This window comes from Schistocerca americana, chromosome 11, assembly GCF_021461395.2.
Source record: "Schistocerca americana isolate TAMUIC-IGC-003095 chromosome 11, iqSchAmer2.1, whole genome shotgun sequence".
Lineage (NCBI taxonomy): Eukaryota > Metazoa > Arthropoda > Insecta > Orthoptera > Acrididae > Schistocerca > Schistocerca americana.
This window is the reverse complement of record NC_060129.1, coordinates 191,118,666-191,190,754: the sequence shown is the minus strand read 5'-3', so window position 1 is coordinate 191,190,754 and position 72,089 is coordinate 191,118,666. Positions and strand designations below refer to the sequence as shown.

At 38.7% G+C, this 72,089-nt stretch overlaps 1 protein-coding gene and 1 long non-coding RNA gene across 4 annotated transcripts; one reads left to right on the top strand and one right to left on the bottom strand.

The window, feature by feature from the left end:
• Positions 1 to 14,382: 14,382 nt before the first annotated feature.
• On the bottom strand, positions 14,383 to 57,601 carry LOC124553728 (zinc finger protein 665-like). 3 transcript variants are annotated; one of them, XM_047127648.1, is made up of 5 exons: positions 57,206 to 57,601; positions 55,087 to 55,170; positions 39,464 to 39,556; positions 29,634 to 29,671; positions 14,383 to 16,145 (listed from the first exon to the last, which is right to left on the bottom strand). In XM_047127648.1, the coding sequence occupies exons 2-5, from the start codon at positions 55,147 to 55,149 to the stop codon at positions 14,606 to 14,608; spliced, it is 1,734 nt and encodes a 577-aa protein (XP_046983604.1). In that variant the 5' UTR covers positions 55,150 to 55,170; positions 57,206 to 57,601; the 3' UTR covers positions 14,383 to 14,605. The 3 variants fall into 3 exon arrangements, with proteins under 3 accessions (XP_046983604.1, XP_046983603.1, XP_046983605.1); XM_047127647.1 differs by lacking the exon at positions 57,206 to 57,601 and adding an exon at positions 56,792 to 56,897; XM_047127649.1 differs by lacking the exons at positions 29,634 to 29,671; positions 55,087 to 55,170; positions 57,206 to 57,601 and having other exon boundaries at positions 39,464 to 39,551.
• A 355-nt stretch (positions 57,602 to 57,956) lies between these two features.
• Positions 57,957 to 64,530, top strand: LOC124553897. Its single transcript, XR_006968160.1, has 3 exons — positions 57,957 to 58,280; positions 60,979 to 61,071; positions 64,077 to 64,530. It is a non-coding gene; the product is annotated as an uncharacterized LOC124553897 (long non-coding RNA).
• Positions 64,531 to 72,089: the final 7,559 nt, after the last annotated feature.

Sequence of the window (72,089 nt, the reverse complement as noted above, 5' to 3'; positions counted from 1 at the left end):
CCCCGCCTCTCGCGTAGAGCACGAGCACCTCAAACTATGCAACTTTGGCTACTGCGTGCCACCTTGCGATCGCCACTGAGGAAACAAACAGTGCACTCGCGCAAAGCGTTCACCTGCGACATGCTGCCACAGGCTGCGCCCTTGGACAATGGACTCACTAACAACTCACGAGCTCTACTGAACTCACCCGACCACGGTGCCACTGCTTCGGGCCGGCGGCCATCTTGTCACATTGACTCCTGGTACACTTTGCCGCCTCGGCTCCCTTTTGATCCGCTCAGTGGCTCCGAACACCACGAAAACGCCTCGCCTGCTCCGCCCACCACACATTGTAAACAAACCGCCTCCCGTGCCGCCAGAAACATTTCTGTCATCACCAACGGCATGGTTCACAAGCTTCGCCTCATGCCAGGTCCCCAGATCTTCAGTAAACCATGATGACTTTGTCCCAAGCGCCTCTCTGCCTTAAAAATCAGATTTATGAACTACTAACCTCTGGCGTCATTGAACCCTCTGCCAGTAGCTGGTCTATGTCCATACATATGACACCCAAGAAAGACGGGTCCTGGCACATGTGCGGAGACTACTGTCGACTAAACAGACAAACAATTATGGACACTTACCCCATACCCAACATTGCGGACTTTACCAGTTACCTCGCAGGTACAACCACGTTCTCTGTCATTGATTGCAAACGGGCCTACCACCACATCCCCATGCCACCTGAAGACATCGAGAAGGCAGCAATCACCACCCCAATCAGGTTATTTCAGTTTCAGTTCATGCCCTTCGGTCTGAAAAACACAACCCAGACCTGGCAGCGCTTCATCAACGAAGTGCTATTCGACCTAAAATTCTGCTTTGCATATCTTGATGACATTCATGTGTTCAGCTCCTCCCTCGAGGACAACAGCCAACATGTGCAAACTGTTACGAACACTCTCGCGGCAGCAGGTATGGAGACCAACCAGGACAAATTGCAGCTACATCAACCCGCTGTCATTTTTCTTGGTTTTCGGGTCTCTGCCGACAGCATTTCACCACCCCCTTGGAAAGTACAAACAGTACTAAACCTACCCAGATCTTCGTCATTCAAAGAGCTCTGGCACTTTCTGAGGAAGGTTAATTATTATCGCCGACATCTACCTTGGTCTGCAGAGATTCAGGCTCCACTGACGGATGCCTTGGCAGGCACCAACACTTCTGGATCTCGGCCTGTTCCATGGACCCCTGCTACGACTGACTCTTTCACTGCCCTCAAAAATTTTCTTGCCGAGGCCTGCACCATCGCCCATCCTCATCCCAATGCACAGCTTTTCATCACCACAGACGCAAGCGATACTGCCATCGACGCTGTCCTTAGCCAGACAATCGACGGCCAAACTTCGCCTCTGCAGTTTTTCTCGCGCAAACTCACCAATGCAGAATAGAAGTAGTCTGCATTTGACAGGGAGTTGCTCGCGGCCTACGAAGCGATTAAGCATTTTAAAACTGACGTTGAGGGACACCCTTTCTATGTTTTAATGGATCGCAAACCCCCGGCTGTGGCCATTGCAAACTCGCCAGCTGACCCGCCTCCTCGTCACTTCAGATACATGGACTTCATATCTCAGTTCACCACTGGTGTCAGACACATAAAGGGTGCTGACAATATAGTTGCTGATTTCCTTTCATGAGTCGACACCGTTCATTCGCTGTTAGACCTCTCTGAACTGCCTAACATCCAACCCGCCAATGAGGAAACACAAAACCTGATCTCAGACTCTACCTCTTCACTACACTTTGTCCGCACTGCCTTCCCTGGCATTTCTGGTGAGATTTGGTGCGACGAAAGTATGGGCACATTATGCTCCCTCATCCCAACCATGCTTCGTCTTCAACGCATTGCTTAATTTAGCCCACCCCGGTGTTCGTGTGTCCGCCCGCCTCGTAGAGGAGTGCTTTGTGTGGAGAAATGTCAACGAGGACTGCCAGCAATGGGCACGTTCCTGTGTCGCGTGCGAACACTGCAAAGTACACAAGCACACTTCATCCCCCCTCAGCGCCTTTTCGATTTCTCCTGGGCGTTTCCAGCATATTTAGATTGACATTGTCGGCCTCTCTCCCCCTCCAATGGCTTCTGTTATGTTCTCTTGTCTATCAACTGAACGAATCGCCGGGTCAAGGCTGTCCCCCTCCCCAGTATTACAGCAGAAACTGTTGCTTGAGCTTTCCTTGAGTCATCGGTATGGCATTTCAGATGTCCAGCTATCATCACGACTGACCAGGGCAGACAATTTGAGTCGGCCCTGTTCAACGGGATTTGTAACATTTTGTAACATTTGCACCCGTACCTTAGCATAACACCCGCAAAGTAACAGGCTAGTCAAGCACTGGCACCGCACATTCAAGGCAGCTCTTCAATGCCACGACTCTCTTTGGATGGAGGCCCTTCCCCTTGTGTGACTCTGCATTCATGCGATCTATAAGGAAGACCTCAAAGGCACAATAGCCGAGTTCGTATACGGCCAGAACATTGTTCTCCCTGGCGAACTTGTGAGCCCTTCCGCTTCTCTCCCTCAGTCTGACTTACCTTCCTTCGTGAACTGCGTCTGACGCCGCTTCATCAACCTCTATATCCCTCCAGTCATTCCTACAGTAAGGTTCATGTCCTGAAATCTCTGGACAATTGTGAGTACATCATGCTCTTAGATGACACTGTCGGTGCTTCCCTCCAACCTCCATATACTGGCCCATACCGAGTTCTCCTGCACTCAGCCAACACCTATGACATCCAGATGAAAGATTCACCTGTTACAGTCTCTCTCTACACACTTAAAACTGCTCATGTTGAGCCTTCTTCTACCCCTCTTCAGGCCATGACCACGCCACTCATTGTCGTGGCTCACGATGTCCTGACCACTCTCTCCAGGTCAGACTACACTCAATCAAGTGACTTCCAGCTCCAATCTTCAAGCTTGCCTCCGACCTCGCCCTCTACTCCGGTCTCACGCACTCTGTCGAGTGACCACATGCTCCCCACGTCGAGCTTACCTACAATCACACCCTTGCCGCTGGGCCCTTCGCCGGTCCCTTCGACCTCTCCACCATCACCTGCCTCGCCCTGTCGAGGTTTCTCACACCCCCCGTCTTGAACGTGCCCTTGCTCGAGGTGTTTGTGCCTGTCCCCACCCGGACATAATCCATGACATCTCAATAATACTGCACAATATACACTGTTTGTCGTGTGTTTCTCTTCATCCAGTGCTCATGACACAATCGCCGCCATTCCCTGCCTGGTGAAATGTGTTCCCCTCCCGCCCGACGTCGACCTAGACATGCTTCGTGTGTTCGTCACACCCACTGGTGACATCACCATCGTTGCTCCGTTCCACCTGCAAACTGCTGGCCTACCTGTCGCCGCACAACCAGCACACACAGTAAGACGCCCGGCTCACTTCAACGACTTTCAGGTTCAGTGGCCAAACCTTCCTTCACGACATCTACCCACACAGCTCTCTGACGATGCTGTCGAGCTGACCGTGGTCGACTCCTCGACTCCTGTGGGCCACGCCACACCTGCCAACGCCATACTCCCCCCCTCCCCCCCCCCCCCCCCCCCCGGTCTCTGAAGAGTACTCTGTATAGGTGGGAGGCTACGTGCCACACCAACATCGATATGTGTTCATCTTTGGACTCTAAGCATTATCTTTGGCTGTTCCACCATGTTCAAGTCATTTCTTTTTTATCCTTGTATGTCTTAAGGTTAATAAATGAACTATTGCTAAATGGGTGTGATTATTGGTGCAACCAACCCGGTAATCCTCCTCACAGTCATTTTTAGCCATACTGGTAGATTTACATTTCCCCAGGCCTCTTCAGTTGTTTCAGAACCAGCTGCCTTATTTCCAAACTTTTGGCTCATATACTGGTGTTGACTAGTTTTCTGTTCAGTGTCAATACATTTGAAGTAACATTATGTAAAGTTTCCTTTTACTTCACATTCCTCAAGAAAGAATTTGTGACATACCTGGACATATATCAGCTTGTAGTTCCTTGATGACAGTGGTCACAGCAATAATTTGACTGTAAATATGGGGGGATACAGTGTTATCTACATCCAATAATAGTGTAGAGAGACAGACAGACTGAGTTTCACAGATTTTACTTCCATAAACATCAGCCCTCCCTTACTGAATTAGTTATGACCAGTCTGTGTCTTTCTTCTTCTTCTTTCGTTTCACCCTCTTTGGGATATGCTGGATCAATCATTTCTTTGTGTGTTGTTCTTTTCTTAGGGCCCAGTATTTCTTCATTCTTTCTGATCTTTTCCTCTCTTCTTCCGAGATGCAGGGTTTGGACTTTTGTGTAGATTTGTATTGTATGTTTTCATTTTTAGTAATTAATGTAGCTATTCGGTCAATAAGTGAATTTTCTGAAATCTTTAATTCTACTAGGTCTTCCTCATTTTCTTTAAACCAGGTGGGTTTCATTTTGCGGTTATGGAAAAAGTCAAAGATTTGTTTAGTTAATCTGTTGGAATTCATTATGAGAAGATAACCATAAAAATTTATCCTCCTTTTTCGCATAGTATCTGAAAGTTTTTCAATTTTCTTGTAGAGTGTTTCATTGTTTATGTAAATAATCATATTGTCTTGAAATTTTGGTCCTATGATTTTTCTTAAAATTTTTCTTTCCTTTAGCTTGGGTTTCTCCATTTGGCCGCTGAAATTCATCTTTAGTGTTTCTGATGCGTACAGTGCTTCTGGCTTAATCACTGTCTTGTAATGTGTAATTTTGGACCCCCATGAAAGGGATTTTTTGTTGTATGTATTTTTTGTTAGTTGGAAGGCCAATTCAAGTTTTTTTTTTATATATTCCATTGCTTTGCTTTCCCCAGCATTCCAACTAATCCATTCTCCGAGATATTTGAATTCTTTTACTATTTCAATCTTTTGTTCTTGAACTTTGAAGTATTTACATGAATGCTTGATGTTTGTCAATACTTTAGTTTTTTCAAAGGAGATGTGAAGACCTATTTTAGCTGCTTGTTTCTTTAGTTCAAGGATTTGCTCCCATGCTTCTTCCATTGTTTCAGCAAACAGGACCATATCGTCTGCAAAAGCAATGCAATTTACTTTAAGATTCTTCTTTTTGCAACCCAGTCTTATACCACTCTTAATATTTGTGTTCCATTCTCTGACTACTTTCTCAAGCACACAATTGAACAGCAACGGTGAGAGCCCATTCCCCTGTCACACTCCTGTTTTTATTTCAAAGGGTTACAATAATTCGGCCATAAATTTAACTTTCGAAAATATATTTGTAAATGTCACTTTTATAATATTTTAGATGTTCTCTTACCCAAACCAATTTCTTCCATGACTGATAATAGAGATTTTCTATCAGTCAAATCATACGCTTTTATGAAATCAATGAAGGAGATTATGTATGTCTTTGCCCTTGATTTTTGGTATGCCATGATGTTTTTGAAGTTTAGTATTCGTTCGGAACATGATCTACCCTTTCTGCCCTGTTCAAAAGGACTTTAGACAGAATCTTGTATGTTATATCCAGCAGTGATATTCCTCTGTAATTGTTGGGGTCTGTCTTCAAACCTTTCTTGTGGATGAGAGCTGTTCTCCATTCTTCTTCTTTCCAGATTTTATCAAAAACACACTGAATGGATGTAATTGCGTTTTTGTCAGCCTTTTTCCATAGTTTGGCCACTATTTGGTTTTCTCCGGACGCTTTGTTGTTTTTAAGTTCTGAAATGACCTTCTGTAGTTCTTCAGTCGTTAGTAGTTCTGAATCTGGCTTCTCACTGTTATTTGGGATGGATTCAAAATTTTCAAGGATGGGTTCACAGTTCAAGAGTTTCTCAAAATAGCCTGCTAGTATTTTGCAATTTTCCATATTACTGTGAGCAATGGTCCCATTTACATCTCGAAATTGGAGGGTGGGGGCTTTGTATCTTGATAACCTTTGTTTGGAAGTTCTGTAAAAGCATCTTGTGTTGTTTGTAGCAAATTCTTCATCAATTAGGAGGAGAGTTTTGTTTTTATGTCTTCTTAACCCTTTTTATATTTTTATCTACCAGTTTTCTAACCGTAATGAAATTCAATCTGCTTTCTGTGATTGCCAGTTCTGCCATGCCAGTTTTCTTGTTTCAATGATGGCATCACATTCCAGCGACCACCAGGCATGGTTTTTACTTTTTATGTTAGGTGCTATCCGTTCGGCTGTAGTAATGAGGCTTTGTGTCTGAATGGTTTCTGTGGATTTTGTGAATTCATTTGATTTTAATATCTTTTCCGCACTGTACTTCTGACTCTTAATTTGTTTCATGCTGCCTTTCCTGTTTTGGATGACTTTGAACTTAATTTTAGAAAGGTAGTGGTCTGAATCCAAGTTTGCATCCCTGAGCACCCTAACATTCAGGATATCCTTGCAAGAAATCTTGATTGCCAGATGATCAAGTTAAAACTCCCCCAAGGCTAGGATTTGGGGATATCCACGTCTTTTGTCTTCCTGGTAGTTTCTTCAAAGCTGTGGATTTAAGAATTAAATTGTGTGCTTGGCGAGGTTCTATTAGCCTCACACCATTTCTGTTTGTTCTCTTGTGTGCAGGATAGTCTCCAACTATTTTCTTATATCTTTTCTCTTTACCAATCTGTGCATTAAAGTCTCCAAGAAGAATGATGATGTTTTTATCTGGAATTTTCTGAATAATGCCATCTAGATGATTTCAAAAGGACTCCACTTTTTCTTTGTTTTTTCCTGTTATCTGCATTTATAATTGTGTAGATTTTGTTTGTGCTTGTGAATGTAAGACTTGAGATTCTTTCTGATTGGGAATCAAAGTCAACTATTGAGTTCAAGATTTGTTTGTTGATTATAAAGGCTGTTCCAATGTGTGGTATTTTTTTCATTACCCTCAGTCTCACTTTCCCTTTTTATATCCTATAACTTTCAGAATCAAAGGTATCTGTATCCATGTATCACATTTCGTGAATGGCTGTTATGAGTATGTTGTGGTTCTTTAGCATATCTGTCAGATGTTTTAGTTTTTCGGTTTTCAACAATGAGTTTGCATTGAAAGTTGTTAGTTCTCGATGGGGGTGGGAGGATTAGGGGTGTTTGAGGAAATGCTGCAGGAAATATGTCTGCTGACTAGATTTGGGGGGACTGTACCCGCCTGTGTAGATCTTGATGAGTCCAAGAGGAAATGCCACAGAGGAAGAACAGGGAATGTACATTATGTATTTATCAGTGGTCAAGCATTTTTGCTTGTATTACCATTCATTAAAACTGTGCCGTGATGAATGTGTCTTCAGTTTAGACTGAGAGGAGTAAGAACAGTAGAGAACACTGTTTGAAAATGTTCTTTCATTTTCAGTGTCTTCCAATATTTGGCTATGACTGCATTGTGTTAGATTAGATAAAATCTGAGATTGTGAAGATAGACAGTACTAATTCAGGAAATGTTTTCATAATGGACAGTTGTGTAGTATTTATTCAAGAATGCACAAACTTCACAATTTGCTAAGAAGTGGCAAACGACTAAAAAAAACCTCTACGCAAGAAATTAAAGATGGAAACCTGGTTGCTAATAGCTAACAATAAGGCAATAAAATAAAGTCCTGCTCTTCTTCACAGCCATCATTATTTCTACCCTACACTTGATTGCTGAGGAAGTTGAAATAAAAGGAAAAAACATGTTTGTCCAAACTAATGAGTACATAGTGAAATACTTTCTTAACTGGGATAGACTGCACCAAAACCACTCAACAACTGGTCATGTGTGTGTGCATCAGGTTAGATTATGCCTGTGTTTGTGTAGATAGAAAGTAATTGCCTAAACTTAAAACAAAGTAAACAGTCTCTAAAAGATTTAGTAACTCAAGAAATATTGTTTCCATCTAAAAAACAATTACCATAGCTGAAGAAGTGGAGAAACATGAGGCAAGTCTGCTGCAGGTAATTGAAGGGACAAGTGACAGCATCATGGAACTCCAGGCAGCAGTACTCCCTACAAGATATGGGTGATCAGAGAAGGAAATAGACCAGATGAAGAAAAGGCACTCAAAGGAAGAAATATATATGAATTAGGGATGCTGTGACACCTGGCAAACAGGTGACACTGTCACACATTTTTCAAATATGTGTCATCAAAAGTAAATGAATACAACAGTGATGTACAAAGTGTTAGCCTGTTCAAGGTGCAGTTAGTAGCGCATAATATGAAGTTGTATTTTCAACCAGTTGAAATACTTCAGGTACAAAGTCTCCTGCACACCATCCATTTCAGACTACTTGAGTAAAGTGATATGTTTTTGCACCACAGTTTTCACTTCAGAGCTTGGTTATTTTTAGTTTACTTTGTATTTCCATTTTTAAGTAACAGCATAATAATTTGCCTCAAATATAATCAAATAACAATACAAATAGGCACCTATTATCTTATAAGGTAAAATTAAGAAATAATAAACGTTATTCTCATAGGATATACCAAATATAAATATTCACTCCCATTATTATTTTTATCCTAGGAAGTTCCAATGTAACTACTAAATAAATTTTTCTTGATCACACTAATGAATCAATTTGCATTCAAACTGACAAGTAAAATAGTACAAAATGTTGAAAAATTAAAGCCTAACACACTGCAGACACCATGAACATTCTGTGATGTAGTGGCTGTCGAACAGCAATATAAACATTTAAGATTAGTATAATGAGGCAGAGTACAAATGCATCCTTTACTACTTATAACAATACTTTTTTGCAGTTAGTGTCCTACATTGCATCTTTACCCTCAGTCATTGTAAGCACCCAGTAAAAGGGATCTACCAACATATGTGTAAGAATCTGAAATCAGACTGAGGAAGGCTATGTCATGAGTTTTCAGAACTTTACAGCTTGTGTAAGAATCACTTCAAGTAATGAAATCCCTATTTTACTCATGTAATCGACATGTTTCCAATACTCGTGATAATGAATCTGTACCATAGAGAAGTCTATTCAACAGTATATCATGATATTTTCTGTTTAATAAACTCTCCACTTCGCTTCATTTTTTAACTATATTTCTTCAAAAATTGCATATCTTGCATTTATGAAGAGAGCTTTTGAGATCAGTATGCTGTTGGAGACATTTTTTTGAAATTTCTTTCATCTTTTTATATTTTTTCTATAATATTTTGGAAACCAGTTTCATTCATCTTTTTACTTTTAAGAACCTTAAGTAGACTTGGATATCATGGCCTGTACTTTTTACTAGTTTTCTGAAATTTAATAACTCAGAAACTTTTATAGATTTTGGAATGAGACTTTAATCAAATAATTAGTATAGTGTGACCTCTGTGTTCAAAAATTCAAAACTGTGGAATACATAGTGGAGTGAATACTGGTATTTATCTTTTGTACTGAATTACATGTAATTTTTATTTTAGGTACACTGTACTGCCACACTATTCAAAATAAATGATTGAAACAAATTTTATTCTTTTAATCATTGATTATTTGTTGTGTGTAATTTAAAAAAAAAAGTTTTTAGAAGTAAATTCTTTTCTCCTAATAATTTAAGAAAATGTGACATGCTCCAGCTTAGAATATTTAATATGTTTCTGAATGATGTGGTTTACTGTGTAGACAAGCACTATATTACTATTGATGCAAAATTTTGTTTTTGTAGCTTTAGTATTAGATGCGATAATTACACCTAAATATGCAAAAATGTTGATCTGGAAAATTGAAACGAAAGATTTATATGTTGTTTTCTTCTCAATGATAACATTTCAAAACATTCCAGCTCAATAATCTTGTTGATTCTGGATGTTCTTTCATGTTCCCTAGTTTCTTTCTTTTCTTTTTATTCTGGCCTCCTTTGTCGTGCTTTCAGCAACTTTTTAAGTTTCAGTGGCACATTGCCTCACTTCGCTGCAGCTTTCTCACTTCACTACAGTGTAGCAATTTCTTCATTTTTACGATTTCCAACATGCTTGTGCTGACTACCATACAATTTATGATTGCTATTTTGGAATTTTACAATGTAATATGATTGAAATACACAGTCACAAGAACAAGCTTACAAAACACACATGAAAAACATAAGTAAACTTGTATTGATAGAGAGATCAATTTCAATAAATCCATGCTCTTAGTACAGTCCTTATGTTCTTTGAGGATGTTACACACAAAAATTGCATACACACACATCACTGACTCTTTGGTGAGTAGTAGTGAATTGTTGATTACATTGAACATGGAAATATCCTACGATAATTTATTTTGAACAAATTAATACCTATTTGGAAATGTGTAAAACCTGGAGCTATTGAAGTATGGTATTCTTGCAAAATTTAGGACAAAGAGTTGAGCCACAAATTCTACAAGATGATTAAGATGAGTATTTTCATTGTTTTCTAGTTTATGCAATAACTAACTTTCAAACAGTTATTCTAGATTGACATTTCCCAACATCTACCAATTTAAATTTATAATCTGGTAGTCCAGGTGAAGAAATGTTCCTTTTAAAATTAAATAAAACAACAATCACTCATTGATAGGACAGTGAAGGTGGACTGTTAGATCATGCACCACTGAACAAGTCAGAACTTAATTAAATAAGGTATCTGTCCATCAACAAAACAACTTATCAGAATATTACTGAGCAAAAGTTATTTAATTACATAGTTTCTGCAGTACATCTGCTATGACATCATTTGACCTCATACTGAATCAAAGTAGAAACATACTTCTTGCATATGATAAGTTAATATCTTGATCACATCTCAAATTCTTTCTACTAGTTCTAGAACAATTTTGAAGCTGAGGTTTTTTGCACAAATGGTACTAATGAGGGGAAGTCAAATGAAAACCAAACACTCGCCACAGTGAGACCATGGAATTATTCCATTGAAAATTAATCACCATGTACATTAAAACATTTACCCCACTTGGAACCCAGGATCACATTCACTTTTGTACTTCCTTGTCCAACTGAAAACCATGTCCACGCATTTCTTTCTTCAGACTGCCAAACGACATTTTTATCCAAGTGTAAGACAACCCTGAATATAAGACGACCCCCTCCCCCCCTTTTTAAGAGGCTCCTTGAGAAAAATGTATTTTTAATATATTCTAACTATTTAGAATTACAAACTTTTGTGCATGTGAGACATCTCACTAAAAAGTTAACAATGGATCTATTTTAAACGTATGCAATTTATTCACTGTCTACATTTTGATAATACAAGGACAAATAAAATAGCCTAAACAAAAAAAAAGAAAAATGGTTTACATTAATTTTATCTTCACTGCCTTTTTTGTTTACTGTCACCTGTGGTATCACTATTTTTAATCATTATCATCATCATCTTAATAGAGAAGCTATGAAACTTATATCTTTGTTATCATAAATATTTGGATATTTATTCTGAATATGTTGCGAGTTCTATGGTTGTGGTTATGGTGGTACCTGAGAACAACACTGTTTTTACAATTTAAAGAAAAACAGCCCTCGGTCATTATTTTTAACAAATTAACCTAGTTTCAACACTGCTAGGAGTGTCTTCTTCAGAATTTAAAATAAAGAATGGTCTATATTCTATAACATGGTCACAGAATAATGACTAAAAACGTAAGATAGGGTAGACGTATGGAATCGTAAAAGACTGACAGTACTTATATCTCATTTATAATATAATAAATATGCCAAACCGGCATTAGTCAAAAAGATATTTAAGATAACGAAAACAGTGATTGTGAGCCACTAAGGGCTGCTCGTTACTTGCGTGGTGCTGGTTGCAAAAGCTGTTTTTTTCTGAACATACAGCAGATTTTGTGTCTATCCTGACATGATAATTTTACAATTTCTCTTGGTTCCAAACATATTGTCTGCCCACAGCTCTTGTGAAGAACCAGAAGCTGACATGTCTTATCATTACTTCATACCTGATGGTAAGTGTTGACAACATTGCTAAACAAAACTCGTAAGTACGTCGCTGGCTCCAGTCTACACTTTTGCTGCCTGCTTGCAACTCCTTTGCCCACACTCAAGGTAGTTATCACCCAAGATGTCACTGTTCACCTTCCAACCCTTCCGTACTGCTGTGCTTGAAGAATAGTGAAATACATACAGCAATATCCCCTATGGTGCAGCTCATATGCAACAGCAGCAGCTCAGTCCAATTGTCGAACTTTTGATTGTCCTGTGATTTAGTGAGGTATATTGATACTATCCCCACAATGATCTTACCACTATTCTTGGGATAACAATTGCTGTCAGTTTAATCCGATTTCTTTCTTATTTCATCTGAATGTTACCATCTTGTTCTAAAACCAGTTAACATGCTAGTGATGCTATTCACCGGTATTCTAAAATGTGAACAGTCTCCGAATTACTCACTTGCAACCCCCCTAGGAAATCATTACAGTTTCTTGTAACCAAATAAAATATTGACTTCAGTTCAGAATCAAATAAAGGTTTTTGAAGGAAAGATTTTCACCTTTTAATGTTACTTTTATTTAAAAACCAATAAACATCCATATGCTAATGAGAAATTTTGCTGCAAACCTGTTCAAATCCAACAGAAGTTTTTAAGTTGATAGAATTAAATTCTACTTCCTCCTGAGTTTCACAAAACTGTCAATTTTTAAACAGAGCGTTAGACTGTTGTAGTGGCTATCATAGTGACTGCTTCATAGTTTCTCATTTATCCCTTGCACTACAGTCATGATTCAATTGTCACACAATTGTTCGAGTAAGGTCAATACTGTACTGAGTGCTTCAGCATATTGGGAAACCTTGAGCTTATTCAAATGAAGTCATCACTACACCCTATCCTTTGGAATGCTTCAAAATAAATTTGTGTGAAACCTTAATAGCCAAAGTGTCATTTGTAAATGGATGATGAGCTCTATATTAATCTATCAAGTAATCTAGAAAAGTTGACCTCAGCAACAATAGTTTAGTCTGGGAATATAAATTGACCCCATGGTTTTCGAATTACAAATTTGGGAAAAAACTTTGTCTTAGTCAGTTAAATATGGTACATGAAAATCACATTGTGAAGCATCTGGGCTGTACAGAGGATGTTGCAGTGATCCCAATCAAATTGCTGGAGCACAGCTTTAATCCCATTGGCAGAGAGTGTGTGTGTGTGGGGGGGGGGGGGGGGAGGGGGGGGCATTACCAACAAAAAGGATGATTCCATCTGACCGCATCCTGGGTCTTTCGACTTTACAGCACGTCACAGTGTCTGCACAATGTCTTTGCAGCATTGAGCATTGACTGTGGTTCCACGCTCAAGGAACTCAATGAGCAGAGGGCCCCTGAATTCGAAGGAGGATGTCATCATATCTTACCTGAATTTGTGTTAACAGCTTTGGCCTTCCTTGGCAGGGGAGAAGTGCAATGTTTCCACTGTTGACTTTACCATTTGCCCTCAGGCTTGAAATGGTGCCATCACCTTTTGTCCCCTTTGACAATGTGGATGCCCTTTCTTGTGGTACCACAGTAAATGACTCAAGACGTGACACCATTCTGTGGATATTTGTTCCTCATTCAGTGGATGTAGCACCCATTGTGCCAAAAATTTGTAGTAATGCAAGCAATCTTTGATGACAGCATGCATGGAGCCATGACTAAAGCTTACCTGAACACAAATTTCATCCTCTGTTATTCATCAGCGTACTCAGATATGACCATCAATCTGCCCCCCACATCAGGGTTAATAGCTCAACAGGTCTGTCCTGGGCACGGATCTTGCAGTGATATGTGCCCTTCCTGGAATCTCCTCTGTCACTTGTGCACACATACCAGGGATGCAGTGTTCACCGTACACAGCTGATATGCGATGATGAATTTTGTGTACTCTAGCACCCTCAGCCACCAGAAAATGAACCACACCTCCCTGCTCTTCTTCACTTGCCTCAAAGTCAACAGCTGCACGAACACACCCCACCCGTACACCAACAACCAAGGCCATTACCCAACGCCTATGTGGTCCTCTCATGTGGCATTATGCCGTTACCATACCACAGCGGTGACAGTACCAAAACATAAGAATAGTGGAGCCACCTGTCGCTGGGACAGGTATTATGGTGGGTCTTTGGTTTTCATTCGACTGGCTTTTATATTTAGTTACTTTTGTATTTTTTGCAATATGAGAAGCACTGAACATCATAGAAGTAATTCCTGGAACTATTTTTGCACAGTCTAATGTATATCTTAACTCGCTTAACATTCCAGTATAACTGTTCCACTGCACACACACACAATTTTCTCTACTCTGATATGAATAAAAGAGCTGAAATATTCATTTTAAGGATTGCTGGCAGTGTTGTCCAACTGATTATATATACTCTCTATATATATATAAAGAACACTCTGAAACAGCAACAACAGAAATTACACTTTTTACATCCACTTTGCTTGTTTGCAAATACACTTACAAAACACAGCTAACAAAATGAAATACATATCACAAAATGAATTTGTCAGAATAAAAATATGAACTGTCACAACAAACAGCCAATTAATTATTCACAGTAAAGCACTTCATTACCAATCTTGCACTGAAGTTCAAACACTGAATTAAGTACAAAATTTGCTGTACATCTAACTAGGATGGGAGCTTTCAATATGTGAAGCTACATGCCCTTTCCTCTTAAAATGTGCTTGCATATGCCTCCTGAGATCAACAGCCCGTACAAAAGATTTGCTACAACAATTGCATTTGTGTGGCTTCAAATCAGAATGTACTAACAAATGAACTTTGAGCTCACTACGTCTAGCAAACAATTTGCCACACACATCACACTGGTGTGACTTTAACCCAGAATGTACTATCGAATGGTACTTGACCTCACGAAGTGTAGCAAACAATTTGCCACAAACATCACATTTGTGTGCCTTCACCCCCAAATGCAATAATGCGTGGGATTTGAGATTACTGACTAAAGCAAACGATTTTTCACACACAACACATTTGTGTGCCTTCACCCCAGAATGCACTAATTCATGGTTCTTGAGCTGCCCAAGTCTAGAAAAAAATTTACCACAAACATTACATTTGTGTGATTTCACTGCAGAATGTAGTAGGGTATGGGCTTTGAGATTACTAGGTCTAGCAAACAATTTTCCGCAAATATCACACTCATGTGACTTCACTGCAGAATGAACTAGGCCATGAACTTTGAGTTCACCAAATCTAGCAAACAATTTGCCACAAACATCACACTTGTGTTTCTTCACACCAGAATGAACTATTGCATGGGATTTGAGCTGACCAAGTGTAGCAAACAATTTCCCACATATAGCACATTCGTGTGCCTTCGCTGCAGAGTGCACTAATGTATGAGCTTTGAGGTTATGAACTGTAGTATACAGTTTGCCACAGACATCACACTTGTGTTTCTCTGCTGCAGAATGCACTGATTTGTGATTTTTAAGATGATCAACACTAACAAACATTTTTCCACAAACATCACATTTGTGCGACATTACTCCAGAATGTACTAAGGAATGGGTTCTGAGAAGAGATGCATAAGCAAAAGATTTGCTGCATACATCACACTTGTGTGGCTTGGCGTGTATAAGGCATGAGGAAACTGTTTTACCATTTTTTTGACAGAGAGACCAGCTACTGGGATCACAGTAATAGCCCTGTGAGGCATAATAAATGTTTGCAAACTGTCCACATGAATCACTAACAGTGGGTGCAGTTAGAGCAACAGGCATGTGATCTTTTGCAGTGAATATATTCTCGCACACATCTCTACAGCTGTGAACCTCCCTGGTATCAGGAAATGGTTGTGCAATCAAAGTCCTGCCATCCTCCTTCATACTGACATGCTTATTCAGGGCATCATTGTCAAGAAACACTTCTCCACAACATCTACAAACATGTAATGGTGGCTGTGCAGTGTCAATGTGAGTGAATACATGCATTATGAGGCTGTATTTTGATGAAAATCTTTGCAGGCATGTATCACAGGTGAAGTCACAGAATTCATTATCCATCTCACTCATGTTATCTGCATTGCAGAAGGAATTACTGTGCGTGACAGTTTCCTGTGTCAGCTCATCACGGGTCACAGCTGGTGAAACAGTTTCTTTAAATGAAGAGCCATAGTTTTCATTGGACAGATGAGATGATCTGAAACATCGAGATAATCAAATAAAAATGAATAAGACAACTCTGAGTGAAGATATATAATTACTTCTACATTACTTGTTATGAACATAAAAACAATGACTCAGTTACTTTATAAAATTTGAAACACACAACTGAAACCATGGCTGTTGAGAGAAAAGCACAGTAACACCTGCAGGAGAAGCACTGGAAGGAAACACACTTGAATTTACCTCAGAACATCAGAATCATAACGAAAAATCTAAATCACATCAGCTCCACCTAGACTTCAATTCAGTCCCCCTGAGAGAAATCGAAACTCTGGTTTTACTTTCACAGTGAACATAAACCAGCAACAGCTGAAAAATAGATCTGAACATCTTATGCTGGTCATGCAGAAACAAACTGCTGGACAAAAAAGTATGTAGGAATTCACCACCAGTTCTCACTCAATAATTAAACCAGAGCAAGTTGCATAGAATAATTAATATTTATGATACTAATGATCATGGATAACTTAGAACAATCAACAACTAATAATTAGTTAATTTATTAGTTTCCTTACATTTCAGTCTGAAAACAATATCATCAGGGTGTCTAAAAGTCAATTCACATAAGTAATGAGAAAACACTGACCAAATCTAGTACTGTGCACCATATTAACAATTAACAATCACTAAAATACTAAATTTTATTCACACTTACACCAGGCAAAGTGAATACAATGTTAGAAAAAAAGACTCTTAGTCATCATATATTAATATTGGCTACTTCTCATATTCAATCACAGATTGCCTGGGGTATGGCATGAAATCTTCTGGCACACAAACACAATTCAATCAGGGCTCAATGTTCCCTCTAGGTATGTCAGAATGAGTGAGTCAAATTATCAATGTACATAACAAGTAAATTTGGAGTTCATATGTTCATCACTGACCTTTTCCTTTATCTGTAGTACATACATTTTTTTTAAATGTATAATGTGATCATAACAGCAATCAAACTTTTATAAAATTTAGGGTTTTGAAAAATAGTTTGCTGTAAAACTAGTGTGTCACATAATCTGGCTATCAACTCTTCTAGCCACTGGAATTCTTATAAAAATCCTATTCAAGAAAACCAACTGTACAACATTACACTGATCAGCAGAACATTACGATCACCTACCTAATAACCAGTATGTTCACCTTCCACATGGATAACAGTGGCAACACATCATGGCATGGAAGCAATGAGGCCTTGTTAGGTTGCTGGAGGGAGTTGGCAAGACATCTGCACACAGAAGTCACCTAATTCCCGCATATTCCAGGGAAAGGGGTGATGAGCTCTGATGCAACGCTCAATCACATCCAAGATGTGTTTGATCAGGTTCAGATCTGACAAGTTGGGGAGCCAGCACATCAAACAGAAATCACCACTGTTTTCCTTGAACCATTTCATCACACTCCTGGCCTTGTGACATGGCATATTATCTTATTGAAAATTGCCACTGCTGTCGGGAAATGTGATTGTCATGAAGGGATATGCATGGTCTGTAAGAATGAATGTGGTCTGCAACCAGTGTACGATAATTCCTGGCCATCATGCTGCCTTCACAAGCTGCACTGGACTTGCAGATGCCCACATGAATGTTCCCCAGAGCATAAGGAAGCCATCGCCAGCTCATCTCTGTCCCACAGTGCAGATATCAAGGAGCTGTTCCTCTGAAAAATGAAGGGTTTGCACCATCCCATCAGCACGATGAAGAAGGTATCGGGATTCATCAGACTGTGCAATGCTCTAACACCGTGCTAGTGTCCAGTGCTAATGATCACGAGCCCAGTACATACATAGTTGCCGATGTTGTGGTGTTAACACTGGCGCATGCATGGGTCATCAGCTGCAGAGGCCCGACGTTAAGCATTTGGTGCACTGTGCGTCCATAGTAATCTGTCTAGCATTAAAGCCTAATGTTACTTCTGGCACAGTTTGCCACCTGTCCTGTTTTGCCGATCTGCCCAGCCTATTACATCCAACACCTGTAATGAGGGATAGCCACCCAACCCCACAACGTCTGGACATGGTTTCACGTCACTAACCACAGCACTCCTCAAATACCTGACAAGTCATACAGTTTCTGAAATATTTGTGCCAAGCCTCTGGGCCATCACAATCTGCTCTCAGTCAAACTCAGATAGATTGTACACCTTCCCCATTCTATGCAAGGATGGCATGCTCACTGATACTACATGCACCATGTGTGTGTCTGACTAGCAGTCTTTGCTCGGCAGGTAATGTTGCTATCGCTTGGATCAGTTTATGTCAATAGCAGGTCAGTGGTCATTTTCACTGATCAGTGTATGTTACCCAACAGACAGTTCCACTTTGTGGTGTATATTAAAACATTATATATAATACACGATATTTAACATGGTCATTGCTACAATAAAGGTATATTGTTAGTATTATGCAACTTTCAAAGAATGACATACAAGCAGATAAAGTTGATATTTTATACAGAATAATGGACTACTTGTTACATGAGCCTGCATTACACAATAGCATAAGTAACTAGAATAATTAAATCACTGTACTATAATACATGGTCTCTAGAAGTCCTATGTGGTCTCTAGAACATCACTACATGTCACGCACTGTGTACAAAATACAAGGCTGGCCGTGAAAAGTGCAACATCATGAAGGTGCCATGTAACAAATGTCAAAATGGTGAAAGGTGTACTGGATGCCTAAATATGCAAATAATTGGCATTTCAGTGCAATGTTGAGGTGGGAGAGAAAGGACTTAGGGGTGAGCAATAAAGAGATTATTACTGAAATAAAAAGTGGAAGACATGGTAAATAGAGAACATGTAATTCATTATACAAAATGCAGGGGGTGGTCAAGTTGCTGGTGGTTTGGAGGAGTAATTCAAACAAAGTTTTGGAGGAGTGACGAAAGGATGTACATGCCCAGATCATAGGCTGATGCCAAAGAACTCCAATTCTGGAATCCACACTTTGCCCACAACCTCTAGCTACTCATGTAATATCCTAACAATATTGTGTAAAGGAAAGTTGCTACTCACCATATAGCAGAGATGCTGAGTCACAGATAGGCACAACAAAAAGAGCATCACAAATATAGCTTTCAGCCAGTAAGGCCTTTGCCAAAATCAGATGACAAACACACACATTCACACTCATGAAAACGCAACTCACACACAAATGACTGTAGTCTCAGGCAACTGAGGCCATATCTAACATCCTACTCCATTTCATATTGGTGGCTTACAATAAGCAATGCGTCCAACTGGGGGAACCATGTCTGGCCCAGAAGTATGTGTCTGTACTAAGTGTGAGCTGCAAGAGCAGTCTTCTGATAAGTAACTCAGAGAGAAAAGACAATCCTTCCATCCAAACACTTTGCAATAAATTACTGCCACTTTTTTTCCAACTGAGTGGCCATCTACACAGCAACTGCACAAAGCAGGTGGGAGAAATGTCATCAACATTCTGAATGTAAGAAAAAATTATGCAGCCAGTCTCTCATTGTGAAGTCACATTTGAAGGTTTGTTGTTTGCGACAAGACTGCGTTACTCATCATGTAAAAAGGAGGAGAAATGTCCACCAGTATGTGTCAGAATTTGACAGGTCCAGGACTGTGACCTGTTGAGACAGTGATTTACCATTCTGTGATATTGACACTTGCATTAGTGAAGATCCCATGACTATCCTGTGAATGTGGGATCAATAAATTAAGGTGGGCCAAGTGTAATTTTGGAGCCTGCAGGAATTATTTCACCATGAAGTCTGATGTCCAAGCACATTGTCAGGGCATGAGATTTTCCAGATATTTTTGGAAATAGATAATTTCATTATGGGGATGTGAAATCCCATATTAATTTTGAATGTAAATGAACAAGCTTTATTGGTAGAATTGTATGAATTTTTGCTATCCAGAAAATGCAATTAGAATATAAAGTTTTAAGTATCATGGAAGAAGATTTATTAGAGGGCAAGTCCTGTTTTGTACGTTTTATTATTTGCATCGGGTATTCCACCTAGTCTGCATGCCATTCCAAGAGAGTAGAAAATGGTCTTGCAGTCTTGATGGGCAAGGTAATCAATGGCAGCAAACAGTCTTCTGCACCAGCAATGCTGTCAAGGAATACCAATGACCAGAAATTTATATAATCAACTTATATATGTATGTATTAAAAAACAGCTGTTATTCATTATCCAGAAGGTCTCCAACGACAACATCCTTACCATCTAAATGTGCTGTATTTAAAAGGCACAATAAAAGCCTTAAAAGATCTGAGTTGCAAGATCTTGGTTTTTAGTAAAAATTAAGTTATTCTACACATAAGAAGAATATTTAACAAGTCGAGGGTTCACAGACTGCTCCAAGCTGAAGATCACAGTGAGGTAACTTAAAATAACCCTCTCAATGTATAAAACTGGCGTGGCTGTAGTAATTGATATTCACATGGTTGTGAATTAGGAATTGGGAGCCTGTTATCCAGCAACAAAATATGAGTGTATGTATCTTCATTCTCAAATAATTTCCTTTACCAATGTAAAGCCCATGCTTCATGATCTAATATAAGTATTTTACGTAGGCTCTGTGAACAATGCCATACTTATCCCTAACTAAGCAGTCACCAAGTAAGATTTCTTGAGTTGCTATTACAAATAAACACTGCTACAATGCATGTATTCAACATTTCTTCAATATCTTTGTAGACTGTTGACCTATTTTGTAATAACAATGGAACTTTTTATAAGCAAGTTGAACGTCATAGAGGTTTTCAGTGATAATAAATGTGTTTTAACTTAAATTTACCTATAATAGTGTCAAATTGGATATTTAAATTATTTATGCACTTATCATTTTATCTACTATACAAGAGCCGTGCGGTCTGAGGCGCCATGTCATGCCCCCTCCTACCGGAGGTTCAAGTCCTCCCTCGGCCATGGGCGTGTGAGTTGTTCTTGGCATATGTTAGTTTAAGTTAGTTTTAGTAGTGTGTAAGTCTAGGGACTGATGACCTCAGCAGTTTGCTCCCTTAGGACTTCACACACATTTGACATTTTTTATGTACAATATACACTCCTGGAAATTGAAATAAGAACACCGTGAATTCATTGTCCCAGGAAGGGGAAACTTTATTGACACATTCCTGGGGTCAGATACATCACATGATCACACTGACAGAACCACAGGCACATAGACACAGGCAACAGAGCATGCACAATGTCGGCACTAGTACAGTGTATATTCATCTTTCGCAGCAATGCAGGCTGCTATTCTCCCATGGAGACAATCGTAGAGATGCTGGATGTAGTCCTGTGGAACGGCTTGCCATGCCATTTCCACCTGGCGCCTCAGTTGGACCAGCGTTCGTGCTGGACGTGCAGACCGCGTGAGACGACGCTTCATCCAGTCCCAAACATGCTCAATAGGGGACAGATCTGGAGATCTTGCTGGCCAGGGTAGTTGACTTACACCTTCTAGAGCACGTTGGGTGGCACGGGATACATGCGGACGTGCATTGTCCTGTTGGAACAGCAAGTTCCCTTGCCGGTCTAGGAATGGTAGAACGATGGGTTCGATGACAATTTGGATGTGCCATGCGCTATTCAGTGTCCCCTTGACGATCACCAGTGGTGTACGGCCAGTGTAGGAGATCGCTCCCCACCCCATGATGCCGGATGTTGGCCCTGTGTGCCTCGGTCGTATGCAGTCCTGATTGTGGCGCTCACCTGCACGGCGCCAAACACACATACGACCATCATTGGCACCAAGGCAGAAGCAACTCTCATCGCTGAAGACGACACGTCTCCATTCGTCCCTCCATTCACGCCTGTCGCGACACCACCGGAGGCGGGCTGCACGATGTTGGGGCGTGAGCGGAAGACGGCCTAACGGTGTGCGGGACCGTAGCCCAGCTTCATGGAGACGGTTGCGAATGGTCCTCGCCGATACCCCAGGAGCAACAGTGTCCCTAATTTGCTGGGAAGTGGCGTTGCGGTCCCCTACGGCACTGCGTAGGATCCTACGGTCTTGGCGTGCATCCGTGCGTCGCTGCGGTCCGGTCCCAGGTCGACGGGCACGTGCACCTTCCGCCGACCACTGGCGACAACATCGATGTACTGTGGAGACTTCACGCCCCACGTGTTGAGCAATTCGGCGGTACGTCCACCCGGCCTCCCGCATGCCCACTATACGCCCTCGCTCAAAGTCCGTCAACTGCACATACGGTTCACGTCCACGCTGTCGTGGCATGCTACCAGTGTTAAAGAATGCGATGGAGCTCCGTATGCCACGGCAAACTGGCTGACACTGACGGCGGCGGTGCACAAATGCTGCGCAGCTAGCGCCATTCGACGGCCAACACCGGGGTTCCTGGTGTGTCCGCTGTGCCGTGCGCGTGATCATTGCTTGTACAGCCCTCTCGCAGTGTCCGGAGCAAGTATGGTGGGTCTGACACACCGGTGTCAATGTGTTCTTTTTTCCATTTCCAGGAGTGTAATTAAGGTCAGTAATCATAAAATAGAAACAATGACAAAGAAGAAAGCAATAAGTACTCACTTGATGTCTGACAAAATACTCAAAAGAAGAAGTATCTAAGAGGAAAAAAAGGAGCAGAAATAGAAAAAAATATAAAGATTGTTACAGGGCTTACAGGAGAGACTTACTGGAAGGAAAGCCATGTTATGCATGCAAGTTATATGCAAGGAAAAAGCTTTTAAAGCATAGAATGAGAAAAAATTGAAACATGATGAGGAAAATGAGAGTGGACTGGAATGAAAGAAGACTCATTAAGTCAAATTAAGGCAAATGATTATGCTCACAGTGAAACGGCAAGAGTTCTGATTCACAGAACTGGGATAATATGTAACACAACACTGCTGCTAGTCAGACATAATGATGATCAGATTTGCAGACACTATAGTCATCTTAACAAACAATGAAAATGAACTTTTAAGAAATGTTGAAAACAGTACAGTCTTCTGTAAACGATTTGGCGTGATAAAAGGTAAAGTACAATTAAATAATAGAAACATGTACCAAAGAGAATGTAAAATGGAGGTATGCAGCAGAAATAAAAATATAAATATCAGTGGCAAAGTTGGTATTTGCAAATACTAGGATATTTGAAACTCCCTGACAAATTAAATTTATTTGCCAGACTGGGACTCGAACCTGGGACCTCCACGTTTCACAGGCAGGCATTCTACCACTTGCCCATCAAAGGCAAAGATCCTTGGTTTGCACTCAGGTCTGGCACACAATTTTAATCTCTCAGCAAGTTTCATATCAGCGCACACTCCGCTGCTGTGAAAATTCATCAGGGATAGAATCCCCCAGGCTGTGATTAAACCATGCCTCTTCAGTATCCATTATTCGAGGAGTGCTAGTCTTGCAAGGTATTCAGGTGAACTTCTGTGAAGTACTTGCAGAAATAAAACTGTGAAGATGAGTCATCAGTCATGCTTGGATAGCTCAGTTGGCAGAGCGCTTGCCTGCGAAAGTCAAATGTCCCAGGTTCGAGCTCCAATGTGGCACACAGGTTTAATCTGCCAGGCAGTTCCTTATCAGCGCACACTCCATTGTGGACAGAAAACTCATTCTAGTAGGATATTTGGCAGCAATACTGATTTCACATCAAGAGCCTATCAGTGATGTCTATTGTGTGGATCATTCTGTTATAAAGAACTCTGATTCTGTGGAAAGAAAAGAGAATCCTGGGGATTTTGAAATATGGGTGTGAAGATGAATGGGGAAGATAAAATACAAAATTGTGTGTGAATGTGCTGACCACTTAGCGAAAACTTTATAAAATAGACTGGCTGTTGATTTTTTTCTTGGGGGGGGGGGGGGGGGGGAGTGGTCTCTGCAGAAAATTGGGGAACGTTGTAGAGGGGGAGTTGAGATCCATCCTTTGAATCTAATAATGGATCTCTGTATTCATATCTTCAAAATGATACTGTAAAAAAATCAAGACAATTTCAATTTCATAGAATGTAATGGGATAAATAAAAAACCTACTCACGACGTGGTAGCAGGAGAACACACATATAAAAAGTATTACAGTTAACAGTTCAGAACCAGTGGTGGCTTCTTCTGGTGGAGCAGATGAAGGGGAAGGAAGGAGCGTGAAAAGATAAGGACTGGCAAGGCATATGAAAAGGGGTAGTTTGGAAAAGTCAACCAGAACCCCAGATCAAGGGAGACTTATCAGATGGAATGATAAGGAAAGAAAATGACTGTTGAGGTTCGGGAAAAGTGGTAGAATTAGGAAAAGTTTCACAAAAATCTGGGTCAAGGGAGACTTACCAGATGGGTCTGGGTGACAATTCCAAACACTATCCCTTTTCCTAAACCATATCAGTACTTTTCCTTCACACCTCTTTCTTTGCCTTCAACCCTTCTGCCAGAAGGAGCCACTGGCTTTGAAAGGTTGCAAACTGTAATACTTTTTATATGTGTGTTCTCCTGCCACTGCTTGGTGAGCAGACTTTTTTAATCTATCCCATTACATTATATTTTCAATATAGTTTCATAGGAAATCTTGACCCAGAAAAAGTGTTCATCAATGTAAAAGAGTTCAAGGTGTATGAAATTCTAAGAAAAAGAACTCTACTCACCAAGTAGCAACAGGAGAACACACACATAAAAGAGGTTTCCCTTCTGCATGCTCTTGGAGACAGTGGCTCCTCCTTTTGCCAGAAGAGTTGAAGGAGAAGGCAGAGGGGTGAGGGAAAAGGACTGGAGAGGTTTAGCATAAGGTGTACAGGTCGGAAAAGTCACCTAGAACACCGGCTCATAGAATACTTACTGGATGGGATGAGGAGGAAAAACTGATTGTTGGGGACTGTACCAGATGAGATTTGAAACCTGAGAGCTTAAAGGTGGAAGATGGTGTAATATGCACGACAGAGATTACTGCTGAAACATCAAGCACAAGCTAATAAGAGTGAATAGCTAAGTGCATTTTATGTAACAAAGGTAGGAGCGGGGAAGGGGGGGATAGCGAAAAATAGACAGGTCAGAAAATAAAACATGTCGAAGACCTAAATGGAGTGAATCAAGGAGTAATTACTGTGAAGAAATGCTGAGATCAAAGAAATTTTTGTAAATAAAGGCCAGGTGAGTGGCAAGAAGGTTGGACGTGTTGTAGTGCCAGTTCCCACCAGTGGAGTTCTGACAAACTGGTGTCTGGTGGAAGAATCCAGATGGCACGTATGGTGGGACACGCACCGAGGTCACAACTGTCATGTTGTAGAGCATGCTCTGCAAGAGGATATTGTCTGTTGCCGGTATAAACCCTCTGCCTATGCCCAGTCATCCTAACTGATAATATGGTGGTAGTCATGCTGATGTAAAAGGCCAAACAATGATTGTATAATGGCTGGTATATGGCATGTGTTGTTTCACAAAGGGCTCTCCCTTTGATAGTATATGCTTTGCCAGTTATAGGGCTGGTATAGGTGGTGGTAGGAGAGTGCACAGGGCAAGTCTTGCACCAGGGATGGTCACAGGGGTGAGAGCCATAGGGTAGGGAGATGGGTGCAGAAGGAGCATAGAGTGTGACAAGGACATTGCAGAGATGGGAGCATGATGAAAAGCTATTCTAGGTTGTTGTTATTATAGTCTTCAGTCCTGAGACTGGTTTGATGCAGCTCTCCATGCTACTCTATCCTGTGCAAGCTTCTTCATCTCCCAGTACCTACTGCAACCTGCATCTGTTTAGTGTATTCATCTCTTGGTCTCCATCTACGATTTTTACCCTCCATGCTGCCCTCCAATACTAAATTGGTGATCCCTTGATGCCTCAGAACATGTCCTACCAACCGATCCCTTCTTCTAATTAAGTTGTGCCACAAACTTCTATTCTAGGTGTGGTAGGCAAAAACTCAGACAGAATAAATCTCATCTCAGAAGTACACTGGCACAGGAAAAGTGATCATTCCTAGCTAAAATAACTCTATTAGTGTCGAAAATAGGAATCAATCTGAGGAAGAAAGTTCTAAAAATATAAATTTTGTGCACACCGTTGTATAGTAGTGAATAAGACCATGGGAAAACCACAAGGGGAAAAAAATCAAAGTGTTTGAGGTTTGGTGTGACAGAATGAAGCTTAAAATTAGTAGATCAATAAGATTAGAACTGAAGAAGTTCTCCGCAGAATTTGTATGGAAAGGAATATGTGGAAAAGACTTACAGTAGGAAAGGACAGGATATGTTTTAAGACACCAGGGCATAACTTCTGTGGTACTAGAGGAAGCTGTAGAGGGTAAAAACTGTAGGGGAAGACAGTAATTGAAACACTTCCAATATACAATTTTGCAGTTACTCATATGTCCTCTTGAGGATCACATCTGTGTGTGTCACACTCTCAGTGAATAGATAGAGCATCTTGTTGTTACCTTACCATACTGAATATGTTTTGGTGGGTGATAACTGTTTCATTAACTGATAGCCATGAAGCTGAATATGAATGTTATTTAACTTGTTTTTAGTGGTATGGCATTGCACTAACAGTGACTTCAACACTAACTAATCTGATGTTAGATGAAAGGTTAAATACTGAGAACATATTTACAATGAAGTAATTAACCAGAACTAGTCTCGTATGGAAAATATCAATCCTTGCACCTGGAGAGAATTCAAAAAGAGCTAAGATTAGAGAAGACAACCAATTACTGGCAGTGGTGAAAGCAAAAGGACAAAATGCTGTCTGGATATATTTAAAGGGGAAATGATATCATAATGGCCATTATTTAAGGATATACAGTGTGGCCCGCTTAAGCAACTACAAATATTGAAAAATTATTTTCACAGGTATGAATATAAGGCGGGGGCCCATGAATGTAAATAGTATGAGATATTCTAAAACATAAGCAAATATTATTGCCAATATAAACTTACGTTTTTTTTAAATGGACACCCTGCATTATTTCTTACACAATCCATAACATGAAAAATTGCAAAAAGAATGGCATTTGTTACATTGCAATATCTCAATTACATCCCAAGAAATTGCAAGGTGAAGTTGACACTTGAAATAAATCAAAGATGCCACAATTGCTCGTCCTGAGATGTGAGCATGAACTTTGTGTTTCTCATAATTGTGATGTGATTGATGTACTACAATGCAACAAACACTGTACTTACTGCTATTTACACTGGTATTAAAGTGGACTGGAAACAATACATATGTCCAATCACACACAATGAAAAATAAGGAAAGGGGTTACTTGTTTGTGCTTTACTGATCTTTATTACAGTACTAGAGTGGACATAATGCTAACGAAAATCCAGGTATCACTGGCCAGGGTAAACGTAATCAATGGCTGACTAAGCATCTAACAGAGGAGTAAATGCGAGTCATATGAATTTGTGTGACCAGACATCTGTGTTGTTTCCAGTCCAGTTATTAAGTGTGTAAATAGCAGTAAGTATAGCATTTGTTGCAACATAGTACATTAATCAAACCACAATTACGAGCAACATGAGATTCACACTTGCATCTCATGATGTGCAATGGTGGTGTGTTCCATTTGTTTCAATTGTCAACTTGACTTTGAAATTTCTTGGGATGTAATTGTTATATTGTGATGTACCAAACATCACTTTTTTTCTGATTTTTCATCTTATTGACTGTGTAAGAAATAATATGGGGTGTCCATTTAAAAAAACATAAATTTGCACCAAAAATAATGTTTGTTAACATTTTACAATGTATTACAGTATTTACTTTCAAGAACACCAGCCTTACATTCATACCCATGAAAGTCATTGTTATTCCAAAGATATTTGAGCTGAAAATTTGAATGGACCACCCTGTATACACTGATAGAAAAAAATCACAACACAAAAAATAATTAATGTAGAGTAATGAAATTTTGGGAGTACATTTGTCCAGGTAACATACTTAAGTGGTTAACATTACAAGATCATAGGTTAATGTAAGTGCAAGACAAGCCATTGCAAACGTGAAATGCCAGTACATTAATAACCAGTTTAACCACCAGAATTCTGAATGCTTTGTATTGCACAGGTGCCGGATTTCAGTTTGTGGGATATAGTTTGAGGCCTGTTGCACTTGGTCAGTCAATACTGGAGCAGTTAATGCTGTTGGTGGATAACACTGGAATTGTCATCCCATGGTGTTCCATATGTGCTCAATTGGAGACAGGCCTAGTGATCAACAAAGGCCAAGGAAACGTATCAACTCTCTGTAGAGCACATTGGGTTATAACAGCAATATGTGGGTGGGTGTTATTCTGTTGAAAAACACCCCATGGGATGCTGTTCATGAATTGCTGCATAACAGGTCAAATTGCCACCAGGCTAGTGTACAAATTTGCACTCAGGGTACTTGGGATAGCTACAAGGGTGCTCCCACTGTTATTCAAAATCACGCCCCGGACCATAATTCCATGCAGACAAGTTGGGTGCAGGGCTCGACTGGCCTCCTCCTAACCAGCACCAAGGCAGAACCATCTTTCATCAGAAAACACAGCTGACCACCACCCTACCCTCCAACGAGCTCTCATTTGACACAACTGAAGAAACCAAGGGTGGTGGTTTGGGGTCGGTGGAATGAATGCTACAGGGCATCTGGCTCCAAGCTGCCTCGTAGTACTCAATCTGTCACTGTGGCGCCATATGCCGCTGAAATTGCTGTTGCAGATGCAGTTCGATGGGCCAGAGCCATACACCGAACACGATGGTCTTCCCTCTCGGTGCTGCCACGTGGCCGTCCAGAACCTGGTCTTGCTGTGACTGTATATTCTTGTAAACACTGCTGCCAGCAACCATACACAGTGATTGCTTTCCTGTCAAGTCTACCTGCAATATTGTGGAAGGAACATCCACCTTCTTGTAGCCCTATTACACGACCTCGTTCAAACAAAGTGAGGTGTTGATAATGATGTCTTTGTTGCCTTAAAGGCATTCACCATGTCCAGTCTCAGAGGTAACTAATGCTCAAAACTGTTTGAAGTAAACCTGATTTGCATCCTCATAGTGACACTAATAGCACCTCTCCTATGTGACTGGAGCAAAATATGAATTGATATCACCTTTCAGAAACACACCTATCAACTTTCGTTAATGTCGCACAACTTCTTTGTGGTGTTATGATTTTTTCTTTCTTTTCCTTTTTTCCTTTTTTTTAAACATCTGTTTATAATGGGGAGGGGGAAAGCAGAAGGAAGAGAATCTGGATACTAACGATTGAAAGGTAAGCTTTAAAAACTGAGGAGGAAATAATGGGTCACATGCTTTCCAAGTAAAAAAACTTTCCTTAGGTTTTGACATTGACACCAACATCAACACCAGCTATGATTGTGGAAGGATGGGCAACATACTTTTGCTTGTCCTCCTCCATCCAAGCGTTTATTCCACTGTGGCACCTGGTTCAGAGATCATTTCCAAAGAAACACCTGAACAGATTTGGAAGAAAACCTAGCAGACAGGTGAAACAAACGTGTTAAAAAAATAATGAAGGTCTTACCGTGCACTATCTGATGCAAGTCCTCTTGTGGATGCCTCCTGGAACAGTTGGCAGCAGTATCAGATCACAAATTCAGCGAAATAAAACAATAAAGAGAGGAAACTACACTAAATCTTGTAGAAACCGAATACACCTGCAAGATTTCTTTCAGACAACATGTATCAAAAATTGCAGAGTATGAATTCTGAGGACTACAGATTATTTACACTACTCAGAACACATCACATCTTAAATGTGTATGACACGTTTTTACTTATTTTAAACATTCTGTAAATCAGTACTACTACAAATTTTGTCAGCTGGTGAAAATTCCTTGTTACATGCATACACTACTTCATTTTATTACGTCATCATTTGGTGTTTTTAATTCATTTTGTGACACTTTTCAGCACTACATACATACTGCTATACAAATATGTGTTGCTAGTACAATACACAATTCAGTTTAGATACGCAACAAGATAAGAGGGAAGATGTCACTCCCCACCACCAATCGGGCAACATCTGTTACTGCAACATGGGAGTTGTCGCCACAGGCATTCAAGTGATCTTATGATGCATAAGTGAGATCGTTTACACAGTCTCTTACAATGAAGGCTTCAAAAATGCAGTGGACAGGTTTCAAGCAGGGATATAATATTTCACACATCCTAGGAGGGCATGTTTTCATCACACACTGGTTATTGCAAAGTTCCATCATTAAATTACACCTAACATTAGCCATTAAAATTGATAAATAATCAGGATTAATAAAGCACATCAACAATGATAGTATAGCAATCATGGCCAAAGCCAAACAAACATGAACAAGGGTATCAGATATATTTAAGCAATTAAAATTATATCTGAACCCCAACTGTGAAGAATATGGAATGAAGATAAAAGTGGAGAACACCAGTACAACGAATTTTAGAAGGAACTCCAGTAACATAAAAATGAAAATCAGTGATGAGTTGGTGAAACAAGTTGGCAACTTGAGGTATCTAGGATCCAAATAACCAGCAACATGACACATAATCAAGAAAACAAAACAAGAATACCTATTGAAAAAGAAATGTTTTACACGAGTAGTATTTTCTGTGGTCCATTAAATAAACAATTAAGGAAAATATTAGTAAAGTTTTTTGTGTTGTCCTGTATGGTGCCAAAATATGGGCAGTAGGATGCAGAGAGAAGAAATGCTTAGAAAGCCTGTGAGACATGTGTATGGAAAACAAGGGAAAGTGTGAAATAGACAGACTAAATCTGATTAGTGTATTCATCTCTTGGTCTCCCTCTATGATTTTTACCCTCCACGCTTCCCTCCAGTACTAAATTGGTGATCCCTTGATGCCTCAGAATGTGCCTCAGCTACTGACCCCTTTTTCTAGTCAAGTTCTGCCAAAAAATCCTCTTCTCCCCAATTCTGTTAGATCTCTACATTAGTTAGGTGCTCTACCCATCTAATCTTCAGCATTCTTCTGTAGCACCACATTTCGAAACCTTCTATTCTCTTCTTATCTAAACTATGTATCGTCCATGTTTCACTTCCATACATGGCTACACTCCATACAAATACTTTGAGAACAGACTTCCTGACTGTTAATCAGTATTCAATGTTAACAAAGTTCTATTCTCCACAAATGATTTTCTTGCCATAGCCAGTTTATATTTTGTATCCTCTCTACTTCATCCATGATCAGTTATTTTGCTCCCCAAATAGCAAAATTCATCTGCTACTTTAAGTGTCTCATTTCCTTATCTAATTCCCTCAGCATCACCCGACTTAATTCGACTACATTCCATTGCCCTCATTTTGCTTTTGTTGATGTTCATCTTATAACCTCCTTTCAAGACACTGTCCATTCCGTTCAACTGCTCTTCCAAGTCCTTTGCTGTCTCTGACAGAATTACAATGTCGTCGGCAATCCTCAAAGTTTTTATTTCTTCTCCTTGGATTTTAATTCCTACTCAAAATTTAATTTGTTTCCTTTACTGCTTGCTCAATGTACATATTAAATAATATCATGGATAGCCTATAACCCTGTCTCACTCCCTTCTCAACCACTGCTTCCCTTTCATGCCCCTTGACTCTTATGACTGCCATCTGGTTTCTGTGCAAATTGTAAACAGCCATTCGCTCCCTGTATTTGACCCCTGCCACCTTCAGAATTTGAAAGAGAGTATTCCAGTCGACACCATCAAAAGCTTTCTCTAAGTCTACAAATGCTAGAAATGTAAGTTTGCCTTTCCTTAACATCTCTTCTAAGCTAAGTCACAGCATCAGTATTGCCTCACATGTTCCAACATTTCAACAGAATCCAAACTGATCTACCCCGAGGTTGGCTTCTACAAGTTTTTCCATTCATCTGTAAAGAATTTGAGTATTTTGCAACTGAGACTTATTAAACTGATAGTTCGGTATTTTTCACACCTGACAGCACCTGCTTTCTGTGGAATTGAAATTATTATACTCATCTTGAAGTCTGATGGTATTTTGCCTGTATCATACATCTTGCTCACCAGATGGAAGAGTTTTGTCGTGGCTGGCTCTCCCAAGGCTATCAGTAGTTCTAATGTAATGTTGTCTACTCCCGGGGCCTTGTTTTGACTTAGATTTTTTAGTGCTCTGTCAAATTACTCATGCAGTATCATATCTCCAATTTCATATACATCTACATCCTCTTCCATTTCCATAATATTGATCTGAAGTACATCACCCTTGTATAGAGTGTCTATATACTCCTTCCACCTTTCTGCTTTCCTTTCTTTGCTTAGGATGGGTTTTCCGTCTAAGCTCTTGATATTCATACAGGTGGTTCTCTTTTCTCCAAAAGTCTCTTAATTTTCCTGTAGGCAGTATCTGTCTTACCTCTAGTGATACATACTTGTACATTCTTATATTTGTCCTCTAACCATCCCTGCTTAGCCATTTTGCACTTTCTGACAATCTCATTTTCGAGGCATTTGCATTCCTTTTCATCTGCAAATTTACTGCATTTTTATATTTTCTCCTTTCATCAGTTAAATTCAATATCTCTTCTGGTACCCAAGGATTTCTACTAGCCCTCACCTTATTACCTACTTCATCTTCTGCTGCCTTCACTATTTCATCTCTCAAAGCTACCCATTCTTCTCCTACTGTATTTCTTTCCCCTGTTCTTGTCAAGCATGCCCAAATGCTCTCTCTGAAACTCTCTACAATCTTTGGTTCTTTCAGTTTAGCCAGCTCCCATTCCCTTGAGTTCCTATCTTTTTGCAATTTCCTCAGTTTTAATCTACCAATAAATTGTGCTCAGAGTCTACATCTGGCCCTGGAAATCTCTCACAATTTAAGACCTGGCTCCCAAATCTCTCTCTTACCATTATATAATCTATCTGAAACCTTCCAGTGTCTCCAGGCGTTTACCATGTATACAACCTCCTTTCATGATTCTTAAACCACCTGTTAGCAATGATTAAGTTATGCTCTGTGCAAAATTCTACCAGATGGCTTCCTCTTTCATTCCTTACCCCCTTTCCATATTCACCTACTACTTTTCCTTCTCTTCTTATTCCTACTATTGAATTCCAATCCCCCATGACTATTGAATTTTTGTTTCCCTTCACTGTCTGAATAATTTCTTTTATCTCATCATACATTTCTTCAGTCTCTTCATCTGTCTATCTTGGCTACAATAATGCGTTCACTAGGCTGTTTGTAGCAACTTATCCAGATTTCTATTTTTTTATTTATTATTAAACCTACTCATGCATTACCATTATTTGATTTTGTATTTATAGCCCTGTATTCACCTGACCAAAAGTCTTGTTACTCCTGTCACCAAACTTCACTAGTTCCCACTATATTTAATTTTAACCTATCCATCTCCCTTTTTAAATTTTGTAACCTACCTGCCCAATTAAGAGATCTGACATTCCATGCATCAATCCATAGAATGCCAGTTTTGTTTCTCCTGATAATGATGTCCTCCTGAGTAGTCCCCAACTAGAGATCTGAATGGGGGACTATTTTACCTCCAGAATATATTACCCACGAGGATGCCATCATCATTTCACGATATAGTAAAGCTGCATGTCCTTGGGAAAAATTATGGCTGTAGTTTCCCCTTGCTTTCAGCCATTTGCAGTACCAGCACTGCAAGGCCGTTTTGGTTGAAGGTTGCACTTACGGTACGGCGATCTGTATCGCTGAGGCACGCAAGGCTCCCCAGCATTGGGGCAATGTCCATGGGGGGTGGTGGGCGGGGGGGGGGGGGGGACAATTAAGAGGAAGAGAAGAAATAGAGTATGATACTGTATGAGAGGACATTGCCTACTAAAGGATGCAGCATAGAGAATGAAGACTGGAACAATGACAAGAGGGAAAAAAATATACTAGTTAACTGACAACATCAGGATAAATGAATCATTTGCAGCTACAAAAAGGATGGCAGAAAAACAGCAGGGCTGAAGAATACTAAATGTGCAGTGCTAGACCTGCCTATTAGGCAGAAGAATACATCACCATCACCATCACCATCATCATCATCATCATCATCATCATCATCATCATCATCATCTAGAAGTCAGTTATTCTCACATGGCTGTGTAACGGAATGTCATACTTTGTTCTTCATTATGATCTAAACTTGTGTTTTCCATGGTTACCACCTCAGCATGTACGGTACCCCTTATTTGGAGATAAGAGTGCATTTTACTTTATTTCTAGTTTTGCTATTTCACATATATGAAGTGAGTGTATCAGTGCTGCAGTTACGTACAGAGCAAGGAGGAAGTGGTAGGTTCCCATACTGGCTGGCAGAGGCGGTTGCCTATCTGGCAATTTCAGAGCTAGTGGGATGGTGGTCCCAATGCAGAAATCCCTCATGACCAGCAAAGAGAGATAAGTAGGAAAAGTTCATTTACTCTGCCACAAATAAATTAATTGTTACTAATAAATATTTGCTAACAAAAGTTGCCTTTTGCCACTCAGACATTAGGAGGAGTCTATGGGTCATAAATACTGTCTTTCAGAAATTTTACAATGTCAGGAAACATTGATTCTAATAAATAAATGAATAACTCTGGCATAACCACAGATGTAGGATCTTATAGAAACTGTTCGGGTTGTTTGCTCAAGTTACGGATGACGCATTATAGTCGGCAGTTGTCAATAGGATGCCATTCGATCTGTCATGTGGTAGACCGTGCTCTCTTACCATTAATAGTTAGCTTATAACCAGTGTGAACAAGTTCATTTTACAGTGTTTCTTAAACATACACACCATAACGTCATCCCATGTAAAAATTATTTGCACAACAGGTAGGTTGTATTCCTATGTGGTAGTTCACTATGTCAGTTCAAGGATGAACTGGCTTAATTATCGCAAAACTCAAGGGTGGAGGGGGGGGGGGGGACTTTGGGACTTTGGCCAGTTGCAGGAAATCAGCATCGACGTCCACTTTGATGGAAACTTTCACCATTCCCAACATTAATCGGCATTTGCAACAGAATGCAGAATGATTCTACTGGCACCAGCACACATCTCAGTTAAGGACCATGAAGACTAGCTAAGAGAAATCAGGACTCACTTGGAGGCATATAAATAGCCATTTTTGCCTCACTCAATTTACGAGTCAAGCATGAAAGAGAACGATCAGAAGTGGTGCGACATACCACTTGCCATACACCATATGGTGGTTAGGCAAATATGTATGTAGAGCTACAGACCTATACAGTACATTATGCAGATCCATAGTGGTGAGCACTGGTCCCAACAGGTGACCCCTTCATAATGAGAAAATTGTTGCAACTGGTTTAACTCTCCGTAAACCAGTTTTTGTGGAACAGATGTGTTTTTCCTTGTTTTTGGAGGAACTGATACATCAAGAGAAACAAATAGTGTAGAGGTGGTCAAACAATGTTAGTGATGATAAGTGTGTCAAAGAAGAACAAGAGAATGGCAGGTATGAGGCCAGCATGCTTAACTGCACAGGAAATTTTTGTGGCTGGTGTAGACACAGGTACCGCCCCACTGTAGACGGTTAGAATCCGAACACCTAGTGGCACAGACACATGGTAATTTCAGTCAAGCAGTAATGACTAGAGATGGGCAAAACTGTTCTTTTCAGAGATCGGATCAGAACTGTTCACTCCCTGAAATGAACTAGCTCTTTTTCATGACTCACCACTCATTCACAACAGAAAATAAATGGAAGGCACATTGTCCTTTAAACTTGGTTTATTCCAGTACTATACCTGTATTTTTATCTTATTTGATCCTATTTTGAAGTAACACAGATAATGAGTAAGAATTTTGTATTGTTTATTGAAATTTCCACGATATGACAAAGTTTTTGATTATTGATTTATTTTGCACTATCGTGGTTTTTTGGGTGATCGTAAAATGTTGTAACTTGAGATTTACATTAACAATATATTTGGCTATAATGTATTAAAATTTCATTAACCTCGTACAAATACATCGCAAGCCATATATTTTTAAAGTGAACATTTCCTTCCGAAGACGCCTAAAATCGCAAAATCCATACTAAAATAAGAAAAAAGTATATAAATTTGACTGTAAGACCAAAGTGCTGCATATAGCCTTCTGCAGAATAAAACAAGGAAAATATTGGTGTATCACTTTTGCTATACGTTTATCGGTTCGCTCGTAATTAAAGTGTAAATTCGAGTGACCATAATAAAAAATCCTATAGTAAGAGGAGCCGTCAGGAACCTAATCTGATCAGTTTAAACAAATAAAAATAAAATAAAAACAAATGATGTATACATAACATAATTATGTAATATACATAACGGTATTACTACGAAGAACAATATCCAGTAGAGACGAACTCCGATGCAGAGGTGCTGAGTCAAGCAGGTCGAGACGCGAGCTGTATTACTGCGTGAGCTAAACCCGCAGAGACCAGAGTGACACCTGAGTTGCTTTGCTCAACGCTCTGGCTAGAGTCGAGAACGGTGGGGTGAGCGTTGAGCGGGCGAGTTCCGAGGGTGGGGGGAGCGGTGAACTCACCCGCTCCGAGACAAATCGTCCGTTCTCTTGCGAGCAGGTTGTTGCAAGTAGTTCTTATGTTCTCCGCTAGGAGGCTCTGTGTCCTGTTGCTCGCATCAACTGCCTAGAGGGCAGGACATGCGACTGAAACGATCGCCGACGGAGTGCTATGCTAAGGTGCGCCAGACACTGCACGCAGCAGAGGAAGCACAGAGAGGGCACGGCATATGTAAAACACAAAATCCAATGGGGCACTGCACAATGCAGGCAGCCAAGGCATAAGCAGGGTAGAGGCCGGCGCTGGCTGTGTTGTGTGGCGTGCAGTGTGCTCTGACCAGCAGAGGCCCCACTGGTCTGCTCCGACTCTCTCTCTCTCTCTCCCTCTCTCTCTCTCTCTCTCTCTCTCTCTCTCTCTCTCTCTCTCTCTCTCCTCTCTCTCTCTCTCTCTCTCTCTCTCTCTCTCTCTCCTCTCTCTGCTGTGGGAAACGTTTGGAGCTACTGTTCTTTTTTTCTGAATCACTGATTGTTCACTCCTTTGAAAGATTCAACTCTATGAATTAGTTCAGGAGCGGATCCCCCATCTCTAGTAATGACCTCTTCGCACCAGAAGTAGACATTATTTGTCATGCACTAAATGAAGCACAGTGTGCGAAATTCCTCAGGATTTATCTACATTCCAATTTAAAATGGAGTCATCAGGTAGCCCATCAGCCCAAAATGCACTGAGAGATAGTGGTTTTAATGCTTTAGGCATTCTGCACAGTCTCCTCTGCCTTGAGAACAATGCAACACAACACACAAACAAATGAATGAGTGAATGAATGGCCTGTAAGCATGGTAAATGGAGAATAACAAGTAAATGTACCTACTGGCTGCAGATAATTTATTTGTACAAAATGAAACTGGAAGGTGAAGGTCAAGTGACAGGTGTCATGATTGAAGCTACGAAGTAGAAATGCTAATCCCACTAGTAAAATCAAAGAACTTCCAGGTGTTTCAAGATGAATATCGTGGTTTTAAGGATTTATAGCATTCATTACATGCAACTTACGTGCTGCTTACAACACACACACACACACACACACACACACAAATCACTCAAGCAGGCTCACCTTGCACGTACGTGGCCACTGTCTCTTTCATTTGGTGTAGTGTGGCCTGAGTGGCCACATACAACTGTCACGTGTGTGTGAGGTGCACTTTACAGTGAGTAGAAATTTCCCTTTTCATAATTATCAGTATTCTAACCTGGACTTTCCATTGTTTAAACAAGGTATTGAATGAGTGTGAGAGCCTGTCATGTGTAGCCCCAAGGTATAAGTTCAGAAGGCTAGTTGTGAAATAATGATTCCAGTGACATCTATGTTGAGCCTTTTAAGGAGGTGCGTACAACTACATCCATATTATTTGTAGTTGTTACAAGCTATAAGGCCTATAGAATACAGTTTATATGCAAACTTTGCAAACAAAACATTGCTGCACAATGGTCTGGATCATGTTATCCTCAGAAGTGTATCAACATTTCACCTAAGTGGAAATGTGAACACACATAATGTATGCATCTGGGGGTCAGTAAATCACCACAGGATGGTACAGCTGCAAGAAGACTTTTCTAAATTGAATGTTTTTTTTTTTGTGCCATATCCAGGTGGAAACTTTATGGGCCTTTTTTTTTGGTCAAGCAACTTAACAACGTGTTTTGTATTTTGGTGAGACAGAGCTATGCCCCCCCCCCCCCCTCTTCAATTGGAAGAAGCTGAACAACAGAACTTTGTCACTATTACGGTGCACTGTATCACTAACAACTCAGGACACGATTGGTCAAATGATGTTGTTCCAGACTGATGGATTAACCACAAGGGGCCAGATGACAGAACTTGTTAAGCACAGCCTTCATATTCCCCCAATTTGAGACCACATGACTTTTACCTTTGGGCATTTATAAAGGATCATGCATTTGTGCCTCTGCTACTAGTTGACTGAGCTAATTTACGAGACGGTCATTGCAACAATTACTCCAGACATGCTGATCAAGGTGTGTGTGTGTGGGTGGGGGGGGCGGGGGGGGGGGGGGGGGGGGGGGGGGGGTGCTCCGCTATATGGTGTGTAGCAACGTTCCTTTTCATAATACTGTTACACTCCATTCTGTATTTTCCGTTGTTTGATACCAGGATTCGTCACATGTGATAACTTTGTCCAAATAATCTAGTTCCCTTCAAGCCTTCCTTTCATTGTTGACATGCCATCACACAGTGAACCTTCTGTTCATCACTGATCACATGAGGCAGCCATTTTGCTGCAACTTTTCTATACCCTTGAACATTTTGTAGAGTGCCTTCAGCTGATCAATATGATATATTTATAATTTCTGACATCTCTGTGAATGACAAATGATGGTCTTCCTGCAACATGACATCACTTGTGTTGACAATGGTTTCAGTCTTAGAAGATGAGGGCCTTCCAGGACATTGAGCATCCGCAAGGTCATTTTCACCCCCTCAAATCATTTGTGACACTCAAAAACTTGCGTTTTTCCCATGGCTTGCTCTCTGTAGACTTGCTGCAACATTTACAGTGTTTGTGACAGAGTTTTCTCAAGGAGAACACAAACTCTAAATGTCACATGGTGCTGCAACTTGGGATCTGTGTTGCGTACAGTAAACAAGCTGTACACTTTTCCTGCTTTCCCCAAACTGCATACTGCCAGGCAACTGACACGTTCAGTATTACATCATTCAAGATCAGACCTCTCTGGTTCTGCCAACACCAATCTCAACTGCGAGCACAATAAAATGCAAAAAAAATAATTCCCTTATATTTTCTGACACCCCCTTGCACAAGATTACTTACACCATTGTCAGTTGCATCCACTCCCAAATCTAAGTCTGGATCTTCTTTAATATAGACATAGACCCTTGATGTTTCAAATGGATCTTCGACAACCTGGAAAAAGGAAAACAATCTATACTACTAAATCACTATCCTAGAACCTGGTATCAGTTGCAATTTGCCTATCTAACAATTTCCAGGAGCAACAAAAATTTTATTTTCAATATTTTGCATAATTATTGACCAATTTAAAAAAATTATAATGCTGTCTTTGTCTGCTCATTAAGAAATGTAATCCTGTGTTAAAGTTTGGCATAATAATACAAGCATTACTATTGGAAACTGTGTTTCTCTTGAGGCAGCTTATTGATGGTGCACAAATACTGAAACTATACTCATTCAGTATTTGAGAATTAGGGTACTTAGCAACTTTCAGCAAACTTTAAACATAATTTTAAACATCACCTAAAGTGGTTCTTGCTTACATGCTTAAAGCCAAATATTTATCACATTAACTTGTTTGAAAGGTAATCAGACGCTTGAAACTGTGTTACACAACGGAGTTTGATTCTTTAAAGAACTGAGATTTACTGATTTAGTTTAAACTGAAGCTGCAAGAATACATTTACATCTACTAACTTCTCATTTTTCAGGTAAAGGGTAAATTAGTTAGTTAGTTAGTTAGTAATTCAATAAATCAAAGTTACTAGAAATGTTATGATATGAAATGTGTCAACAGATTACTGACAGAACACTTACATACAACTTAAAAAATAATAAGTAATATTTCTCTACAAATGATCAATTTTAATATAATGGAAGGAAACATTCCACGTGGGAAAAATTATATATAAAAACAAAGATGAGGTGACTTACCGAACAAAAGCGCTGGCAGGTCGATAGACACACAAACAAACACAAACATACACACAAAATTCAAGCTTTCGCAACAAACTGTTGCCTCATCAGGAAAGAGGGAAGGAGAGGGGAAGACGAAAGGAAGTGGGTTTTAAGGGAGAGGGTAAGGAGTCATTCCAATCCCGGGAGCGGAAAGACTTACCTTAGGGGGAAAAAAGGACAGGTATACACTCGCACACACGCACATATCCATCCACACATACAGACACAAGCAGACAAGCTTGTGTCTGTATGTGTGGATGGATATGTGCGTGTGTGCGAGTGTATACCTGTCCTTTTTTCCCCCTAAGGTGAGTCTTTCCGCTCCCGGGATTGGAATGACTCCTTACCCTCTCCCTTAAAACCCACTTCCTTTCGTCTTCCCCTCTCCTTCCCTCTTTCCTGATGAGGCAACAGTTTGTTGCGAAAGCTTGAATTTTGTGTGAATGATCAATTTTATGTATTCAAGAGTTATCCTATGATATAGAAGAAGATGTTAAGGAGAAACATCTTCAATACACATTTGAAAACACTTCCGTTATACATTTTATTTCTATGGACAGAATGTCAAAGAGTTTTATAGCTGTGTATTTGACTATTTTCTGTGCCAAAGTTATATTTATGAAAGGGTAATGCAGATGAGTTCTCCTTCTAGTTTTGTACTTGTGAAACCCTCTGTTACCCTCAAACTTAGATGGATTGTTGATAAAAAAAATTTCACAGGTGAATTTGTGTACTGTGAGGCTGTGGTTAATATTTCCAGCTGGTTAAAGTGAAACCTGCAAGATGTATGTGTGTGTGTAATCCACAAGTAATGCCAAGTGCTTCCTTTTGTGCAATAAATGCTTTTTGCCCAAGCAAAGAGTGGCCCCAGAATGTTATCCCACAAAGCTTCAGTGATGAAATATGCAAAATGTGTTAATTTATTGACTTTTATATCCTCAATGTTGGCACTTATTTTTGTGCCAAAAATAGCTCAACATAAATGTTTTACCAGACCTACTATTTTTTTTCCAGATTAATTTTTCATCTATATGCACACTAAAGAATTTACAACTTTCTACCTTGTTTATCATTTCTTGACAGTATACTAGGCTAACTGTGGGTGGAATACTTTCAATAGTACAAAACTGGATGAGCTACATTTTTCCAGCGTTTAAAGCTGGCCCATTTGGGAAAACCATTCAATAAATTTTCTTTGTTGATGTTTCTTTGCTCAGGCCCAGAACAGCATTTATATCATCTGCAAACAGGGCTAATCCTGCCTGCTGGGTGAAATAAAATGGCAGATAATTAATATAAATCAAGAAAAGTATTGAGGCCAATTATTGAACCCAGTGGGACTAACCAATGTGATCTCTCCCCATGCAGATCACATAGTGTTCTTGTTTATATTACTCAAATACCCCTAGGGTAACTTCCTACATTCTATCTCTCAAATAAGACCTAGACCATGCATTTGCTGCATTACATGTTCCATAAAAGTTAATTTCTCTAATAGAATATTGTGACTGACACAATCAACTGCCTTCCATTTGTCACAGAAGATATCAGTTGGTGATATATGACCATTCAAGTATTTTATTACTTGCACAGTAAATGTACACAAGGTCTATTAAAAAAAAATTCCGGAACTTTGTCAACAAAATTTTTCTGCACATATGTTTTACTAATGGACTCCTTTGAAATACTCTTCCCCACAATTGATACACTGCTCCCAACACTGTATCCACTTCTGAAAGCAGTCTTGATACGTCTCTTGCTGGATAATGTGAAGTGCCCTCTTCTAATTTTCTTTTATCTCATCCATCATTCTTCATCCTTTCAATGGGGTTTTCAACTTTGGAAATAAAAAAGGGTCCACAAGGGTCAGGTCTGGAGAGTATGGAGTATGAGGCAGCACAGCAATTTCGTTTTTTGTGCAATAGTCACGCACCACCAGGGATGAATGCGCAGGTGCATTATCGTGATGCAAGAGCCGTGAATTGTCTCACCACAATTCAGGCCATTTCCTTCCCACATTTCCCAACTGAAATGTTACATCCTTCTGAAATCTCTCGGACAGTCAGTCTTTGGTCGACACACACAATTTCGTTGATGTTCCTGACATGAGCATCGTCAGTAGACGTCAATGGGCGTCCTGAGCGAGGCTCATCTTTAACTTCTATCTGGCCATCTTAAAACTGTGTGAACCATTTGTAACACCAAGTATGGCTTAAGCACTCATTATTGTAGGCTTTCTTCATCATTTGGTGTGTCTCTGTAAAGGTTTTCTTGAATTTCACACAAAATTTAATGCACACCCGTTGTTCTCTCCTATCACGAAATTTGCAAACTGTGTGAACAACGTTCTGCTCAATATGGCACTGAACAATAACTAACTAACTAACAGACATACAACAATGACAGTTACACAACAAACACAGGTGTGTGCAGGGATGCCAACCACATTTTGTTCCAAGACACAATTGGTGCAAAATTACGAATGTTACAGAATTTTTTTTAACAGACCTCATAAGTAGCTGACTCAGTAGAGTGGTCCTTCCAAAATCCAAACTATGGTTAGCTAAGTAACTCATCACTATACAGGTGGGTAAAACCCTCGAGTACATTACCTTCTCAAAAATCTTAAAACATCACGCAAGGTGTGGCGTTTTGTGGTAGTTACTGATATATGTGGAGCCATCCTTTTTATAGAGAGGTTTGACAATGGTAAATTTCAATCTCTATTGGAAAACATCCTGAGTTAATGATGCATTACACAGTGATGAAGAATATTAAACATTGCAGAGCCACAACTTTTTAGTCACTTATTGGAGATATTATCTATCCCACATGAAATTTTATTCTTAGACAGAGTTGTGAGATTAATTTTTAGTTCCTAAGTATAATTTGTATTGCTTATTCAGTATACTGTCTTGCTTTCTCTTCTGAACTATCTATACCAATTTTCTCGCCTATTTTTGATTGAAAATATCTGCTACATGTGAAATTTCCTTTACAATGCTCCCATTTTAACAAAAATATTGTCATCTTCTATGGCTTCTTTCCATATCCATCTTTTAACAACATTCCATACTGATTTTATTTTAATATCTGTTTGTCTATTTCAGGCATGATGTGTGTACTCCTGGATATTTTACAACTTTTCTTAGTATGTTGCAACACTGTTTATAATAATTTAATTCGACAGATAAAAAAATCTACTCACCAAGAAGTGCAGAACACACATATAAAAGATGGTTGTAATTGGAAAGCTTTCGGAGCCAGTGGCTCCTTCTTCATGCAGAAGGGTTGAAGGGGAAGGAAGGCAGGGGGTGAAGGAAAAGGACTGGAGAGGTCTAGGAAAAGGGATAGATTTCAGGAAAGTCACCCAGAACTGCGGGTCAAGAGAGACTTACCACATGGGTTGAGAAGGAAGGACTGCTTGTCTTCAGTCAGCCTTTCCTTCTCACCCCATGCGGCAAGTCTCCCTGACCTGCAGTTCTGGATGACTTTTCTGAAATCTACCCCTTTTCCTAGACCTCTCCAGTCCTTTTCCTTCACCCCCCCCCCCTTCCTTTCCCTTCAACCCTTCTGCATGAAGGAGGTGCCACTGGCTCCGAAAGCTTGCCAATTACAACCGTCGTTTATGTATGTGTCCTGCACTGCTTGGTGAGCAGATTTTTTATCCATCCAACTAAATTATTTTGTCAGTAATTGATTGTTTCAACTGTTTATAATAAGTATTTATACAACATTACTTATTTTGGACGTTTTGTACTCCAGTCGTTTTTTTGCTGTGCAGAGAGACTGATACCCATTATGCCATTATCCTGCAGTCAGGTTGTCTATGCATTGACTAGAAGTGCCAATTAATAAAACACAGAATTATAAAATAATATATAAAGAAGTAATGTAATAAAAAAGGTTCCAATCTAACATCTGTAATTGATTTAGAGAACAGAGAATTATTTTGAATAATGTTTATCCATTAAAGTATGTCTCAACTAACCAGAAAGTGGTCCTACAATATTCCATTAAAATACAGACAGAAAATAACCTTTTCAAATGCAGTAAAGTTGTGCTGAGGACATTATGAGGATGGCAGCAGAATCCCCACGCTAAACAGTCTCCGAGACATGCAAAAACTAGGCTCATTTTGTGATCACAGTACACAAAATATTCATTAGCTGAAAACAGTTCAGTGTTCAAAATGATGATTTGCAGATTAACACACATGAGGTGACAAGGTGAAACTTACACTCTGTCTATTCTCTTAACTTTAATGCAATTGGATAAAGCTGGAGTATTGTAACAGCCACTCACGGCCAAGAATCTATCACCTACTCAATCAAAAGAAGCACTATATTATGGGCAGGTCTTCCTTCTTCAGGAACACAATATGAGGTCTCTTCTTCAAGATATAATGAAAAGTGCCTTGAAAGTTAAAGTCTTGTAGCAGCTGTTCATTGCCCAGAATATATCACTTATACGACTGAATCATGCATGTTACCACAGGTTCATCTGCCTTCTTCCAGAACAAACATTCTAGTGTCTAGTATCACTCCCTTATATTTAAATATATAAAAGCCATAAGCATTTGGTAACACTCAGGCCACTCACAAAAATCACAAATAAATGTTTGTTCATAAATAAATAAGGTAGTATTCTTACACAAGAGCGCTAACGTTAAATGATAACAGACTGTCACTAAATATTGTTCAAACAATTACTTATGCCTGCTTGACAGAAGCGTCTTTTGGCACTCTTTTTAATGGCGGTGTCAGTTAACATGTGCAACTGGCCACTTTTAAATTTTCAGAATGAAATTTTCACCCTGCAGTGGAGTATGCACTGATACGAAACTTCCTGGCAGAATAAAACTGTGTGCCGCACCAAGAACTTGGAACTTTTGCCTTTTGTGGGCAAGTACTCTACCATCTGAGCTACCCAAGCATGACTGATGACCCGTCCTCACAGCTTTACTTCTGCCAGTACCTCGTCTCCTACCTTCCAAACTTCACAGAAGCTCTCCTGCGAAACTTGCAGAACCAGCACTCCTGGAAGAAAGGATATTGCGGAGACATGGCCTTGCCATAGCCTGGGGGATGTTCCAAGAACGAAATTTTCACTCTGCAGTGGAGTGTGCGCTGATATGAAACTTCCTGGCTGAATAAAACTGTGTGCCAGACCAAAACTCGAACTTGCGACTTTTACCTTTTGTGGGCAAGTGCTCTACCATCTGAGCTGCCAAAACATGACTCATGACCTGTCCTCACAGCTCTCAACTCTACAGTGGAGTGTGTGCTGATATGAAAATTCCTGGCAGATTAAAGCTGTATACTGGACACTTTTTTAATTACCAAGGTCCTTTAATAGCAGTTGTAATCAACATTTGCATAAAGTTACTGGGAAACTTGGAAAATATTCCTTAAATGACTACACAAGTATGAAAGACATAAGGTATTCATTCTGTATTCATTCACTGTGTTACTGGGGAGGATACAATGTTCTGACAGACATTTCCATAGTGAAGAGGTACATAAAAAACACAATAAATAAATAAAAAAATAATAAAAAAAGACACAGATATGTACTGGTACCTTTCACGGATCATAGCTATAGTTCAATGTTATCATCAGTGATATTGTTTGTTAAAATTGCATGAAGTGTTTAAAAGTTGCTAATTCAGAGGTTCATCATGAAACATACTTAATGCTGTACAATATTAACATTTGTAGTTTTGAAGCTATCGAAAAATTGTCGTGTAACTGGATGAATCTCATCTTTCTAATGTCGCAGATGTATTCAGATTTGCTTTATTATTTGACTGTGAATTATTGTGGAATTTCAAAGAACTGTAAGAAGCCATCTTGCAGCTTGTCTGACACACTGTGATTGCTCGTGAATTGCCTGTTCTCATGTGAGTGCTGTCCAAAACCCGAGCCTTTGCGCCCATGCCTGAGCTCGCCAGCAGTGGTTGCTGTGGCTGGACCGGATGCGGCATTTTGGTGACACTGGGGCTGTCTGCCAGCTCTCAGCCTCACAAGAAATTTCGCCTCAGCTTGTACCAATCCAGCTGGCTGAATAACTCACTTGCATACACAAAACATTACATGTTTCACAGTATAATCTTGCCACTTCTGGCTATCACTTGTTTGGTCCACTCAAACAGGCATTAAGGGGTCGTCGATTTGTCTCAGACGAAGCAGTAAAAGAAGTGCTGCATTCCTGGCCCGTAGCTCAACCGAGAACCTTCTTTAATGAGGGCATCAGGAATCTTGTACAGTGAGGGACCAACTGCATTGAAACACAAGGAGACTATGTCGAAAAATGATGTTCTTGTAAGTTTCCTACTTCATTACAATAAAATTTTATAACTACTTTGCGGATAATAATTGACATACCCTCGTATTCAAGGTTACAAATGTTCCTCAATGTGATGATCATCTGCATTCATGGCAGCCTGAATCCACACTAGAGATTACATTTCTTTCAAACAGTGAAGCACGGAATGTTCAGCTGTTGTGACACAGCTCGTGCACTGGTTTGAGATCACACATGGCATCCAGCAATCTCAGTTATGGCAATAGTAACTTCTTCAACAATTTAAGATGCAATTGAACATCTGCATCTCCCAGAAGCAATTCACAAATCACCAGTTAACTGAAACTTCTGGATCGTGTTCGTCAATCCTGGTGTGGAAGGAGGACCTCTCTGTATTCCTTTAATGCATTGATACTTGCAAAAAGCAGCTGCAATGCTGCTGTTGTTTTGATAAAACAGATCTAAGAGTAAAGGATTGCTCACCTTGTCTGGACCCATGTTGACTGACTGCTATTGTGGTGGACACTGATGCTTGTGTTTCAATCCTACATTACAGTACCAGTACCTAATTGCAAGTCATGACACTAAAAATACTAACAATGCAAATAATCCTGCAATGCATTGTCTGATCACCATTCCTATAAAGTTCAGTACTCATATGGTAAATAGTTTTCCATCTATATTGGATCAAGTAGCAAAATTTTAATTATAACCATGCTGTACATGACACTGTTTTGTCACCTCAGTTGTGTTGCCACCATGTAATGGGACACCTTCCTCTAACATGACCCTTTTTTTATATAGAAGTAGGTGATACCAGGATTAATCCTGAAACTTGTATAGGTTAAAATTATCTCACCTGTTTCACTAAAAGAATTTCATATGATTTTGTATGCAATGTATTATATTTCAGGCTAAAATGTATACAAAGAAATTAATCTGTTACACACTGTATGTATGGGTAAAACTACTCTTCTTTTAGAAGGGTTTGAAATTATGAAATATCTGGCATACTTAAAATTCCTATTATTAATTGCACAGTCTGATGATATTTATTACACTTATTTCTGGACTCATTTATAAAACAATGATACAGCTTGGTAGGGATTCTTCTTTTATCAAGAAAGTTTGTAAGCTTTTTTGCTTTTTAAGCTCTTCAGAATATTGTGAGCACCGCAGAATGTTAGTAGTAGTGGGGATGCCTCTGATGGAATTGGACGTATTTTTATGATTGACACTAACAATGTAATTTGTGGTGTTATACAAGTGGAAATTTTAAAGATGGTGTGACATTGAAAAATGTGACAAAGAATAAAATTCAAGAGTAAGACAGGCAAATCTTCATCAGTTATTTAGCTATCAGGAACCCACTAAATCAAAACTTCAGCCTCAAGAATGTATCCCTCGATGCGAGATCTGCAGCCAATAACAAGAGAAAATGAAGATAAGTAAAAAGCTTTTGTTTTGTATGTCTTAGGCCTCTCAAAGCTTTCAAACTTTTGAAAAGACAGGAAAAATTAATGTTGATGTGTGGGAGGGTAAGATTACAACCACATGTATCATTTCTTAAAATATTTCTGTCATCTGCATTCCTCAAACATCACAACAATGAATCCCAACTGCTGTTGGTAGGGATTCTTCCCCGCAATAAACTAACAAGACAGGCTTTTCTCTCTCAGGTTTTCTTAGCATGACTGATTCATGGTTTACTTTCAGCTGTTGAGTAGTCATTTCCATTTTCTGCTCAATATTTTGTTGAGCAAGCCAGTTATCTCTCTTGATTTCTAAATATCAATGGCTGTTTCAAAGCAGCATACATGCCACAGCAGAGTGAAAGATCATTCTGGAAACAAATCCGAGGTTATGGCCGAGGCATTTCTGTATGATATGCTTTCTTCCAGGTGTGCTAGTACAGCAAGTCTGCATAGCAGAGAAGAGATGCTGGCAGAAGAAAGAATGTGAAAGTGGCTGTGAATCATGCCTGTACAGCTCAGCAGGTGAGAGCATTGCCCACATATTGTAGGGTTCTTGGTTCGAGTCACGGTCTGGCACGCAGTTTCCACCCATCACAAAATCTTTAATGCAGAGTGAAACAGTTGCTCATTGTTTTAACAAATATAGCAACAATCTGCTTTTTTTACATATTTTTATTCATGCCAATATGCATTTCACACTTTCACCTTCAGAAGGTATATCGTTTAAACATTGACAGCAAACTGGATGCTGCTGTTGCCCTTAGAAGATGACAATTTATTTATTTACTACACTTTGAGAGAGGTCTGTTTGTAATATATTGCTGATTTCTTGTACTCACTTCCTATTTGGCTTATTGTTGTTATGATTTTCATGTTTATAGATTTTGCACAAATAAACAACACAGTATCCACAACATTGCTGACTGACATCTTTATTTACCGCAGACCACATTATCTACGTCTATGTTATTTACATCCAAAAACTATATTTTAGTTACTATTTCTAGTTTAAGCTTCGGTATGACTGAAAAGACTGGAAATTGATAAGCATGAATGTGCTGAATACTCTTTATTGTGACTGAATAAGTGCATTTGTGACTGTTAATTAGACTATATGGAATACAATAATAATAATTTTATACAAAAGAATTAATATTACACATTTTACTCAAGAGCTGGAGCAATATTTACAAACAATAAAGACAGACTAAAAGATTTACATGATGCAGAACTACTATATGCACTGGATAAATTCACACTGGCTTATTTTCCTCAATGGTTGTATTTAGCAAGTGCCTATATGATCAAATTTCGGAAAATCCTTCAAAACATTTTGCAAGGTTACTCTGGTCATTTGGGATGTTATTTGGGGATGCACATTTATGAGAATAAATTTCACTTTCTTCAATTACGTTCCTTTTTTTATCTTTGTTGACAGGTGGAAGAGCATCCATTTGCCTCCAAAAACATACATTGAAATTTCTTCAATGGATACCAGTAAAACAATAAATTATGGTTGAAACATTTATCCTGCTCTCTACCTCCCACAAATATGGTTCCATAGTGATTACAAAAATCTCAGAAATTACTACAGAAACCGAAGTTAACAGCCAACCAAGTGCCATCCAGAATGTTTTTCCTCCACAGCACCTACATCCAGCAGTGCTCCAGCTGCCTAGCCAATGGAAGAATAGTTTGAGGTAACTGAGATGGAAGAAAATAAGCGGGACATTTGGCGGTGAAAATGAAACCTTTCAGTACTGTTTGAAGTTTGTTCATTGCATTATTCCATTTCTTGAAATACGCAGAAGCCCAAAGTGTCATTACATTGTGAGATCAGTGTCAACTTTACTGTCAGTAAAACAACCTGGTCTTACAGTTCTGCAGTTCCTGCTGCAGGTTATTAACCGCTTGCTTCAGAACATACTGCACATACCAAATATACCTATATTATGCTGATGGTATGGAAGATTACCTTCAGCTCATAGCTGGGAAACAAAGACTTCTATCATATCTTATATAATTGCTTAATTAAAACTACACATCTATGTAGGCCTCTATTTTCCCATCAAAGCTAACATACATTGCTGGCATCATTGATCTGTAAATAATTTTACTGCTCTTTATTCTTACTTTTACCACAATCTGCTCATTTGGATTTCAGACAGGCGTACTTTACTGAACCTGATAGTAACTGGTCAAATAGGGTAGTATCAGTATGGCAATCTGCTACCTCAGAATTTACTAAGAGGCTCTACAGTGGACATATTCATTCAAAACAAAATGATCAGTCCCTCCACAGACAGTTTCCAATGGTGCAGTGATGCAACCAATAAACACTTCAAGAAACCTGGTATACAATCAGTACTTTGTTTCTCCTATAAAACGTTGTTCACAGACATAGCTGAATAAACTCTATTTCTTCCAAGTTTATCTAACTCCTCTCACATGTAATCATTCAAAAATCTCAGTCATGAATGTGCATATTACACAAAAGCATGAACTGCTTTACTCAGTACATCAACATGTGACATTTGCAGCAATGTGCACTCAAGATAAAAATACAGTCAATGCTATAATCTATTGTCAGTCAATGTATGCAACTGAAACTTGTAGACACCACTAATTATTGTTGTTTGTGCTACTGAAGTGCAGCTCACATATTTTAAATCAGATGACAACTGCAACTGTCTAATCTGCTTCCCAGAAAAACTATTGTTTATCAATATGAAATATTTCCAAGGAATGTGGAAATGCTAAACACAAATTAAGGTGTTCCGAACTTATATCGATCATAAATGTCACCTTAGTCACACACTAGTCACAAAATACTGCCATACTTGCTAAAATGACGAGAAAAAGATAACTGACTCTGCATTTGTAATATTCATACCAGTAAAGCTGTTCAGAGTTCCTCTCACAGATACCAAAAAATGGTGAGTATTCAACTGTTCATAACAGAATTTCAGCTTTAATTCAAGACCTCATCAAAATGGTGGACAGGAGCAACTCTCTTAAATCCACTACAACATCTATGTTCCACACATAGTCACAATAACCATACAGTAACAATAATTCCCTAACAACACAACTATTCCAAATAATTTAGAAAGCAATACGTAAGTAACATGAGGTCTTTGCGAAATGGAGCAGTTTGGGTGAAGACAATTGATCAAAAAATAAATAAATAAATGAAATTAAAGAATAAAATCTACAAACTTGGCTTCCTTAGCTAAATTTAGACTATAGGCCTACAGCTAAATTGAAATATATGAAAATAAATAAAAAAGTTAATTCCCTAAAATTGGTATTATCTTTGATTAATCTATACAGCCAGGTTTTAATCTATGGTACATTGCCAACAGCAGTGCATGGACCCAAACACAAAAATGATGAAAAAAAAAGATATGTCAACTACAAATCAGTCTTCCTAAGCTGTCTTCTTGACACCACAACAAAAATCCAGCACAGGTACAGGTAATCATAATTTTCAGTGTTTACAACTATTAACATAATTTGTCAATACACAAGACTTTCCAGAAAAGATTAGATTAGATTAGTACTTGTTCATAGACCATGAGTACGATAGTTCGTAATGATGTGGAATGTGTCAGGTTAATAAAATACAGGATATTACATTACACAAAATATTACATGACACTTAATATTTTTAATTTTTTTTGTGGGGGTTGGGGAAATTACCCACTTACTATATCCAAAAATTCATCTAATGAGTAGAAGGAGTTGCCATTAAGAATTTCTTTTAATTTCCTTTTAAATGCTATATGGCTATCTGTCAGACTTTTGATGCTATTAGGTAAGTGACCAAAGACATTTGTGGCAGCATAATTTACCCCCTTCTGAGCCAAAGTTAGATTTAACCTTGAGTAGTGAAGATCATCCTTTCTCCTAGTGTTGTAGCCATGTACACTGCTATTACTTTTGAATTCGTTTGGATTGTTAATAACAAATTTCATAGGTGAATATATATATTGTGAGACTACAGTGACGATCTCTAGCTCTTTAAATAAGTGTCTGCAGGATGATCTTGGATGAGCTCCAGCAATTATTCTGATTACACGCTTTTGTGCAATGAACACTCTTTTACTCAATGATGAGTTACCCCAGAATATGATGCCATACGAAAGCAGAGAAAGAAAATAGGCATGGTAAGGTAATTTACTCAGATATATATCGCCAAAATTTGCAATGACCCTAATAGCATAAGTAGCTGAACTCAAACGTTTCAGCAGATCCTTAGTGTGTTTTTTTCCAGTTCAACACCTCACCAAGAAATTTTGAATATTCTACCTTAGCTACCGATTTCTGATCGAAGTCTATATTTATTAATGGTGTCATTTCATTTACTGTGTGGAAATGTGTATACTGTGTTCTGTCAAAGTTTAATGAGAGCCCAGTTGCAGAGAACCACTTAATGATTTTCTGAAAAACTTCGTTTACAATTTCACCAGTTAATTCTTGTCTGTTGGGTGTGATAGCTATACTTGTATCATTAGCAAAAAGTACCAGCTTCGCATCTTCGTGAATACAGAATGGTAAGTCATTAATATATATTAAGAACAGCAGAGGACCCAAGACCGAACCCTGCGTCACCCCATTCTTGATTGTTCCCCAGTTTGAGTTTTTTGCATATTATGTGAACTGTTTATTTCAACTTTCTGCACTCTTCCAGTTAGGTATGATTTAAACCATTTGAGTACTATCCCATTCATATCACAGTACTTGAGCTTATCTAGAAGTATTCCATGATTTACATAGTCAAAAGCCTTTGATAGATCACAAAAAATCCCAACGGGTGACTTTCGGTTACTCAGGGCATTTAATATTTCATTAGTGAAAGTATATATAGCATTTTCCGTTGAAAAACCTTTCTGGAAACCAAACTGACATTTTGTTAAAACTTTATTTTTGCAAAGGTGTGAAGCTACTCTATAATACATTACTTCTTCAAGAATTTTGGATAAGGCAGTCAGAAGAGAGATTGGGCGGTAGTTGACATCAGACATATCCCCTTTTTCATGCAGTGGTTTAACAATGGCATACTTCAGTCTATCTGGAAAAATACCCTGCTTCAGAGAGCTATTACATATGTTGCTAAGAATCCAACTTATTTCTTGGGAACAAGCTTTTATTATCCTGCTAGAAATGCCATCAATTCCCTGTGAGCTTTTATTCTTGAGAGATTTTAATATCTTCTTAATTTCAGAGGTGGGTGGAATTTCAATTGTACCAAATGGTGTGGGTATGGCTTCTTCCATTAACTGCCTTGCTTCTTCTAATGAACATTTAGATCTTATTTTCTCTACAACATTTAAAAAATGATCATTCAAAATGTTTTCGACTTCCGGTTTGTTGTTTACCAAGTTTCCATTCGCTCTGATGATGATGCCGTCATCCTGTACTCTTGGTTGCCCTGCCTCCCTTGTATTAGTATTCCAAATTGTTTTGATTTTGTTATCAGAGGCATTAATCTGACATGATGCACATGCTTCTGGACTTTTTAATAACCTTTCTTAATGTAGCACAGTAGTTTTTATAATATTTAGCTGTTTCTGGGTCATTACTCTTTCTTGTTGTTAGATACAGTTCCCTTTTGTAGTTACAAGATATTTTTATTCCTTTAGTAAGCCAAGGTTTTTTTACATGATTTCTTATAATTAGATTTAACTACTTTCTTGGGGAAACAGTTTTCAAATTCTCTTACAACTGTATCATGAAATAAGTTATATTTTAAATTAGCATCGGGTTCCTTGTACACCTCATCCCAGTCTAACTGCTGAAGATTTTCTCTGAAATTTCTAATTGTTGAGTCATTAATTGGATGCACAACTTTGGAGGGTAGCTTTGAATTACTGAATGGAGTTATGTCATATACTGTAACTAGCTGAGCATCATCATCAGAAAGGCCGTTCTCAACAGGACAAGAATTTATGTTTTTAAACCTATCTTGGTCTATAAAAGTGTTATCTATCAATGTGCTGCTGTCCTTTACTACCCGAGTCGGAAAATTAATGACAAATGTCAAATTGAAAGAAGCGAGCGAGACTTCCAGGTCATTCTTTCTATTACACTCTTTCAGTGAATCGACATTGAAGTCCCCACAAATAATAATTTGCTTTCCCCTATCTCACAGATAGCACAACAAGGCATCCAAGTTTTCCAGGAATAAATGAAAGTTTCCTGAAGGAGACCTATATACTGTTACAATTATAAAAGAGCCCTCCTTCAGTTTAAGTTGTCAGGCATATGCTTCTATATGTTGCTCTAGACAACACTTTTTAGTATCTAAGCTTTCTATACAGTAATAACTTTTGACATATATGGCAACTCCCCCTCTCTCCTTATTCTCTCTACTCATATGTGCAGCTAGTTTATAACAACTGATATTTACCTTTTCCACATCAGACACAATGTGGTGCTCAGACAGGCATAGTATATCTATTACATTATCAGATTCAGTGTCATCTAAACGAACCAGGAGCTCATCTACTTTATTCTTCAATCCCAGGATATTTTGGTGAAAAATGGTAACATTATTTTTTTACTTTACTTTTGTGAGAATCTACTTTTTTCTTTAATCCACCAATATTTTGGTTAAATATGGTAACATTATTATTTACTTTCCTGTTGTGAGAATTTTGTGAGTTTTGGACCTGTTTAGCACCTGCCTGCCTGAACTTCTCATTGGACACTGAGAATCCAAGGAGTTACTTAGCAAAGACATATGACAAAGCTCTAGATGCAATTTAGAAATAATAAGATATGTTTCTGACACTGTAATTTAACACAAACGACACATACTACAAAACACCCAATTCTACACTACTCATAGGCCTACCTCACATATCCAACAGCATAATTGGAACTGAGCTACCTGAACCAGCATGTTGTAGTAACTTATACGAAAACTTTATTGAGGAGTAACTCATGAAAACTGCTTACCACGGGGTTACATTCCAGATTCATATCTTCTTTTTTCACCCAGCCAAATGTTTCATGTTCCATAGCTGCTACAATTCTAGGTTCCTGAAAAAAAAAAGAAAGAAAGAAAGTACTTTCATGTAGTTGCACCTAATTTCCTGTAGGCCTACTACTGTCAAATGTTAGTTTATATATTATGCCTATTTTTGTCCACACCAGAATAAGAAATGCATAGGGATTCCAATCATCTGCTTTGACCCACGACACAATGGTGTTGTGGTTGAGAGGTCACTATAGTGCAGTGTTTTTGAGATGGTTCACATTTGTAGATGTTGTGTTGTAATATGTGATGGCATCCTCTGGTCAGTCATGGATATGGACACATTGAGCTTGACATCTTGGTTATCACTCTGGTAACGTGAATTTATTTGTCTCGGTAGTCAGTGCTCTAATGTGAATGTGTGGCATCTTTGTTAGGTATTATTAGTTTGGTGCTCATCATTCTGTTTTTTTTTTTTTTTTTTTTTTTTTTTTTGAGAAAAAGGGGGGGGGGGGGGGTGACGGCCAACACAGGTGATTTTGTCAGAGGCCTTTTTGCTGGCAAGAAATTTTTGTTTCGGTTTTATTCCATATTAATATGTCATTCTGTCTGTTTTATATTTATGGTATTTCAGTTGTGTTTTAATTGATCTTGTGAAAATGGTTTCTTCTTTTTGAGTTGCTGGGGTTTTGGTTTCCGTGGTGTTTTACAACTTATGTAGGCATGTGAAGTTTGTGGTTGTGTTTTCCTGTTTTTTAGTCTGCTGGTAGGTATCGAGAGCTGCATTCGAGTGATACTGATCACGGTAAATGTCTAACACCAATTTTTGGAACTGCAGAGGTTGGTTTTTTTTTTTTTTTTTTTTTTTTTTTAGGCTTGGTTTGAGCTACATAGGTCAATTGAAGTGTACAATCCTGTTACTTTTGCTGCTGTAGAGATATCATAAGCTGAGGTTTTTTTTTATTTTGATGGGGCAATATTTTATATTGTTATATATTTAACTTGTTCTCGCCCTAAACATCTACACCTACATCAATACTCTGCAAGCCACTGTGCAGTGCATGGCAGGTAGTATCGTGTACCACTTCTTGTCGTTTCCCCTCCTGTTCCACTTGCAAGTAGAGTGAGGACGAAATGACTGGCTGTATGACTGCATATGAGCCCTAATTTCTTGTATCTTATCTTCGTAATACTTAACATGCAATTTATGTTGGCAGCAGTAAAATCGTTTGGCAGTCAGCTTCAAATGCTGGTTCTCTATATTTTCTCAATAGCGTTTCTCGAAATGACGTCGCCTTCCCTCCAGGGGTTCCCATTTGAGTTCCCCAACCTCCTATTTCCTGCTGTTGTCCTGATAGATCCATTATTTCTTGGAGTGAGAAATTCTTGTGCCGTTTTTATTTTTGTTCACTTTTGTTGGCATGTGTATGTAGTGACGATACCGTCACCATTTTGTATACGCTGTAAGTGGGCACTTCCGCCTTATTGAGACGTCATGGGTCACAGCAGACGGACAGAATCGGACGCTTCCGTAATGCCATGGCAAAATCTACCTAACTATAAATGTTCACTTGAAATAATTAATTGCTAGATTATGAATGTTCTGCAAGTTCGGAACGTTGTGCAATAACTTCTGTCAGTTACATATGCATACAATTCAGAATTTACCCTGGAATAATTAATTACCTGCAACTTCATACAAAGCCGGTCTACACTGCTACACAAGATTGAGCTCACACACATTTTTCTTGACACTGCGGCTAGTTAGGAATGATACTGAATTATGGAAGTTACATCTTAATACGCAAAATTCTGGGCAGGCACATGAAATGCAATATCTAACGAAACATCTTTCGTGGCATTTCTTGAAATGGTTTAACACGTTGTTGGCAGGTAAAGCAATTATTGTATCACATATTCGGCAAAGCAAAGGCAGTTTGGTGTAATCTAGATCCTCGCTGTCCTCTAAAACCACTTACTACGCCATGCATAGAGTACAAGCATATATATTTTAAGCCACTATTGCGCTAACTAATGGCATCATAGCAAGTATAGTATGTCAGAATTAAAAGAAAGCGGAAACCCATAAAAAATGCTTACATGCACAGGAAACAATTTGTCTGTAGTGGTAAAACACAACTAAACACAATCGCACGAAATAAGGTTGCTATCCTATACATCAAAACTGTCAACAGTAACCCAGCCACAATAATCGATGAATACGATTGCTTTACGGTGCGCTCAGTCAACAAGATTAAAGTTATGTCTTTTCGGCGTTACTTCTGCCAAAATTTCACGACGAGAGATATACGGTGCTAATGAGACTGGTTTGTAAATAACCACAAAATATTTCACGGGTTTATCACATTGGGATACGTGTTTATGCGTCTATCGGCGTCAGTCCGTCGTTTTATTTTTTTATAATTATGTAACTGACGTATTTCTACAAAAATCAAGACAACAGCAGTGCAAACGTCAACATTCGCATCATGACAGTTCGTCTGCACTCTCTGGTTGATTGTCTGTTGTTCATCATGGCACTGAGAACGTCTCCTTCGCTAAATGTCACGTAGAAAAACAACCGAGGAACAAAATAATACTGTATGACTAAATATACTACAACACGAATGTTTGCGGCAAGAACATGTTAACTTTCTATGCTAGCAGAAGACTCCACTGACAAAATATAAATTGCTATGTTGAATAAACCTTTTTATGACCTGCTTGAACCCACGCTTCTGCTGTTTAATACACTTTTGAGATACGCGACATGAAGTTGGCGTTCTACGTACCACGATGAACAGCGGCCAATCATATGCCATGTCCCGATCCAAATATTTACGTGGCAGGTTTGAAATGTGCAACTGCTTATTATTAGATAAGAACTTAACGAGCATTACTTGACTTCGACCTTGAATACTACAAAATGATGTGCTGCTTGCCTCTAATATTTGACCCACATAATAATAACTGATGGCAGGAATGTGTTAAAATTCAAGGAATGGAAATGCCACGAAAGACATTGTTTCCGTAGGGAACCACCTTATTGTATTAAGAAATCAGTTCCATAATTCTGCGTAAGTGTTCATCGAATATTGTCTCAGAGGAGGAATTTGCGGTACTGGCATGGCTTTGACCAATGTCTTAATTTTAATGGATGCGTAGTCACTTCAAGGTGAGTATTTTAAATTGAATTTCCCTATAGCGTTGCTGTGATAATCACGAAGGTTTAGAGTGAATTTTTTTTAATGTCTGCTGTGTGAGAGACAAAACACTCTCTTCTGTGTCGCCAGAATTCAAAAATTTCGTCAGTTGATATTGAATTCTACATTCCTTGACTGCTGAAGTTAAACCTGTTTACATGAAGGGGGATAAAAAGATACCATCAAACTATCGACCAGTTTCACTTTTTCCGGCTTTCTCAGAAATATAGATTTATTTATCATCGTACCAATGATCACAATTGTGATGCTGAATTCATATGAATCTATCTTATGTTTAATACAATATACAACTAATAAGTGTTTTTATGACATAATTTCTTATGTGCTTGACAGACATATTCCTTTATGTTGTGATTTCATTTGTCACATTTATGATATCACATATTCTTATACAGTTGAGAAGAGCTATTCACTTATACTGTAGTGACATTTGTTAAGCATGTGGTTCTTAATCTTCTTATGTGCTTGACAGACATATTCATTGATGTAATTTCATTTGTCACATTAATTTAAACATATATGCTGTAATAACATTTGTCAAGCGTGTGGTTCTTTATATTCTAATACAGTTGAGCATAGAAATTCACTTACACTGTAATAATATTTGACAAGCATGTGATTCTTTATAACAGTTTTAATTTTATCCTCATTTTCCAGCTCTTTGATATGTTTTGGTAGTGCATTAAAAAGTTTGGTACCTTGATTACATACATGTTTCTGACTTCGGGTTCTTGTTACAGCACGTAAGTGGAGATCTTTACATTGCCGTGTATCGTAATTATGGTAGTTGTATTGGTTTTCATTTTGTCCTGATTTCTTTTGATCTCCAAGAGACATTTCAGAATGTATAATGACGGAATTGTTAAAATTTTTGATGCTTTAAAAAGGGGCCTACAATGTGTTTGAGGTGGGCTCTGGGTCATTATCCGAATAGCGCGTTTTTGTAATTTGAAAGTCTCATATGAAAAGGTTGTGTTCAAGCATATCCTTCCGCATCTGGCTGCAAATAATATATTGCCCAAGTCACAGCTTGGATTTATAAAGGGTTCTGATATAGAGAAAGCTATTTACACTTACAGTGAGAATAATACTTAATTCAATGGATAATAAATTACAGGCTGCTGGCATTTTCTATGACCTGTCAAAAGCCTTAGATTGTGTGAACCAGAGAACTTGTCTTAAGTAAATTAGAATATTATGATGTCACCGGCAATGCTGTGAAACGGTTTGAGTCTTATTTATCTAACAGGAAACAAAGGGTGTCATTACGAAATACCTGTGCAGCATGTAGTTTGTCTTCATCTGACTGGGGATTAATTACATGTGGTGTTCCTCAAGGTTCCATTGCTTTTTCTTGTGTATGTTAATGACCTCTCATCTGTTACATTGTCAGATGCTAAGTTTGTTTTGTCTGCAGATGATACAAACCTTGCAATAAGTAGCAAGTCAAGTACAGATTTATAAATAGCTGCTAATCAAATTTTCACTGACATTAATAAGTGGTTTAAAGCTAATTCACTGTCATTAAACTTCAAGAAGACTCAGTATATGTAGTTCAGGACCTGTAAGAGATTTCCTTCCAGCATGTGTATAACATATGAAGACATTCAGGTTAACAGTGTTAAATTTCTGGGATTAGAACTCGATAATAAATTCAGTTGGGAAGGGCATACTACAGAATTGAGTAAGCGCCTACACAACTCTGTTTTTTTTCCATGAGAATTATGTCACATGTAGGAGATATAAACATAAAAAACTTACATACTTTGGTTACTTTCATTCTATCATGTCAAATGCTACCATATTCTGGGGAAACTCATCAAACTGAGCAAAAGTTTTTAGGGTGCAAAAGTGTGTGATAAGAATCATTTGTGGTGTAAATTCAATAACATAATGTAGAAACCTGTTCAAAGAACTTTGTATTCTAACCACTACTTCTCAGTATATTTATTCCTTAATGAAATTTGTTGCAAGTAATACATCTCTATTTCCAACCAATAGCTCAATACATAAGTGTCAATATTAAGAATGAGAACAATCTACATAAAGATCTAAAATCACTTACCTTGGTCCACAAAGGGATCCAATATTCAGGAACAACGTCTTCAATTAATTGCCAGCAACTATTAAAAACTTTGTTTCAGATCAAGCATGGTTTAAACAAAGTTTGATAGCCTTTTTGACAGGCAACTCCTTCTGCTCCACAAATGAATATCTTAACAGACTGTTAAGCTAGCTGAAGTAAAAATGTGTGTTACATTTCAGTTTTTACAGCACTTGGTCACAACAATCAAGATTAGGTATTTCGTGAATGATAAATTTATTAATAGTGCATAAGTGTGTTTCATTCTGACAGCGTGTTAAGTCTGTTAATATTAGCTGTTCCGGATAACTGCATTGTATTCACCTATTTCGACAATCTCCTGACAAATTATCAGGGTGGTAAGTAGTATATTTAAATGTTTTGTGTTATATTTTCTGATGACATGTTCCATACCCATTGAGAATCATCTCATTTTTTGGGTCTGTGGAATGAAAACTGAATCTAATCTAATTTAATCTTTCCATTAAGAAATGTGGAGGATGTTGTAGGTCATTCTGTACAAGGAATTAGATGTGGCTGCATTAGTATACTTGGTTTGTTTCCAGAAATGTAGAAATGAAGCAACCATTGAATAAGAAACAACTGGTTGTGTGAAGCAAGATGAAGCATATGAGATCGACTTGAAAGCAAGTCCCCTGGTAAGCAGTTTTCATTAGATTCTCCTCTTTTATTTTTATTTATTTATTTTCCACACTGAGTGCCCCTTGGAGTTGTATTGAGTGTAACAACCTAGTCAACGAGACCCAATATGGGTTCTGAAGTGGGCTGCCAACAATTAAGGCTGTACAAGAAATCGTATCATCAACACTACATGGATCTGAAAATAGATATGGGGTCACCTTCTGGGGAAACTCTAAAACAGCTAATAGCACTTCTAAACTACAAAAAAGGACCATTAGAATCTTGTTTGGGTGCAAGCCTAGAGAATCTTGTAAACCCTGTTTAAGAAATCAGTCCATTACCATGTGTGTACATTATGGAAACCCTTTTGTTCTTTAAATTAAATGCAATAGGCAAGGACCGGAGACTGCAAAAAAAACTGTGATATACATGAGCACTTTACCAAACAAAACAGAAACTTACATATGACTCAAATCAGCACAGCACTGTGCCAAAAAGGTACTTTTCACATGGGAGTTACGCTTTATAACAAACTTCCTGAAAACATAAAAGCTATCACAGAGGTCAATACATTTGGAAAATCTCTTAAGTCATATTTACAGCATCACTGCTTTTACTCCATTGAAGAATATTTAAATTTATGAAATGTGTTATATAAATACTTACGTGTAAAGTGTATTATTGTAACCTTAAATATGTATCCCTTGAAATGACTTTCAGCCTGTATATTTATAACTTGACTGCTCCAATGTCTTATGCATAAGCTGCTATGTAGACAACAGGACCAATAAAAAATACAATACAATACAATACAAGTAGCGCACCTATGCTACTCTAGTGGGTCTCATTAAGGCATTGGCACCGTCTCATGTAGTACCTTGATTAAGGAACTTGAAAGATAAGGAATAACTAAAACAGAACTCACATTACTGAAACCATATTTGGCAAATAGAAACTAGATGGTTGTTGTATATCCAAATGATAAATCTGTTATTCTGAAAGTAAAATATGGAGTCCCACAAGGATCCATGCTGGGACCTTTCTATTCACTGTTTGTGCGAATGACCTCCCTAATTCATTATCCTATAAATCTTTGATGTATGCTGATGGCACAACTTTCATCACATCACATAATGATGTGAATGCTGGCAAACATATGAACAACTCCATTATGGAAAACCGAGCAAGGTGGCACAGTGGTTAGCACACTGGATTCGCATTCGGGGGGACGACTGTTCAAACCCTCATCCGACCATTCTGGTTTAGGTTTTTCGTGATTCCCCTATATCACTTCAGGCAAATGCCAGAATGGTTCCTGTCAAAGGGCATGACTAGCTTTCATCCTCATCCTTTCCTAATCTGATGGGACCAATGAGCTTGCTGTTTGGTCCCCTCCTTCAAATCAACCAACCATTATGGAGAAGGCAGCTCAGTGGTACCAGAAAAATTGGTCGACATAGCTAGAAGAACTGAACATATGTTGTGGGTTGGCAGGAGAGCCAACACCGGTATGAGAGGAATCCGAAAGGCACGCGTTTTAGCTCACGCAGGCTGCCGTGAGGTCTGGAACAGGACAAGGAAATTAGACTGTAGAAAAAACTGACGTAGCTGGTGGAATACTTAACTTTAATCCATAAATGGTGAGTGTCGCTCTTGACGGTACATGTTTTACAGTATCAGTAGTAACTGGTAATGGCGCCTTGCTAGGTCATAGCAAATGACGTAGTTGAAGGCTGTGCTAACTATCGTCTCGGCAAATGAGAGCGTAATTTGTCAGTGAACCATCGCTAGCAAAGTCGGCTGTACAACTGGGGCGAGTGCTAGGAAGTCTCTCTAGACCTGCCGTGTGGCGGCGCTCGGTCTACGATCACTGATAGTGGCGACACGTGGGTCCGACGTATACTAACGGACCGCGGCCGATTTAAAGGCTACCACCTAGCAAGTGTGGTGTCTGGCGGTGACACCACAACATATCCCCTTTTCTCTTAAAAATATTAACAATGGACAAAATCACTCAGTAAATTTGTTAAGCATCTACCCTGATAGCAAATTATGCTGGAACACCCACACAGAAAAACTCTGCAGTAAACTGGCAAGAGTTTTATATCTCTTGAGGAAACTGGAGTAATGATCTCGTACTTACAGCATACTATGGGTTTTTCCATATGGACTTACATTATGGGATACTTCTCTGGGGAAACTGCTCAGGCAAAAGAGATCTTTATCTGAAGAAGTCATCACATCTATATTTGGTTTAAGCAAATTAACTTCTTGTGAACAATCCTTTGTTGGACATAAGATACTTACCATCTCCAGCCTCTACGTACTAATGGTACTTATGCTTGGTAAACAGAATGTCCATGAATGTGAAAGTAGGTCAGATGTGAACTTATAGGGTACCAGAATGAGGAGCTTCCAGACATTGCTTGGATTTAAGTAAAAAATATAAAATAAAATAAAAAATAAAAAAAAGCTTTGCATTCTGCAAAACATTTTTCAACAGTATGCATGCCTTATAGACAAACAAATTACATGAAAATAAATTTAAAATGGTGGGAGAGACATGGCTGAAAGGAAAACATGGCCACACAAATGAAGAATGAAAGGAAAAGCATTTTATAACACAAATGAATTTATATGTACCAAAAAAATGAACTTTTAATAAGGTGACTGTGAATACAAGTTTATATGTAGGCTGCATAATCTATGTAACACAACATGGGATAATCTAAATCTAATTATATGAATCAACATAGTTTTCCACAGACAAAAAAATCAGTTTCAATTTCCAAATAATTAACACTGGATATGTTGGCAGTATTTTAATGAACTGACGTAAGAATATACATTATAGTTGTTCAGTGTGGCAGTAATTGTTGCAGTTAAAATAATTTTCTTAGACACATACATATTGTCCATAAGAAATCTTACAGTAATACTCAGTTTTTTCAAGTGTTTGTATATTTCTGTACTGTTTCATATGTGCAAATCTGTAATAGGATACTACCATTAATTGTTCCAGGAGATGGCCAAATGAGAACATGCTTCGGGTATTACATGGCTACAGCTTCATTATTTTATTCACAAATTTTTTACCTGACAGGGTTGAAGCTTTAGTGATTGTTTCTACATGCATCCTGATGGTCCCTGAGAAATTCTCACTGATTGTGGTGGCAGAGTGGGGTAAATAATAAGATAGTTGAAAAGGACATGACCAATCTGTTCCTAATTTGTCCCCAACCTGAGCTGGTGTTGAGTCCCTAATCGTGTGTCTCTTGTTGTTGATGGGACATTAAACCATAACAATTCTTTCCTTCAGTCACAATAGCCACAAACACATGAGTCTTAAATTCTTCAACAAACTGCCAAAAAGAGCTCACTAGATTCCCTTACTCAAATATTAGAAAATATTAGAAACTGTGCTAAAAGAGCGAGACTTTTATACAGTTGATGAATTCACGGAGAGTGATTTCCAAGGACTGTGCTTTCGGTAGCTGCCTATGTCAGTAAAATTGCATGTTATTATTATTATTATTATTATTCGTTACAGTCAACTTTGGACTACGCTAAGCATCAGTCATTTCTTGTGCTTTTTCTTGCGTTCTTCCCAGTACTTCTTCATTTTTTCTGAGTGGGCTTCTTTACGTTCTTGCGACCAGGTTGTTCCCGTCTTCTTTGATTGCGTTCGGTCTTTGAATCCCTGTATTTTGTTGATGGCATTCCTATATTCCATTCTGTTGTAAACTGTCTCTGGTATAATGTTCATTTCTGCAATGTCTTCTTTTACTTCTTTCAGCCAGTTAATTTGTGTCTTTCTGCTTTCCATGTATTCCAGGATTTTCTTTGCCGTTCTTTCTGGTGCCATTCTTTTGACATGCCCATAGAAACTCAGTCTTCTCTTTTTAAAGGATGTTGTCAGTTTTTCAATTTTCTCGTATAACTCTTTATTGGATCGCAATTTATAATCCTGTCCATCCTTTTTAGGTCCTAAGATCTTTCTCAGTATTTTTCTCTCTTTTATTTCCAATTTCTCCAACAGACGTTTTCTGTTCAGTGGGATGCATTCAATCGCATACAAACTTTCTGGTCTTATTACCGCATTGTAGTGCCTGAGCTTGGCATTGATGGAGATCGACTTTTTATTGTATACATTTCGGCATAGCTGGTATGCCGTTTCCATCTTTATTGCTCTTTCCTGTAGTGAAACATTTGGTAACCCTGTCGGTGTAATCCATTTCCCTAGATACTTAAATTTATGAACTCTCTTAATTATTCCATATTTAGTTTGCAATGTCTGTGTTGGGTCTGTTTTGTCCTGTATCATCAGTTCTGTCTTTTCATACGATATTTGTAGACCTGTCTTCTCAGCGATCTCATGCAGCATTTCTATCTGAATCTTTGCTGTTTCGATGTCATCTGCCAATATTGCCATGTCATCAGCAAATGCCAGACATTCAATTTTTGTTTTATTTCTTCCTAACGTTATCCCATTTTTCACTCCAGCTTCTGCCATCTTCTTTCTCCATTCCCTGACCACTTTTTCAAGGACAATGTTAAACAACAGCGGGGAGAGCCCATCCCCTTGTCTAACACCTGTTCCAATTACAAACGGTTGTGACAATCTACCCAAAAACTTCACTTGCGATTTTGTTCCCGTAAGGGTTTCCTGGATTAGACTTTTGCTTTTATCATCAATCCCAAATTCTTCTAATGTGTTAATCAGAGTTGGTCTATCAATAGAATCATATGCTTTTTTGAAGTCTATGAATGTAATTACTAGATTTTTCGATGTGCGTGCGCGAAGTTGTATTATGGAGAGTAGACTGAATATCTGTTCACTGCATGATCTTCCTTTTCTAAACCCAGCCTGATATTCACCCAGTTCTTTCTCTACCTGATTTTCAATCCTGTTTTGTAGTGCCTTGGATAGGATCTTATAGGCCACTGATAACAATGAGATACCTCTGTAGTTATTTGCATTTGTCTTGGTACCCTTCTTATGTAACGGATGAATCAATGCTGTCTTCCATTCCTCCGGAATCTTCTCTGTATTCCAAATCTCTTCAAACAGCGCCTCGAAATTATTTATTAGGTTTTCTCCTGCGTATTTCAGTAGTTCCGCGACTAACGAATCTTTACCAGATGCTTTATTGTTTTTCAATCCTTTCAAGATCTCTTTAATTTCTTCTTTATTAGGTGGTTCAGAGTCTGGTAGCTTATTCTTAGGCTTCTCAAATGTCAAGGTTTCATCAGGTCTTTTGCAGCTTAGCAGCGTTTCAAAGTAGTTCGCTAGGTGTTGGCAATTTTGTTCCACGCTGGTGATCAGATTTCCTTTTTCATCTTTGAAGCAGAGTGTCGGTGGTTTATATCTTGTTATTGTAGTTCTGAATGTTTGAAAGAAATTGCGTGTATTATTCTTAGAAAATTCATCGTGTATTTTGCATGTAATAATCATACAATTAGAATTTGGTGTTTATACAGGGTGAAGCAAAATTCGCGCACTCAGGCTTCTCAGCACGACTCCTCACACGCCAGCAATAAAAAAAATCTCTCTCTCAAAATTTAATCTGGTGAGAATACCCGGCAGAAAAAGGATGTTAAAAGATTGACAATGTGGTAACACTGTAACCACGTGAATGGTATATACCTCTGTCAGCTTGTATCAGTTGTGCTGTGCAGTTGGTGCAGTGGGTTATCATGCAGGACGACGATGGTTCGATCCTGTGTTAGGGTATATGTTTTTTATGTGGTAAATGTAGTCCAGGCAGTACAGTATCTGGCATCTTAATCGTCAACAGCGATTGCAGCAGGTCCTCTAGAAAACATTTGCACTTACATACTACAATTGTAGAAATGGAAGATTGGTCAGCTTTGAAAGAAGCCCTTTCCACATTGTGGGCTTGAATTTATTCGCACCACTTCATCTACTAGATGTGAAATCTATTTTCTTTGTACCCTCCTCCAATGGTCCCATAGATTAGTAGCAACTATTATTCTTGCCTCATTCAGGTCCTTTACATTTCATTAGGGCCTTACGTTAGCAGTAGGACTAGCAACGTGCTTTGCGAATAATGTCCAAACTCGGTTACTAATTCTGTGTGTTATCACAATGGTCCCACTAATTATGCCTTTCAACACCGAGTCTGGTAATTGCATGCTGTTTTTTACACATCTCAATGCACTGACAGGACATTTGTTTCAACTGTCTATTTCTTATTTGTCTAAAGACATATTTGTTATGTTCAGCATTACAAAATATTGTAAATTAAGGATGCAGGTAACCTATGAAATGGTGTATATTACAGTAGAAATGTCAGAATGAAAATAGCAAATTAAAAAAAAAAAAAAAGCGCTCCAAACAGGATCGAACCCTCGACCTCCTGCATGATAACCCAAAACTCTATTCACTGCACCACATATACAGCACAATTCATATGTGCTGACACAGGTAGTGACCATATATGTGGTTACAGTGTTCCAGATTGCCACTCTTTATCGTCCTTTTTCTGCCAGATGTACTCAGAGATTTTTTTTTATCAATGGCATGTGAGGAGTTGCACTGAGAAGCCTGAGTGCGTGAATTTTGCTTCACCCTGTACACACCATGTGATCAAAAGTACCCATACACCCCCAAAAACGTAAGTTTTTCATATTAGGTGCTCGTGGCAGAGTGGTTACATGACAATAATGTCCCTGTAATGGACTGGCCTGCACAGAGTCCTGACTTGAATCCTATGGAACACCTCTGGCATGCAGGCCTCACCGACCAATATCGATACCTCTCGTCAGTGCAGCACTCTGTGAAGAATGGGCTGCCATTGTCCAAGAAACCTTCCAGCACCTGATTGAACATATGCCTGTGAGAGTGGAAGCTGTTATCAGGCTAAAGGTGTGGCAATACCATACTGAATTCCAGCATTACCGATTGAGGGTACCATAAACTTTTAAGTCATTTCCAGCCAAATGTCTGGATGTGTTTGATCACATAGTGTACATGTAAATATAAATACTTGGGTGTATTGCTTCAACTAGCCATAAGTAATCATAAACAGTAAATGTATGTAACTAATATGTGTAAGTATGTAACTGATATTTAATTGTAATTTTGTGTGTGTTTTTCACTCATAGAGCAAAGCTGGTTTATTAATTTCATTAACTGTACTTTACATGTTGACAAGGCCAATTGTATCAAAATATACTGAACAGCTGATGATAAACATTCTAAACGTAAATTTTCCTTACATTTCACATTATGTTAAGCAAGAAAATAAATATTCAGTAATGTTAAGAGTTCTAATATCATCATAAATTTTCTTTCCAGTAAGCATATTTTCGCTATCTATTTCTTGTGATCCATTGTTGTGTCTTCAGTTCATTGTTTGTGCCTTCTCTTCCAATCATCTAGCAGTCACATCCCTTCTCTACCCTGTTATATATATGTAAGTAATGGTGTTTATGGTGTCATTTCCCTTTCACAGTCTGATTTACTTTTCCCTATTGTCTTTATCACTGCCCATAATTAGGTGTCTTCTTGCATTGATGTCAGGTACTTCTAAACTCTGCCCATGTACAAACATTCAGCACTTTTAATTAAACTCATTCCTGTTTGACAAGTTCTGTTGTATTTCATTCTTGAACATACGTGTTTGTATTTAACCATTTAGCATCAGATTTCTACAAATGAAGTAACTGAGCGTGCCAACACCAAACTGCCATTAAATCAAGTCCATTAATATTCAGCTTCAAAATTATCAGTTAATAGAATAATTCTCAGACAAGAAGGTAATATCATACTCTTGATTCTGAGGCAATAACAGAAAATGAGAGTGTGACATACAGAGGTGCGATGCTCAAGACAATGTGTGAGCAACTGCAAAATTATACTTATTTGAAAGATACAAGCCCAGAAATTCACAAATAGATTTGTGGTATCAATAGCCACCCACTATATGACACATCTCAGTATTTCGAGCCTCCCTCCTACGGTCATGCATAGCGATCAGCAGTCTTGTCTTCTTTGGTCAGTGTTGACCGCTCTCAACACTGGGAATAGAAGCAACAGCTGGTCTATTTAATTTATAAAGTTGGTGCCAAAGGTCTATACTCTCACAGGTCATCCCATTTCATCTTTGCCATTCTCCTCTACACCCTAATGGGCAGCCCATTACCCACATCTGTTGGTAACACATGCAATTCCAAGATCTTCTCGTAGTCCTTCATGACAATAGGAAGATGTAGCATTCCTGTGGTCTCCCAGTCACATTGGGATCATGGGAAACTAACCTCGTTGATTGGCTCACTGTTGAGGCTACTGGGAAGGACGATCTGGAAATAAAGATGCTGGTATATGATATGCAGAAGAGACTCTTGTCACTGACTCTTAGCAGCGTGAAACAGAGAATGGAGTGCCATGGCCACAACCAGTAAGTTACAAATACCAATTTTCAGATAAACCAGGGACATTTTCATTGTGTAGGTTAGTTAGAAACTGGGTAAGAATAGCAGCACATACAGGTAGTAACTTAACAAAATGTAACACGTGAATCGTATTACTAAAATAGTGTAAAGCTAAGTGTTAGGTTTCTAAGGACCTTTTTATAAGTTTGGCGTATAACGCCATAAATATAATGGGACAATGTACATGAATGTATATTGTGTCAAATTACATATTCTTAGTAAAACATAATGGTTAAAAGATCCAAAGGCAGCAGTGCCTAAATATTTTGTTTTTAAGTAATAAGTTGCTGTCCAGGTGTGTTAAACTGACATTGTCTAACACTGATTAACGAAAGAACAGAAGTTAACCATCAGTATCAGAAGACTTGGTGTGCAACACCACAGTCCTCAATCATATACATTTTTTTGACTGATATGAGGTCAAATTTGCAATTAGGCATTTAAATATGTGTTTGTGCTTACGAATAACATTTAATATCAGTGTGATTTGGGCATGTAATGCCACAGTCATACCAAAAAGTCAAGGTTACATTTGCACACTTAAATATAGATTTCTGCCTATGAACGAGACAAAGAATATTGTCTCATTAAGATTACTTAACAGCTAATGACTCGATGAGTGTGTATGTATCCCACAGTCACATTCCAGATTGGATAAAACTATCCAGACTGGCTACAGGTAACAGATAATTAATATCTACAAGTGGGATAAAAGAACATTGTTTCACATGGGTAGGTGTTAGCATAATCTTAACAGCTAATGACTGTACCTCCCAGTGAATTTTGAGAAAAAACCTCTTTAGTAGTGAGGAAACACACACACACACACACACACACACACACACACACACACACACACACAAAAAAGCCTACTGTTGACTATTATAACTTGAAGCTCCCTTGGCAATACATGTTCACTGCTGCTGGAAATTGAATATCACAGTAACATTGACAGAAAAGGTGTAATCATACAAACAGTTTAACAGAATGGAGTAACTTCACAAATCTGTTTCATTCTTACACATATTACATTGCCAACCATTCATTTTTCTGCCAGCAGGTTTGAAAACCAATAACCACTTAAGCAAGCTTGTAAACTGCTCATCTTATATCTGTGCACCCTCACACTGTGAACAACAGCTCTAAGGAAATTTTAAGAGATTTGAGAAGCTGGATGCAAAAATCATACTGTGGTACACATGGAAACAGCCTGTGGCTCTAAAGTATTACTAAAAATTAAAAATTCCTTTGTAGCAAAATTTGATGATAGTTGTCTCGTACAAATAGAGAAAACACCAGTAGCTACAAATCTAGTGAAGAACACACAGCATCTGGATATCACTTCACATTTCATACTGCATACACATTAACTAATCAAAACTTATTGTATACGCTTAATTTCGATGTTAGCCAGTTACATCTTCTTCACCCTGCATCTGCTCCAGCTTTAGGTAAATATTCAAATTATTCTCATTTGACCCATTTCAGTTTTTTACTTCTGGGTCTTCCTTTACACAATTACTTGAACTTAAGGTTCCAGCTAGATCTATGAGAATCTGAAAAAGTAAAAACAAGATCATCTATATCTGGTTACATAGTTTTCTAACACATCTATGTCAAAAAGTTATGTTAACATCTATTCTTTCTACTTTGTAATTTCTTATGGTCATGCTTCACAAATTCCCTACAGATGCTAATTCATTTACAATACTCACAAACCACAACTTCCTTATTGTAAGGTAAAAACTGTCTATCTTTGATTCATTAACATTTTTCAAACTTTTCATTTAATTTTACAGCTCTACCACTCTGTGTATTTGATAATTTTTTGTGCTTTAATAATGAAATGTGGACAAAAAGGTGAATGGTCTAGGGAGGAGCGATAAATAATAGAGTAATGTTGGTAGATGAGATGGTAAAAGAAAGCAACAAAGGGAAAGAGACCAACATATGAGGTTCATTCTAAAAGTAGAGTGTTTATTTCTTTGGAAATTATTATTCAACATTATTTTAAAACATATTTTGATACCTCAACTATTTTTATGCCTGGCCATCATTCAAACTTAAACATCTACTGCAACACTCCAAAAGCTTTCCTATGCCTTGTGCATACTCTATTGCCACTGAGTTGTTGAACCTGTCACTGACTTTCTCTTTCAGTTCATTGTCATATCCTTACTGCTTTCTGCCCAAATAAATCCCTCAATATGGGAGAAAAGATGGTAATCACTTGAGGTCAAGTTCAGGCTATACACGTTCAGCAATTTCCTACTTAAGATGCCAAAGAGAATTCTTTGACTATGCAGCAGAATGTGATTGAGTACATGAGGATACACATTGCCACCAGACAAAAATCCATGCCATTTGTTTTGAATGACGCGGTGTGATCAGTGAAGGGATTGACAGGAGGCCACTGCATTTTATGGTCTCCCCTCTAGCCATCACCCTTTCTATCCCAAAACATGGTGGACATAACCTTGTAGATGGTCAGAATTTACATTACGCTTTTCTTGTTCTGTTGGGGCTCACAAATGAAGCCGTTACACTGACTGTTACTTTGTTTCTGGACTTTTATGCA

Bases quoted from the DNA above. Each gene is read 5' to 3' on its own strand.
- LOC124553728 (XM_047127647.1), bottom strand. From the start codon at position 56,848: ATGTGTGTGAGCTCAATCTTGTGTAGCAGTGTAGACCGGCTTTGTATG. The intron at 39,557-55,086 runs GTAAGCAGTTTT...TCCTTTTTCCAG, and splicing joins ATCTGGAATGTAACCCCGTG to GTTGTCGAAGATCCATTTGA. The intron at 29,672-39,463 runs GTAAGTAATCTT...CAACTGTTCCAG, and splicing joins TGGATGCAACTGACAATGGT to GAGGCATCCACAAGAGGACT.